This window comes from Grammomys surdaster, unplaced genomic scaffold (assembly GCF_004785775.1).
Source record: "Grammomys surdaster isolate TR1022 unplaced genomic scaffold, NIH_TR_1.0 266, whole genome shotgun sequence".
In the NCBI taxonomy this organism is placed as follows: Eukaryota; Metazoa; Chordata; class Mammalia; order Rodentia; family Muridae; genus Grammomys; species Grammomys surdaster.
The window spans coordinates 113487-185575 of NW_021604707.1; the positions used below are offsets into that span (position 1 = coordinate 113487).

At 42.8% G+C, this 72089-nt stretch overlaps 1 protein-coding gene across 1 annotated transcript; it reads left to right on the forward strand.

Annotated features, from left to right (window-relative positions):
- The first annotated feature begins 5027 nt into the window (after window positions 1-5027).
- Window positions 5028-45950, forward strand: Snx19 (sorting nexin 19). Its single transcript, XM_028776192.1, has 11 exons — window positions 5028-7219; window positions 10238-10376; window positions 11548-11648; window positions 11741-11860; window positions 13856-13986; window positions 14871-14967; window positions 15445-15625; window positions 18204-18333; window positions 41197-41381; window positions 42180-42267; window positions 43265-45950. Exons 1-11 carry the CDS (start codon window positions 5531-5533, stop codon window positions 43395-43397), a joined length of 2994 nt encoding a protein of 997 aa, XP_028632025.1. The 5' UTR covers window positions 5028-5530; the 3' UTR covers window positions 43398-45950.
- The last annotated feature ends 26139 nt before the right edge of the window (window positions 45951-72089 follow it).

Here is a 72089-nt window from a genome sequence, read left to right on the forward strand (position 1 = left end):
TCCATTTTGGTAGCCTGAGAATTGAAACATGATCTTTCATATAGCCTACAGGTAGGAAGGAAGAAACTGTAGTGGACCAAATCACATCTTTTCAAAACTCACATGGTAAAGCCCCAGTGCTCAGTTTACCTCAGAATGAGTCTGTGTTTGGAGATTGGTAATTATAGTTGAACAAAGTCATGGTAGTGAGACTCAACCTGCTACTGTCTTTCTAGGAAAAGGTAGAGAAGGCAGGAATTCCCAAGCACAAGAAAGACCCAGCGAAGACACAATGACAACTACCTTCAAAGAGAGAACCCCTAGAAGAGCCAACCATGTCAGCCCCTTGAATTGGAACTTCCAATGTCTTGAATCATAAGAACCAAATTCTGTTGTCTGTAATGTTCCCTTGTGAACCCTAGAAAACTAATGCAGATTGCAAAGAATTAAGTGGTCTTCTCATTCTTTTTGTTTGTTTGTTTGTTTGTTTTTGTTTTGTTTTGTTTTGTTTTTGTTTTTTGAGACAGGGTTTCTCTGTGTAGTCCTGGCTGTCCTGGAACTCACTCTGTAGACCAGGCTGGCCTCAAACTCAGAAATCCACCTGCCTCTGCCTCCCAAGTGCTGGGATTAAAGGCATGCGCCACCACCGCCCAGTGGTCTTCTCATTCTTATAATGATTTATTCCTCTTGTCTTCCTGGGAAACTTTATTCATCTCTCAAGGCCAGCTCACAAGTCATACCTTTTAGGTAAATTCCCCTAATCTACTCCCTTCCCATATTTTGACATATTTCCATTATAGGGTTTTCCACTGTATCAGTCTCTGTCTCTTACGCTAAATGTTAAGTCCTGCAGAGAAGTTACCTAGAGTCCATTTTTGAATTCCTACTCCCTGTGCCCAGCCTTGTAGGATCTGTGGATTACTCAGGATATCAAGCTCCTTGCTGCCCTCTGGTGGCTATCTACTCCCAACACATCCTCGAAGGCAGAACAGAGAGAACACCCATGGGCTCTTTTAGGCAGTTGGCTTTGAAGTTTACAAGATGCTGCTTTCTGATGTGAGTACACTCTTCTCCACTTTCTACACCATCTGCAACTTTCTGGTCATTAGCGTTTATTAATAACTTTTCTATCAAACATTCACAATCCACTTTATTAAAAAATCGATGACTTCTAAGCCTAGCTAGATCATACTCCTTATAAACTTAGATTCACCCAGGCACTGTGGTGCTCACCTATAATCCCTGTATTGGAGAGGTAGAGGCACCAGAATCATAAATGTGTGGGCTATCAAGTAGATTTGAGACCTTTTAAAAGATATTTAAAATCCCTAATAATTTATTCATATCTTACTTCAGAAATTCATCATATGACTGCACTCAAACTTAACCATCAAAACCTCTTCCATCTATACTCACTTTAGCTCTGTTGTAGCTCACACAATGTCTTCCCTGCTGACTCACATGTTCTGAGATCGTGTTGCTTTACTTGAGAACTTGTAGATGCGGTTAAGGATCTTGAGAGGGGAAGATAGTTCTGAATTACAGGAGAGGGTTTGATGTAATCACAACAGTCCTCATAAGGAGGCAGGAGAGTCAGGGGTGGGAAGGAGACATGACTGAAGAAGCAGAGGAGTAGAGGTGGGAGGAATATCAGGGCAGGAGCCAGAGAGCACAGGTGTCCCCTAGATGCTGGAAAGGACTGAAAAGCACACTCTCTTTTCTGGACTCCTGGATGAGCACAGTTCTGCCAGTCCATTTGAGGCTGCTAACTTCCCAAACTGTAAGAGGATATTGTGTGGCAGTTTGACAGATCAGCAATAGGAACTCCCGTGGACTGATTTCTAGTCTTTCACGAGCCTTTTTCTGGTTCGCACATACGCTTCTCCTACTATACTCAGGTATGTTCTCTCAATGTCCCTTTCATTTCCCATGTACTTAGACAGTATGGTTTTAAATTTTAGCACCTCACTTCTCAGGGTGTTAAGGGCCTGACCATTTGCCATTTCTTTTTTATCTATGCTAAAAATTTCAACATGGCAACAAGCTCAAATCCTGTTTGTTTCTCTCCTACACAGTGGGAACAAAGTGAGGAGAGAACAACATATGCTAATGCAATGTCAGACTCACGCCTGGTGACCTTGGCTAGCTCCTCTAAGCCTCTATCTTTTGTGTAAATTCCATTATTTCCTGTTGTCCAGCAACAACTCTACCCCATCCCCCCTCTTAGCTCACCTTCACCATCATCAGAATTCTTTCTCCTGCCTGCTGGTTTTATTTTTTGTTCCTGTTTTTGTTTTTGGCACCAGTGATTGAATTCAAGGCCTTGAAGAAGCTCAACAGCGTTCAACCACTGAGCGACAGTCCTGGACTTGTGTCATTTATTTCTTTATTTTTGAACAAATAAAGTTTGAATAAGTTGTTCAGCTGCCCTTGAGCTCACGCTGTAGTCCAGACAGATCTTTTAACCCACCTGCCCAGGGTTCCCAAGTTTCTTGTAATACAGCCCACAACACCAAGCCTGCCTTATCTTCTGTTTTGTGAGAGAATCGGAGGACTGGTATGGACTGGTTCCAACCTGGCCTTTGTCACAGTGCCTTTTGTACTTGTAATGCCCGAAAGACCATCCCTCCCCATTCTCCTATTTTTCCCAGTCTATATGTCCCTAAAACACACTCAATTCTTTTCTGTTTGCAAATTTAGGAGTGAGTATCTATGAACCACGCTAGTCCCTAGGTCACCACTATCCATCCTTTGTGTTTGTGTTTCATTGGTCTGTCTTCTATTACAAGCATCATGTCACCTCACCTTAAACATGACATCATGCTTAAACACATTGCTCTTTTCATGAGTCTCTCCTTTGATGAGACTGAAAATACCTTTAGGTGAACTGGTGGCTTTGGTCTTCTTAACCCTAACACTCTAGCGCTATTCCTTTAACATTCCGAGAAATAGCAGATCAGAAGGCAAGAAGGGTCTCTTGAGAGGTGAGTGACTAGTCAGCCTCCCCCACTACAGGTACACACTATTCTATATTAGGCATGACTCTCGCCTTTAATCCCAGCACTTGGGAGGCAGAGGCAGGTGGATTTCTGAGTTCGAGAGTTCGAGAGTTCGAGGCTAGCCTGGTCTACAGAGTGAGTTCCAGGACAGCCAGGGCTACACAGAGAAACCCTGTCTCGAAAAACAAAAACAAAACAAAACAAAACAAAACAAAAAAACCAAAAAAAAAGGGATGACTCTCACCTACTCCCAATGATTATTCTCTTTGGAGACTAAGATTTGTCCTAAGTCCCCATGCAGAAGCTCATAGCCGTTCAAATAACAAGTGCATTGGCATGTCTGTCAACTGTGCTTCAGAATCAGGAAGACACTCTTGGCTACCTTGGAGCTCCAGACCATCTGGTTAGGTGGTACAACGCCTACTTACAAGGTCAGTTCGTTGCTACCCTGCACTTTCCATCTCGTGATGCCCGGGAACTTTTTCTCTGAGCTGCTTAAGTGCACCATTACTTCCTCTGTTGTTTCATTCTCTGCTGTAATTCTTGCGTGGGTGGCAGGGATATTTACTTCTCCAGAGCATTACTGTCAGGTAACTGTTCCCAGGAACAACACAATAGTTTGGGAGGACATAACAGGCAGTATGCAGGTCTCAGGTCCTTTCAATTGGGAGGAGGGTTGCAGTGAAGTGATGTTCACCATGGAAACATGGACTAGTGATTTTTAACTTCAGAGATCACCTTGCCTGCTTAGTAGACACTTTGATCCTAAATTATATTGTTAGCCTTAGAGGCCATTAGTTGTCAACCACATCCATTTGTAAATGATGGTTTCTTTTGTATCCAAATGAAGTTATTACCTCAACACCAACACTGGAGATGAAAAAGGCATCTATATTACCCCTCTTGGTGGCATAGGGCTGTTTTGTTTTGCTTGTTTTGGGGTGTTGTTTTGTTTTTGCTTTTTGTTGTTGGATTTGTTTTGTTTTTTGAATTTGCCTAAATCCTTCAAGGCTACCAGCAGAGGACAGACTGATAAAGAACGATGCAAACTGCATTCAGCTGTGCCCAGATAGAAAGGAGAGCCACACTGCAGACAGAAATCCTAAGGATCAAGGTGGCGACTTATATAGGCTAAACACAGAGAAGGCATAAATGCTTCTGCACATAGTCGGTGTCACCTTCAGATACTGATTCTTTGTAGACTTTTTTTTGTACTCTTTTGAGTAGACAACTGGCAGTTGTATTAAAAGCCCAACACAGGCAGAGGCATATTCCGAACCAAAGGTGTTAGCAGGTAACCTAAAAGCTACGTCTCTACCTCTGCCTTATGTACTTGGGAAGAAAAGGAAGGCCAACAGACAGAAAACTCTTCAAAATTCAGCACAAAAGCTACCTTCTTAACACGATCCCTTTAACTATTGCGATTTACTAAAAGTCATTCCCGAACATACTTAAGATTTTGCAATTCACTATATCTTATACGGACTCGCTTTACTGAAAGCTGATTTACGTCAAATAAACTCATTTCCCCAATTCAAGGGCTTCGAGGACCCACTCTTCAATCCAGTGACTAAACATAGGAAACAGTCTCTAGAAACCTGGCCCACATCTTAATACTTATCTTTTACTACTCTGGAGGACAAATGAAGTGGACTGTGAATTGAGGAGAGTTGGTGGGGTTGGGGTGGGGGTGGGAGTAGGGGGTGGAGGTGGGGTGTTCTGGAAAAAGCAGGGAGAACGTTAAAAATTCATCATCCATCAAGCTCCTAAAAGTATGACTCCCAGGGAATTAAAACAAAGCTCATTACTGAAAGTTTCCCTAAATGGTTAGTGATATTCACAACCAAGACTTTATAGAGCCTGAGCGAATACCGAAGACTTCGTATCCATTTTGGCCCCGGTGAGTACCGGCTCTGGTCTCTCAGGTTAGCAGAGGTGTGTGCGTCAGCCGTCACCACTGCTCCTCACCACCAGGGGGCGCCCGTGGCACTGATCCACCGGGCCGCTCTCCCAGCGTACCCCGCTCCCGTAGGCCGCGACCCGGAAGCGGTCGCCGGCTGCCAGCCGGCCGGCGGCTCGGTCCCCTTTGGAGTTGGGCAGTGTAGTAGCCTGGGCTGTCGGAGCTTGGGCTGCCGGAGCTTGCTGTGACTGCTGGCCGCGGCAGTCGGAAAGAACTCCTAATGAGTTCGTTCCCAGGGGCTCAGTCTGGGCACGCGTCCCCCGGCGACGTGTGACCCGATCAGCTGGCTGCTGCTTCGGAGTTCGTAAGTGTCCGTGGGCCATGCGGGGCTGCGAAGGGACTCTCCGCCTGGGCCATGATGAAGGCCCTCAAAGTTTCCCTCATCTCGGTTGGAAGAGGCTAGTTTGATGGACTCTGTTGACAGAAGCGAGCAGAAGAAGCAGGGCTTTCTCTGTCGCTTTGCAGTGCCAGTAGTATCGTGGGTTCAGAGTTCACTCAGTAGCATCCGGACTTGTTCTTTTCTGCTTTCACTCCTAACACCAAAATAAAATAGAAGGCTGTCATCTGTGGAAACCCACCTGTACTTTTAGCCATGAAGGCACAAACTGTGTCCCCTACCCAGGGGACTATCTCCGAGTCCAGTTATGTCTACAACAGTCTATGGAGTAGCCGGAAGCTAATGGTCCTGGGGGTCTTTCTGGGCTGGCTACTGGTCATCCACCTTCTGGTCAACATGTGGCTTCTGTTCCTTCTGTGTGCATCATTGGTCGTGCTGGGAGGATGGCTGGGCTCCACTGCCATCGTAGGGGCTTCAGGCCAATTGCACCTGGAACGATTCATTACAATCACCACCTGTCCTCCATGTCCCGAGGCAGAAAGGCAGCTGGAACAAGAGATTAACCGAACCATCCAGATGATTATCCGAGACTTCGTGTTATCCTGGTATCGTTCAGTGAGCCATGAGCCAGCATTCGAGGCAGAGATGGAGGCAGCCATGAAAGGGTTGGTTCAGGAACTTCGAAGGCGGATGAGCATAGTAGACAGCCATGCTCTTACCCAGAGGGTTCTGACTCTCTGTGGTTGTCACCTGCAGAGCTATATTCAGGCAAAGGAGGCATCTGCAAAGGAGCAGAGCTGTCAAGTTCAGCCTTCCCAGCTATGGGATGCTTACTGCCAGGTTACTACTCCCCATCCTGCCATGAGCTGTCCTACCACGGAGGTTGCTTATGCACGTGGCATTGTGAATTTGATACTAAAAGAGTTAGTTCCCAAGCCCCACCTGGAGACTAGGACTGGGCGACATGTTGTAGTCGAACTCATTACGTGCAATGTAATCTTACCACTGATCAACAAGCTATCAGATCCTGACTGGATCCACCTTATACTTGTGAATATCTTTTCAAAGTACAGACATGATACAGCACAAGGAACTAAACCCCCCTGCTCACCCAGTGTCCCAGAGCAGCCCTCAGTGCCCACATCCCTGCCATTGATTGTTGAAGTAGAGAGTCTGCCAGTAAGAAAAGCATCTTCTCCAGCAGCAGCCCCAGTACACTTAACCTCTAGTGAGCCAGCCCCCTCCCCAGAGATTGAAGAAGGCCATGAAGCTGTAGAGGGAGATTTGCCTGGGATGCTTGAAGAAAGAAAAGTAGGAAATAACTCATCCCATTTTCTACAGCCAGATATCCGAGGCCCCTTGTTCTTATGTGAAGACTCAGAACTAGAGTCGCCACTGTCTGAACTGGGCAAAGAAACCATCATGCTAATGACCCCAGGCAACTTCCTTTCAGACAGGATTCAAGATGCTCTGTGTGCCCTCGATGATTCTCAGGCTCTGGAGCCTAAGGATGGCGAAGGATCTGAATGCATAGAAGGAGCAGAAGCTGAGGAGGCTCCAGGAACAGAAACAGAGACAGGCATGCTGGACTCCATGCTTAATTGTCCAGAGATCCAGATTGACACAGCAGACAAAGAGGCAGAGCAAGGAGATGACACCTCTCTTACAGCTTTGCTAGAGGAACCAGAAAAAACCTGTCCCCTACGACCTTCATGCTTAGACAAAGATCTTACCAGTGGCATGTGCTCCCTGGAGCCTGCTGTGCCTCCAGTGCCACTTTCCTCCTCTCCACCTGGTCCTCTCAGCTCAGCCACCTTCAGCTTTGAGTCCCTGAGCAGTCCAGATGGCCCAGTTGTCATCCAGAACCTTCGAATCACTGGTACCATCACTGCCCGAGAGCACAGTGGGACTGGATTCCACCCATACACTCTGTACACTGTGAAGGTAACAGGATAACGGCTGTAGTCGCTCACTCTGGGGATGGAGTTTAGAAATCGGAGTCAGTAAACAGAATGTTGCAAGGGATAAGAGTATCCAGCGTGAACTAAATAAATGTGTGAGTGGTGTGCAGCTTGTTTGGGAAGCCAGGATTGGCTCATATGATAAAACCACACAAATAGCCCCAGAAGTTCAGTGTTAGAATACTGTGGATCAAAGTGTTCATTGGTTCTCAAACCTCCTTCCACCTCAGAATCACTAGGGCTGCCTTTTAAATATACTGATTCTGACAGACAGATTCTAGATAAGAATTTCTAAGAATGCATCCCAAGATTCTACATTTTTAAAAAATGACTTAATTATTTTTATTTTATGTGTATATTTTGCCTACATGTATGTAAGTGTATTGTGTGCCTGATGATTGTAGAGGCCAGAAGAGGATTCTAGATCCTCTGAATCTGAAGTTACAGTTTTAAGCTGCCATGTGGGTGCTGGAAACCAAACCCTGGTTCTCTGCAAGAGCATCAAACTGCTAAGGTATTTTTCCACACCCCCCACCACCATTTGTTTTGTTTTGTTTTGTTTTGTTTTTTCAAGACAGGGTTTCTCTGTGTAGCCCTGGCTGTCCTGGAACTCACTCTGTAGACCAGGCTGGCCTCGAACTCAGAAATCTGCCTGTCTCTGCCTTCCAAGTGCTGTGATTAAAGGCGTGCACCACTACTGCCTGGCTCATTTGTTTTTTAAATGAAACTTTTCATTTTTTCAGTTAACTCATCAGTTCATAGCTTGGCCTGAGGGGAGATCTGCTATTCTAACCAATTTTCTCCATATCTTCTCTGCATAGTCCTTCCCAAGTCTGTGCATAAATGCCTCAAGGAATAAGGAATTATCACCTTCTGACATAAGTATAAGTATTTTACCTTCCTAAAATAAGAAAAATATAAAATATATTATCATTTTTAAAGAAAGAAATTAGGAAGAAGTTTAGAAAGAGAGTTCCTTGGCAGGATTCTCTGTTGAACTTTACCTGCCATCTGGAATTTCTGTGATTTTTCAGTCCAAGAACCATCACTAGTACAAGGCTGGGCATACTACTCCTCCTGGTAAAATCCAAGCCGACCAAGGGGAGGTGGCCTGATACAACTTCAAGGTGACCTGGCATTTCAGAAGTCACATGACATTTGAAGTTAAGACAGTTTTAGAGTTTGAAATCTCTCCTGAATTCTACTTGTTTCTTTTCTGCTCGGTACTTGTCCGAGAGATTTCTTTGCTCACCTCAGCTCATAGTGACTGTGTCTTCCTCTCCAGCTCTAGAAATGTTCAAACACCAGCCTCTTTAGAAGTAATTAGAATTATTAACATGATTAGAAGCACCTGTGCACATGCCTACAATCAGTCACATGGTCTTCGTGGCATTTTTCAGAAGCACAGATGTAGAGTCATGAGTAACAGGTGACTGTCAAAGAGCATGAACTTGAACAATTTGCCTGCTTGTTGTTTGGATTCTAGGTGTCCCTCTGGTGTGCGCTGTACTCACATACAAGTGCCAGGTTCTGGATATTTCATTTTCAACTTGTGACATATTTGTGGATTGATAACAGTTTTTCTTTCTTATAACCAGAAAAATCAAGTTGTCGCTCAAGGGGTAGGGCAGAATATTCCACAGAAGGCATCCCAGCTCTCAAGTGCTCTAAGCTCAAAAGCTGTCTCCTGAATTCTGCCTGTCTCTTTCTTTCTTGGTACTTATCAGAGAGACATCTTTCCTCACCTCAGCACTTAGTGAATAGTTTTTCAACTCTAGTTCTAGAAATGTTCAATCACTAGCTCAAGTTCTTTCAACATGGAGAATTTTTTTTTTTAAAGATTTATTTATTTTACTTATGAGTACACTATAGCTGTCTTCAGACACACCAGAAGAAGGCATCAAATCTCATTATGGGTGGTTGTGAGCCAGCATGTGGTTGCTGGGATTTGAACTCAGGACCTCTGGAAGAGCAGTCAGTGCTCTTAACCACTGAGCCATCTCTCCAGCCCCAACATGGAGAATTTTTAAAAAATCACATATTGTTTTATAATATTTCAGCCAAAGAATAACCAATTTCTGATAAGAGCAAGCACATGCCAAGTTGGTGGCAGCATCTATGTATCTTACACTTCTTTGTCAGAAGGTCTTTGCCTGTGCAGTCATAGCTTCCATTCTGTTCAAGGTGCTTACTTTTCTAGGAGTACAGTGTGGGTCATCTCTCCCACATACTGGCCCTTTAGGAATATGAAGGCAGCAAACTAACCTCATAGAACATTTCCAATCATCATGAGACATCTAGTGATACAGCTAATATATACTTTCTATTTTGGTTTGGTTTTTCGAGACAGGGTTTCTCTGTGTAGCCCTGGCTGTCCTGGAACTCACTCTGTAGACCAGGCTAGCCTCGAACTCTCGAACTCAGAAATCTGCCTGCCTCTGCCTCCCAAGTGCTGGGATTAAAGGTGTGCGCCACCACCGCCCGGCTAATATATACTTAATACAAAGAATTTTCGTTCAATTTCCAGAGTAACAATTAAAAAGATTAATCTTCCCAAAACAATGAGAGAGAGAGAGAGAGAGAGAGAGAGAGAGAGAGAGAGAGAGAGAGAGAGAGAGTCATGATTTATGCCTATCTGCTGTTTGGGATTTTTCTTCCCCAAATTAGTATAGATTGTTAGTGACTAGATGTTGTGGCAAAGTAGTTTTCTCCTGATGAGGTCTCTTTTATTTAGGATTTGAAAATGTTAATGTACCTACTTTGGGGGTGGGAACTTCTGATAGAAGCAATCATAAGAAACAGTGGAAAGTCTTTCTGACTGAGCAAGCGGTAGCAGGAAGTTCAGCTCATTCAGCCTTGGAGTTTGGATTGTCAGTTACAACTAAGGATGATGTATAAATGAAGCTTTTCCTCTTTTCCATACTTTACTGTGACCATTGAACCTCAGAATAGATTCCCTTAACCTCACTGGTTCCATCGATAACTCTGTTCCTTTCCACAGTACGAGACAGCCCTTAATGGCGAGAACAGCAGCGGCCTACAACAGCTGGCCTATCACACTGTGAACCGCCGCTACCGGGAATTCTTGAATCTGCAGACCCGCCTGGAGGAGAAACCGGATCTACGAAAGTTTATCAAAAGTCAGACGTTCCCCAAGCTCCAAATGCCAGCTTGCATGCCTGTCACCTCTAGTCGCTCTAATCTACACTTGGTGGCTTGTGGGCTTGTGGGGAGAAGACGGCACTGAGAGTGTCCTATTCCCAAGTTTTCTTGAGAAGCCTGGGGTCTAGAGTTTAACAGCTATGATGGAATCACTTCTGAGGTTGTCCTTGGTGACAGGTGTTGCTCCAGTGTCCCCAAATAGTTCACACTTAAAAAAGAATAGACACATTTCTACCTGTGCCCATAGAATAACTCAAGGAGCTAAATTAATGTTTCCAGGTCGGTGGATTATCTGTCTTAAATAACTCAAAAATCCTTGTTTTCAACAACCAAGCATTTTTTGTGCTGTTTGACACATCCAACACACAATGAAGAGTTTAAAATATAGTAAAATTTAAGTACAAGTAAGCTGGGAACTGGCTAAAACATTGTTGTTTAAAAACTAAATGTTGCCAGGCAGTGGTGGCGCAGGCCTTTAATCCCAACACTTGGGAGGCAGAGGGAGGTGGATTTCTGAGTTCGAGGCCAGCCTGGTCTACAGAGTGAGTTCCAGGACAGCCAGAGCTACACAGAGAAACCCTGTCTCGAAAAACCCCCCAAAAAACAAAAACAAAAACAAAAACCTAGATGTTGTTTTGGTTGTTGTTTTTAGATGCTAATGATAATATAAATAAATGGTAAGTTGACTGTAAATTATGTATTTTCTTCTTAATTTCATAGCTAATATTGGGACAAGCTTCAAAACTATGCCTGGTTCTCTTCTCCACACTTTACATGCATTAGCTCATGTAGTCCTCTAATAGCCTGAGAGGTAGATAGTATCATTCCTTATAGAAAAGCAACAGTTACAGATCATGTAGCTTGCCTAAGGTCATTCTTACAGCAGGAATTGGAGCCCAGACTTAACCTTGGGCTGTTAGGCTTAAGAGGCCTGACGTAAGTAACTGCTGCACTGTGTCTTTTATTCACAGTGAGGAGAGTAGATCATTGCATCACAACTCCCAGGACAGTTGGAAGTCCTGAAGTTAACAAAACCCAAAGCCAATGCCTAGTGAAATACATCCAGTGATTGTTTGTTTTCCATGAAGTGTCTTTGTGTGGACACTAAGTGGATGCATTTGCTCTGTTTTGTTTTGCTTTGCTTTGTAGATGTGAAGGGTCCAAAAAAGCTCTTTCCAGATCTTCCATTTGGAAACATGGATAGTGACAGAGTAGAAGCCAGGAAGAGCCTCTTGGAGTCCTTCCTGAAGGTCAGCATCTTCTCTTCTGGCTTTGCTCACGTCCAACCCAAGGCTCTGAGATCTGAGGCCTAGGATTTCTCTAAAATGTTTTTCTTTTGCAGCAACTCTGTGCCATTCCTGAGATTGCCAACAGCGAGGAGGTGCAGGAGTTCCTTGCTCTGAACACAGATGCTCGGATTGCCTTTGTCAAGAAACCGTTCATGGTCTCTAGGATAGACAAGGTAACAGCAGAGCCACTGTGCTCAGCTTTGTTCCTGTCTGCAAGTGTGAGGTGTGCATTAGAGTGGAGACCATGCCGGGAGCCCAGAGAAGGAGTCAATAGAACATGGACTAAAATTTTCAAAACCTGTTGCTAAATATTGGCTGGATCATCAACTTGCTGAATCTGAGAGTGAGCAGCTGTTAGAAGACAATGGCCACATGATTGATATATATATATATGTGTGTGTGTGTGTGTGTGTGTGTGTGTGTGTGTGTATACAATATATATATATATGTGTGTGTGTGTGTGTGTATACAATAATATGATGTTGTTTTAATGGAAGCATGTAAGGCTAGAAGTGGCCTCCTCATCTTGGCTGGGAGAAAAAAAAATAAGATAGAATTCCATAAAATAGGTATTAAGGGACATCTTTTTTATGGGGAAGAACCTAGACTAGAAAGAGATCAACTAGGTAAAATCCCCGGAATTCTGAGAAGATGTAGCCATTGATTCTTTCCTCATTTCCTTATGGGAACTTCCTTTGTTATTGCCTGGTTCTTTGCTTTTGGCTTTTTGAGACAGATCTACTCTGGCCTGGAACTACCAATATTTCCAGCTGGTTTCAAACTCATCATCATCCTTAGCCTCTCAAATGCTGGATTATAGGCAGATGCCATCACATTCAATGAGGCTATTTTGAGCAAAGCACTGTACTAATTTCCAGAAAGGCCAACATGGAAGGCACCAATGAAGGCCCTCCCATCAATTATAATCTTTGAGGCTGAAAAGAAAGTTGTCTTACATATATGTGCCTATGCAACTAGTGCATTCACCTGTGCATGTGTGTGGAGAACATAGGATGTCTTCCTCCATTGCTCCTAGTTTTTGAGACAAGATTTCTCATTGAACCTGAAGATCTCTGGTATTGGCTAGACTGGCTGGTCAGCAAGCCCCTGAGATTTGCCCAGACCCCAGGAGCATGGGAGTTACAGGTATATATCACAAAGTTACAGATGGATATCACAGAGTTGCAGATGTGTATCACCACAGTTTTTAGGCAGGTGCTAGGAATCACAAGGAAGGATTTTGCCCATTGAACCTTCCCCCTAGCCTGGAAATTGTATTTTCTAAGCTGCACTATGTTTGTGCCATCCTCTCCTGTGTTCCCCTCTGGTTTGTTTTCTTAGTATTCCCTGTGGTCCTGCTGGTTGTCCCATGTGTCTTGGCTGTACTAGCTGTGCTCCTGTGAGGGATTACCACAATAATGAGCTACAGCAGGCCTGGTGCTACTCTGAACCAGCAGCCTTCATTAATGTATATATACCTCTGTTGTCTTGAGTTTTTTGGTTTTTGTACGTTTTCCTTTATAGCAAATAAATGAATGCCACTTTTACATGCTGAAAAAATATAGATGATTCTTGTTTTTTACACGTTTTTTTCTTTATAGCAATTCCAGATAGCTTAACCACAGGCCCGAGGGACTTTTATTCTTTCTATATCTAAAGAAGAGAATTGCCTGATTTGACTAGAAACCCAGCTTGTTACTTGGAATCCTTGCAACATGTTTATATTACTTAAGCTGCTAAACTATTTTCTCTTTTTTCCTTTTATCATTGTCATTTTTCTTTCCTTACATACCTTCTTTATTTCTACCAGTTCACACTTTGCTGTCAGTATCATCAATTTGGAAACTAGGAACCTCATTTTTATGTAAAAAGGAAAAAAAACTAATTAAAACTAGCCTGAAGAACTCTCTTGAGTTTTTCTTTCTCCTTTTCCCTTTGGCTTCTTGTCCCTTGGTATTGTTTGTCTTACTCTGTAGAGAAGATTGTTCTAGGAAGAGAGAAAAAGTATTAATGTCATTGGCTGGTATCTGATTTTCTCAAAGGCTAAGGCTCTGGATGGCAAGTTCTTTTTATCCTGTGGTAAAGCACAGAGATGACTGTTCTGCTCTCTATCACTACACATCAAGGATGTACATAACCATGATGATCCTGTACCTCCAACCCTGCAGATGGTGGTGAGTGCTATTGTGGACACCTTGAAGACAGCGTTTCCTCGCTCTGAACCCCAGAGTCCCACAGAGGAGCTGAGTGAAGCAGAGAATGAAAACAAGCCCCAGACAGAAGGCAAGAAGGCTAGCAAGTGAGATGCCCTTCAGTGGCCTAGGGCTTCTGTCCTCACTTGATCCCCAGTCCTCAGCCAAAGCCCCCTTCCATTCTCAAGCCCTAGAAGAGAGGAAATGCATGCCAGCCACCGGCTTCTTAGCAAAGCTAGAGGCTGGGTTCTACAGTGCGTTCCCTAAGGAGACTGAGATGCTGGAAAGGCAGTACTGCTGAGCATTTGCTCCCACCCACAAACCCCTGGGCCCAGATCACTGGAGATTTTTAACTAGAAGGGAAAATTGTAGAGGCTGGATACTATTCTTTTTGTAGAAATTGAGATGTTTCTTTCCTATTAAGAATCAAGGCTTGTAATTTATTTGTTTGCCATCATTTCTGGAAATTTTGGCTCAGAGAGTACTTACCCAAGCACTAAACAGGAAAGGGCTAGAACGGAAACCTACAGGGTGTGTTTTAATAACTGTTTGATTGCTTCACGTCCCAGCTGGCTCCTGGAAGCACTCCATACCAGCATGCGGAAGGCAAGGACGGCACACGCACCCTTCCTGAAAATTTTGTGTGAATGTGGCCTATTGAGGAGAGGGAGGGGAGGAGGGAGGAAGAGAGAGAGAGAGAGAGAGAGAGAGAGAGAGAGAGAGAGAGAGAGAGCGCAGACTAACCACTATTACTTGACAAAAGTCCTTTTGTAAGTACCTATAGACACAGTAAAATATGGCACTGCCTTAGAAGAATTGCCAAGTATATGTTGTTTGGGAGATTTCATCTTCTAGGCACACTAAGCCCCATCCCTATTCCAGAGTAAGCACGGATACTTCTGGTTTAATATGTTGTCATTACTTGCCAGCCTCTCTTTTTAGGGAGCAAGATCATGAATTGCATTCTTTTCTGCCTTTGTTTCTGTGTCAGGTCCAGACTAAGGTTTTCATCCGGTAAAATTGCCCCTGCACTGAGTATAACTGAGGCACAGGACAAGATTCTATACTGCCTCCAGGAAGGCAATGCGGTAAGAGCCCAAACCCAGAGAACGGCTAGAATCTCAGTCTAAGGTTTTGACTCTGAGATATAGTATGTAGAAGGCTTCTCTAAAGTCAGAGAAGAGTTGGGTACCCTGATCAAGGACTTAGCTGATATCTGGGTCTTAAGATTTTATGCTAAAAGTGTTTCCTCTGAGTGCTTTGGAATTCTATCAGGTCTGGATTGGCAAGTTGGCTTCTTAAGGTTATGGGTTTGAGATAATAACAGGATGATAAGGGAAAGCAGTTTCTAGATGAGAACAGATGATTCATCATTGTACAAAAGTGATTATCCCAGAGCAGGCTAGTTTTACTTGCAGCTTGGGTAAGGAGTGGAAGCTTTGCTGAGGTGGCCATGGGTTAGTGGATGTACGCATGGGACTTTTTCAGGTAACAGGAAACCCAGATGCTACCTTTATTCCATCTTCTACATCCTTGGTGAACTTTGCTACTTATTGTTTCTTCAGGAGTCAGAGATCCTGTCTATGTCTGGGATGGAATCTTTCATTGAAAAACAGACAAAGTTACTGAAAATTCAGCCAGTGGAAGTCCCAGATAAAGATCCCCAACAAGTCCCCAAAGAATATGTGGATAGTGGTTTGCTGGATAAAGCTGTGGTAGCCCAAGAGCTTAACAAGAGTGACCCAGGTGAGTGACAAGACCTTTGCTTCCACAGCAGAGAGCCAGGGAGATGTCCACTGGGACTCAGGGTAGGTGGACTGTGTTGTGCTGACTTCTCGTATGCTCAGCAGAGTGATCCATGTGTTGAAGTACTCCAGACTAGGAGGTGCTGTAGTCCAGAGATAGAGATGGCTTTTTGATCCAGTCAAGCAGCAGGGGAAAATCTATATGTATAATATCAGTGTATTATTTTTGGTATGAGGCTACTCTCTAGACAACTCTGTCAGTGTTTGTAGTACCCTCTCCTGATGTTTCTCTCTCCCTCCCTCTCCTTCCCTTCATCCTCTCTCTTTGGTTCTGTCTTTCTCAGTCCTTTTTTGAGTTCCTTAACATCATTCTTGAAATGTAGTTTGGATTGTGTTCTTACTCTGTACCCTCTGAGTAATCACTTCTGGACTATCAGCTTCTGCCTTTGCTTGTGTACCAGTGATGCCTAACTACCAAATAGGATGTGTACACCTCTACCTGGTTAGATCACAGAACAGCTGAAACACAACATCATCACATGGATTCCTCTTCTCCCAGATCTGGCCCTGCTTTACTTCCTGCCATTGCAAATGAAGCTTTCCAGTTCCCCAGGGCAAACAGGCAGAAGAGGTGAAGGGTCTAAGTCCCACTTCTAAGCGTTTTCTTCCCAGGAGAAGGTCAAATGTTTCCTACAGAGGAAATATTCTAATATGTTTAGTGACAGAACTTTTTTTTTCTTTTTGGATTTTTTCGAGACAGGGTTTTTCTATATAGCACTGGCTGTCCTGGAATTCACTCTGTAGACCAGGCTGGCCTTGAACTCAGAAATCTGCATGCCTCTGCCTCCCAAGTGCTGGTATTAAAGGTGTGCCCCACCACTGCCCGGTGTGATAGAACTTTAAAAGAAGAAGTTTTATTGATTAAGTAAAACAAAGACCTGCTAAGACTATATGATGACAACATCTTGAGGGAAGATTTTGTGGGATGAAGAAGAAAAACTAATTTCATATTTACTCCCAAATGCTCAAAAACAAATCACCTGGCCTCTGCTATATGAACCTCAATTTAAGTATGCGATACAATGGGGCTTCTAGTTAGCTGTAATTGTCAACATGACACAGCTTTGAGTCATCTGAGAGGAAAACCTCAGTTAGTTGAGGAATTGCCTAAGTCAGATGGCCTCTGGGCATGTTTATGAGATTTGGTCTTGATTATTAATGTCTTGGTGTGTTGTGTAGTTTATCATTTTCTTCAAAAGGACCATGTGATTCAGTTTGCTTTACTTTTACTGCAATGATTACATGTTACCACAGGGTGGCAGTTACAGACAGATGCTAATCCTGAGGAACTGGTGGCACTGAGGAGGGTGTTTCCTGAGGGAGGAATAGTCCATCTTTGAGCAAAAAACTAGACAGCAACTCATATTTTCCACACATGACATTCACCAATTTCTTTCCCATTTGGAAGACTTGAGGGGCCACAGATGAGCTCATGTTTATGCTGGGCTTGAACATCTATTCACTGGAAAAAAGCATCTATTCATATACATACATACATACATACATACATACGTACGTACGTACGTACACACACACACACACACATATATATATACATGTACATACAGCACAGAAAAAGAAAATATGTACTAGGCAGAATCTAAAATGAAGTGAGATTCAGTGTTAGCAGATCTGCCCAGACCCCAAAGTGATTTGTGTTCTAAAACACCCTTGGAAGAGGAAAGCTGGTGCAGGCTGGTCCAGAGAGTCCCCATTGAGCCTAGACTAGCAGATATTGATGATGATAATGGTAACATTAGTCACGGCAGAAATGCCAGATTCTTCTAATCATTGTGTAACACCAACATACCCCTGGACACTGACATGAGATAGGAATCCCAGCACAGATTTAGAGAATAGACACTTCTTTTCAATGTATAGATGTTTAAGATACTTCAGCCCAACATAGACATGAGCTCATCTGTGGCACTTCCAGTCTTCCAAATGGGAAAGAAAACAGTAAATGTCATGGCATTTTACCAGAGGTGTGGTACTCTTCTAGAATCACATATTATCTCAAAGTCAGACTCCAGCATCCTGCACCCCACCCCACAGCTCTGTGTAATGGAGGTGATTCTGTAGGAGAATGAATCTTAGTTCTTTCCCCTGATCAGCCCATTCCTTTCCATTATCCACTGTGGGGGCGAGTGGAAGGCACAAGGGCTTGCCAGTTCCAGTTAGTCAGCAGTTGTGAGCCCCTACTTGGAGTAGAACGGAGTCAGCATCCTGGAGAAATACAGGGGAAACCCATGTCAGATAGGTAAAATAATTATGTACAAGACCTGCTAATATGATTTTAAAAACCTGTCGTGATAGAACATCAGATACAAAAAAGTTGTAAACACATAGAGTGCATCACTGAGTGATAGATACAAGCATTTCTTGATTTATATTGTGCAAAGGGATGGGATCTCAAAACTCTAGGATAATGACAAGAAGCTAGAGAAGACCTGGCTGCCACCAAAGCTCTTAAAGAGGAGAGGTCTCTTCCTGAGTTATCTGTGATGCTTTGTCCCCAGGAACAGAGACAGAGTTAGCAGACACGGCCTTTGATCTGATCCTCCTGCTGTTGATGGAGCAGTGGAAGTGGCTGTGTACTGAAAGTATGCAGAAGTTCCTCCACCTTATTTTTGGAACTCTAGTTCAGAGGTAAGATTGCTGAGCTCTCCATCACTTTAGAGCCTCGATTTCCTAAGAAATTGGACATGAAACTTGTTTCTGTACTGTTTAATATAACATTTGAATTGCCTGAAGCCTCAGCATTGTAGGAATGTGGGTAAGAAGACTGTATCAGAAGCCCTTTTTAAAGTTTGAGTGTATATAATTCTCTAAGGTTTCTGACATAGATAGCACACTGAACTACAGACACTGCCTCTGTTCCTACAGTACTTTAGCTCAGTCTCCTACTCTATTACATCAATTTAACACACTAGAGATAACTTACATGAGGCACCAAAATGTGTCAACTTAAAACACTGATGATCACCACTATGCATTAGTGTGACATTAAGAAAAGCAATATGTTGAAGTAACGGCTGCTAGTCAAGCCCACTATCTAAGCTGCGGCGGCTCTGCCTAGCTCAGCTGCCATGTTCGCAGCCAGAGGCCACATGCACCACAGCTAGAAACGGCCAGCTAGAAACACTAGCCTTGCCACCCACGAGACACCAGCGTGGGAGATGGCTCTGCCAATCTTCCATGCTGTCCTCACAAGACTGGGCATTGCCCAGACCATCCCGCCATCCACATGGGCCCGGTAGGAAAATGAGACTCTAATGCTTAAATATTAATCAAAGGCTTTATATGTTTGGTAATGCTCAATAACAATATGCCCATACAATTAGAGGTTTTTCCCAATTAGCTAACCTAAATATAAGTTGTTACCTGCGACTACTCTCCATACCTGCCTGGCTCTTCATCCTCCTACATCTCTGCCCTCTCTAGTTCTTCCTTTTCTTCTTCTTTTCCTTACTCCTCCCACCTTAGCTCCTCCTACAGCAATCAAAGCACTTCCCCTTGTGGTCATTTGATCAAAAGTGAGCCCAATTCTGTCTCATGTTTTCTATCTTTCTATAGCTATGGTTTCTGGCCTATCTGAATCTGTCTATTATATGAGTTTGAATCTGGATCCCTATGCTTGTCTGAATACTGTGTCTTGTGTGTGTGTGTCTATAGCAAAAGACTTTATTAGGCAGCACAGAAAGCATCACATGGGGAAGCATCATTATGGTGGATATTTGTTTTATAAGGTTGCTTTCAACCTACTTTCTGTTTTCACCATTTGTTACCATAATGCACATACACACTTGAGTTACTTGTGGGTCAGGGCATGAAAGAATACATAAGCTTAAAACTATGCATTATCTCAGGTTGTAAACCTTGATTACATGGGAAGTTCAAGGCAAGTAAGGTTGGTTGTTACGTTGTTCACTTAAATCAAAGTTAAACAAACAGGTGGAGAACATATTAAAAGGTCACGCGCAGCTTGGGACAGACCACAGCAGACTAGACGGTTCCACGAGGGGAGGTTTATTAAGAGAGTGGGAGAGCAGGAGGAGAGAGAGAAGAGTAGAGAAGTGGAGGAGTGGAGGCCGGCCATGACCACGTGGAGAGAGGGGCAAGGGAAGTGAGGAGGGGAGAGGTCAACCTGCAGGTGCTGGGTTGAGGAGCCAAGAGAGAGAGGAGGGGCCACAGAGCCCCTTTTATAGTGTGCAGGCCTACCTGGCTGTTGCCAGGTAACTGTGGGGAGGAGCATACCTGGCTGTTGCCAGGTGACTGTGGAGGTGGAGTTTAACAGATTACTAACACATATAGTTTTAAGTTTTATGCGACCTTAAAGTATATTATTATTAACTCAGCTGCAAGGACCAGCAAAAGTTCCAGTGTCTTAGAATGTAAGAGATAGTCTTATAATAATGTGGTACCATGCTCTGGGATCAGTTTCCCATTTTTACATCCCCAAGCCCCGTGTCTTTCTTTGATTTCTGTGCAGCGGGCATTTCTATTGATCATACATAGTGCCTACAGGATGGTAAAGCAGAGAGAGAGAAACATGGGCTTGCAGCTTAGCTTTATCTGGGCCTTACAGATAGCTTGAAAGATCTATGAATAGATGGAATTTTCTACAACTGATTTCTTATCCATCCTTATGACCTTCCCATTCTTCATGCTTGACAAAATAGACATTTTTTTGGATACTGAGGACCAGATTTCATTCACTTTTTTCATGCCATCTTTTCTCACTTTCCCCTGAATTAAGGAGCCCCCTTCTCCACTCACTCTTGTTAACAGTGATACTTATTATATTATATTGTTTAGTTTCCCTAATGTCATGATTCGCAATAGGTTCTCTTGTTCCCAGGAGACATTAAGCAACACAGGAGGAGGTTTGGGTTGTCACAACAGGGAAGGAGGGTGGAAATGCCCCTTGGAAGGTATCTGGTGAGTAGAGATCATGGATGCTGCTTGCCTTCTTTGTTTCACAGAACATCCCCTGCTGTACCCACCCTCCTCCACACCCCTCTGCACACACAGTGATGACATATTCTTCCCATAATGCCTCTAGGGCTAAGATTGAGAAATTGTCCCTTCACTGTTAGCTTAAGAGCCACGAGGACCTACAGAGGTGCTGGGCCTGGTATAGCCTCTTGAAATATTTGGCTGAATAAACATTTTGATATTTTTTGCAGTTATAACTCTAGTTCTGTTGTGTTTTACTCTGTTACCTGTGAGTGTTGCTAATAGGGCTTTTATTTTTCTTCATCTTTTATTGATCTCTGCTTTATTGATCCTAATGCTTTCAAGAGTGAAAAGATCCTCAGTAATGTAATCTGAAGTCTGGTAGTGTATGGCTAAATGACATCTGGTAGTATGTGAGCACTGGGGACCCCACTCCTCTGACCATATACATCGTAAGTTGGCTTATGAACTCAAGAAGCTTTTCAATAGGAGCAAAACAGCATAGGAACATTAGGAGAAATTGGAAAAAAAGATTGGGATCCCTAATTTAGAAGTTGAAAGAAGTTAAGTTGAATAGCCCAGAATATTAAAGGACTTGGGCCAATCCAGGCACAGAACAGAGACCTTTATCTAATCCAGGAAGACCACTGAAGAACTGGTATCTCACAAGGAAGTTTGATCCACAAGAGGGATACCCACAGGGATATATACACAGAAAAGGCCAGCCTCATTTCAGGATTCAGGCCAAGTGCAGTACCTCAACTGCGGTAAATGGGATAAGAAAAGCAATGATTGTGCTGGTCTGAGCTGTCTTTTGGCTCACTGGTAGAAATTTGTCTAAGCAGTCTTATAACATTCATTCAACTCTACTTTAAATTGCTGTATTACTATCCAACTGGGGATTCATTTCAGTATTCTATCTTCAGTCATTTTTAAGTATTACTAAAGGCTTGTCAATAATGTACAAAATAGGCACAGGCCCATGCTGTTTTAAAGTTTAGAATGTAATGAAGGTGAGCACAGAAACTCAGGCGCCGCCTTGGGTTGAAAGTAAGTGGGCAGTGAGGCCAGCATTCAACTCACCTGTTCCAAAGCCTGGTCTGCACTATCACAGGCTACTCCCTGTGTTTTATACTCTGAGCTTGGTTTACTCATCTGGAAAATGGGATTAATAATGCTATTTTTTAATTTATGTATACTACAAAGTATCCCCAAAAATGATATTTGTTCTTTAGGCAAGGAAATGATTAAAAAATGTCTTATGTTTCTAATGGCTCCAAATTAGTTCCACTCTGTGTATTTAAGATCTCCACCTCATGTAAGTTTACTAATGCCACCTATAGTCATCCCTTTAGTGCCTGACTGACCAACACAGATTAGAGTTTCAAAACAATGGGAGACTCCATGAGGCCTTTGAAGCTGATTTATACCAGTAGGTTCTTTCATTAAAACAGCAACCAGGAAAGTTCCAGACTTAACTCAGAAGCAGAGTACTTGCGCCCTGGTCCAAGACACACAAACACATACAGTACGCAGTTTCAGTCATGCTTTCTAGATTTACAGGGAGGGCTTCTGGAACATGTTCCTGACCAGAGTATGAAAGTCAAGCTATGTACCTTCTCTTTCCATTCCTCTACTTGGCTACCTGGACACTTCCATTAGCCCAGTTAGCCAGGCAGACAGCTGTCTGATGAATGCAGAGTAGTGAAGCCCAGAAGTGACTCTAGCTGTAATGGAACCAGAGAGGACGCACCTCCGAGTGCCCCTGACTCTGCAGCTCTTTACCTTTCATTCTTCAGGATTTTGTTGTTTGCTTCTGTTTTGTTTTATGAGGTGGAGACACTATTTGGAAAAGCAGGAACTTTTCTATGTGTTTGATGACTATAAATGGCCTGAACAAAAAAATCTTGTGGCTACCTTGGAAAAATCTGTAACTCTGGTCAGTACTTGTTGTTCATGCAGGTGTTTCAGACTTTGTTGTCATTGTTCGTCAGTTAGCTTCTACCAAAAAGGTCTCCTTTACTTCTACACAGTTTCTTCTTGGCCATTTTACTGTCTGTTAGTACAAGATTTAGAATTGTGGTGGTTGGCACCTCACCCCACCCTTCTGTAGGTTGAACTTAAATGAGGACCACCTCCTTCTCTGCTCAAGACCTCTCTTTCCTTACACATGATTTCCCCCAACTTTTATAGTGTTTTATCTTTGGCTCTCAGAATGAATTCTAGCTTTATAATGGTCTAGGTGCTTTTTTAATAGGAGGAAAAAGAGGGGGGAATGTCATGGTCTTTGAAGAATGGACCATTTCCTTCCTTCCAAAGGTTTCAAGGATTTGACTCCTATGGCCCACAGTCTTCCATTAACAAGTCCCCACATGTGTAGTCAAATGAAGAAAACAGGGCTCACTTCAGAAGTTAGTATTTCAATGGATAATCTTATCGGCTTATATGTATTTACTGTGTAGCAAATGTCTATTGAGAGATTAATTCACACAGGCATTGAATGTGACACTTTGAACATATTTCATAGTTTAATCCATTTAAAGAGCTCTGTGAAAGAGGTATTATGATCCCCACTTCTAAGCTGGGGAATCTATGGTTTATAAGGAATTTGGGTTATTAAGTCAAAACTATAAAGTTCATAAATAACACATGCAGAAGCTAACTCATGCTTTTCCACTTTTCATCTGTAGTGATTCTCTTAACTTTCAGGATCAGACCTTTGCCCCATGGCTTCAAGGATAAGAGCCAACCTGAAAATCACTGCGCCTAGTGGCAAACATTCCCTAAGAAGAGATTATCAGGTTGTTTATAGACTCCAAACTGCATGACCGTATCTATGAGGAGCAAGGAGAGCACCTCTGACCTCTGATGGTAGCCTCCATGACTGTCCTTTGGGCAAACTGTAGTCTTTATTTTTAAAAAAGATGTTTGTGTGGTAAACAAAGAAGCTGGGAATTTAATCTCCCCTGGAGCTGTAGGACACTCACATCCAATACACCCACCCAGACCCCACTATAAGAGATGGCATATAAGGTCCTAGTGTCCCTGTGACTGTCACCCACATTTCTGTCTGAAACCTTAAATATCGGAGAGTATCCTTTGCAGGGCACTTGGGCTCCTGCACTTTATGTGCTTTAAGAAACATGGTGGCCATCATTGGCCACAGATGGCTGCTGTTGCTGCTTTACTTTTCCTGAGCACTGTGCAGTCTTGGTGTCCAAGAGGGGATAGCCACCTAGATGTAGGTGCTGTGCCCCTTTAAAATGCCCTCACTTCCCACTGTCTGGCATCATTATCTCCATGCAAACATGCTTACTTCTACTGCTTCCAGCTTCCTTTGCTCCCTGCTCCCTTAAAATACCTATATACAGAGCTGCCTTGGACTCCAGGGATTCCTGCCAGATTGTAAGCACACTCTCTAGCTGCAAAGGCGGGGCAGGGGGAGACAGAGTAAATTCAACCTCATGACCCCTCCTTCTGAGCCAACGTTGGAAGAGTTCTGCTCTGTGCCAGGCTTATAAATCTCCCTTGATTGTTGATGGTGTGGAGAGAGTGGGGGAGGGAAGCTCAAGAGAAGCTACATGCCCAAAAAAGGCATGGTTAAGTCAAAGGCAAGTGTTGCACGCATGCGTGGCTGACCTCATGTTAGCTTCTGTGCTGGGAACATCCAATTATGTAACAAGGAGAACTCCTTATTTGGGAGGAAAGGAGAGTGAGGATAGCAGTCTAAGCCAGGGAACGAATGAATCCAGCTCGTGTAAATGTCTTGTGTCCGAAAACAGAAGAAATTTTACAGTTCCCTGTATGCATCAGAATTGGATTTAGGAAACTGGAAAAGTACTCAGAGCTAGTCTGGGTTGGAGGGAAGGAAAGATGTACTGTGCCCCATTGATGGTAGAAGGCTTGGGGCAGGAAGACCCAGCCAAGGTAAGGGGTAAAATTATTTTGGAGCCCTGATGTAGAGAGTAAAGGAATGAGAAGAAGCTGGACCAGCTCCCTGCCTAGATGCCCAGAGCCATGCCACGATAAAAATAGGAGCCAGGCCAGCATCAGAGTATGTGAATGCCATGTCCATGGCTCTGCCCTCCCCATGGCCCCAAAGATGGCATCAGACCCTATGTCAAAAGGGCAGCAGACACATTCCTGGCATCTTTGTCTACATTTCTTAAAGTGTGTGTGAGAGAGAAAATGAGTATGTGTTTGTGTGTTGGGACATATGGAGATAAAATTACCTGACATAGTAGAGAGCAAAGTTTCAGTGACCCAGGAGTAGAGAAGAGTAAAAAGTACATAAAGTCACTAAGTATAGTGAGAAGAAGAAAAGAATGTGGAGGTTGAAGAAATCCAACAAGCTGTAAACATAGGAGAAAATTAAATATTAAATGGTAATTTCTAGAGCTCATGCTAGGTCATGGAGTCCTCTTAGGAAAGGTATTGTTCAACAAGCCATCTCTCAAGAAAGTCCAGGAGGTGATGGCAGAGGTAGGACCATTGGAGAGTGAGCCGCCCAGTGGGATACCCAAGTGTGTCTCCCAAGGACAATCACCAATGGCTGATGTGAACACTATTACTACTCTTCTTTTATATCACTCTTGAGTCATGGGTGTTATCTGGGTAGAACCCCACTCAAGCTGTCTTTCTTGGTGTGTGTGTGTGTGTGTGTGTGTGTGTTTATAGCAGCCTGAGGGGCCTTTGTGACATTCGTTACTTCTTAAGGGAAACTCAAGTCCTGCCACCAAAAGGACACAACCAGTTACAATAGGAAAGGACCTGACATTTATTACATTTTTACTAGCAGGTAAGCCTACTGCTTACTGTATGTGCAGATGTGCAGTTCTACCAGACAGGCATCCCGTTTCACTGCCTGAACAGTTCCTTCCTCTCATACTGCCTGCCTCCTTTTTGTACAAGCTTCTTCACAAAACACTACTTACTAAAATCTGCCTCACTAAGCTCCAGGGTCTTAGTCCTGTCTAGCCCTTAGTTTTCTCCAGACTGGGTCAGATGCATCTGATGGTACTACATACATCTGTTTCCATCAGCAGGCTCTGATTTTCTACTTAGGCACTCCTGGGCCAGAGGTTAGTTTTTCCCAGTGTTTCTTTTTTTACAGCCTGGCCACAACTAGAGAAAGAATATCAAAACAATTCCGAGTCACCATGAGACAAGTGCTGTGTCTCTTTACTTTAAGACCTCACTGCATCCAGTATAGCTCCAGCACTATGCTTTGTCTCACATCTGACTTCTTCTAGTGACAGCTTCTTTAGAAAAAGCATGTGCTTTTGCTGGAGCACCAGATCCTTTGATTCAATAAGCCTTCAGTTTCTTGTATTAGGTTATTTCTGGCCTAAAATGTCATTGACAAAGCTGTATCTGAAAGTGCTGAAATTAGGGGTTTCGTTCAGTGATGGCTTCCCTCGTATTGTGTCTCCTTGGTTGGAAGTAATGTGTCATGCCATGCCAGGAAGGATCCAGCATTTTGTCTACCACATACATTGTCTGCCTTTCATTTGAGGGGTGTCATTTGCTCAAAATGCATACTATGTTAAAGATACCATGCTCTATCCTATTACATGAGAATCTCCACTTAATGTAATAAATATTATTATAGTATATTACAATGTGATATAATATTGTAATAGATGTATAGTAACTGAGTATCTGCTGTCCACGATTGTGTGTTTGGTCTTCTGTGTATTTTATAATATTCTTAAATTCTCATATATTCCAATGGAAGTACAGCACTAGTCATTAAAAAATGAAGGGGAAAACCAGAATATTGAGGCATTTAAATGTCATTTCCTAAGCCACATTATTAGTACCTGTTGCCTACCTGCAACTACAAATAGGAACCTGTGAGTGTGAGATTTTAACAACAGCATTAGACTACATAAGACTCTTGAGGGCAAAGATTCAGCTTATTCACAGTTGTATCTCTAACACCTCCTCTGACACATAGAAGATACTGACTGAAATTACGTTAAATGAGCAGATGTGCAAGATCGCATGCAATTCCATTTGTTTCGGTACATCTTTCATCACCAGTGAGAATTCCAAGCATCATCAGCAGTGCTAGGGAATAAGAGGCACCCAAAGAAACAAAATCCCCCCAAACTTTTCCCATAGAATGTCCCCAGCTGATAAACTGGGCATCTCCAATACCCAGAGCCGTGGTTGTACCTACTCACAGGCTTTGCTTTTAGGCTATCTACCGCAACAGTACCATTTTACTTTCTGAAATAGCACAGTGCCCTTGAGCATCTTGCCCTACCATGAGGACCCACTGATGTTATCCTCTCTGGAAGCAGACCCTCCTGTTACGCTGTCTATGTCTACCCCCTACCCCATTTCCACATGGAAAGAATGTGGGCATTGAAATCAGACAGACCTGCCTCACTCTGTGACTTACGGGGCAAGTCTTACTGAATGGAAGTTGTTTAGGAGAAAGCTAACGTGGAATAAATTTTAGGAAGAGGAAGGATTTGTTTGGAGCTGGACCTTGTAAGACAGGTATAGTTTAAGCTAAGTAGTATTTCAAATAGTGTAGCATGTATAAATGGAGTACATTGCTTATACTTTTAAATAGAAAGCAAGTCATAATAATTTTGAGTGCTTTTAATCTGGTTCTCTGAATGGTGCATATCTATGGCTCAGAAAATGAGTACCAAAGTTCTCCCTGTAAGCACCAGGTGGCGCTGCAGGTTAAACAATACCATTCACCTCTGTAAGGAAGACTTATTTTTGCAAGAGTAGCTCTGCCCTGTGATGACAATGCCTAAGAGTTGCTCCATAATTCAGAAGCCACTTCATGGTGCTGGTGACATAAACAGGCTGAGTATCTTTCATCCTTTATCTTTCCTCTCCTCCCTGATCTGATGGGTCCTCAGCACACTGTTCTCTGGTCAGTCTTCTCAGAGATGGCCTTTTGAGTGGGTTCCATCCCTTTAGAGTTCAATGCTGGGACTGATGCATTGAGAACAGAATGAACTAGAGGTCTGTTGTAATAATGAGCTCGTCAGATTTCTGAATTGGGAAAGTTTTGTCAGTCCTATTTGAGATAGCCCATATTTAGGCCCTTTGGGTCCCAAAGCCTTAGGTATGCATGATGATACATTTACATAAAGTAGATGCCACGGCAAGTGCTCTGTACTCCATTCTGATCCTCACTGTCCTTAGAGTTGCCATCAAGTGCCCATCAAGGAAGAAAGTTTGACAGTAGAGCAGTGAAGGAGCAGATGGGCAGTGCCAGGAATATGCTTTAGTCTCACTCCAAGGGAACGTCAGCAGTAATGGTTGAGTTCTGAATCCATTGAAGAGTTAGAGCTTCCTGTGCCAGAGACTCACTGTGTAGTGCAGTATCAAGATTAACTCCAACAGCCCTTCCTCTCCTCCTTGTGCTTTTCCTTTCTAGTTTTATACATTATTTCCCTATGCTTTCTAACTATAGCCAATTCACACAGAGTTGCCACCATGTAAAAACCCTGGAACTACCACAATGCTGTCCTTGTGTCCTTAGTATCTCTCTCCTTGGTGTCAGGATAGCCTTCAACTTGAGAAGCTTTTGAAAGTCATCCTAAAGACAGGAAAGCAGAAGCCAGTGCCAGTAGCTAACTCCCACACCAGGTGACTCCCCATCCTGCTCGCTTTTCTTTTTCTTCTACTCCTCTGCTAGGATTTCCCGTTTCTTCCTCTTGGACATCTGTTTCTCCTGTTAATCCTTTGTCTGCAACATTGATCTTTTCCATTCCAGCCTTCTGTAGCCATTTTCACAGCCTGTCTTGAAGTCCTGCTATGTAGGCTTCTTTAAACAGCATCCCAGGTAATTCTCTTCTGAATCTTGGTGGAGCACACTCTAACTCTGGTACTTCTAATACTGGTGACATTTGGAAGCAGAGCCCCTCCTGATAAAGAGCTCATAATTACCTAGCTCTTTTTCCTCTGCCTCCTTTCTTCTTTTCCTGTGATGACTACACCCTCAGCCAAGAGGGAAGCACCCCTGTGAGTTAAAGTCACCAGGAACAGTAGGGGCCCTGGTTATCAGGACAACCACTAACTTTCTGCCTCTTCCTTCCTTTGTGTCTGGCCTTTCTTCCTGGTGCTCCAGTGCTAAGGACTTCCCACCCCTCACTGCCCTTTCCCCTTGGCTGACTCAATCTTCCTAATGGGTTGTCTTTTTTAATTACCAGCCCACCTCAGCCACCCCCTGCCTTTGCCCTCCACTGAGAAAGGCAGGCTCAGGATTACTATCTGGAGACTATGAATGAGCCAGACCTGCAGTTCACATGGGGCCAGCGAGAGGAGATGAGACACTGCAAGCCCTCTAGTATCTATAATGAAAGTGTCCTTGTTTAGTATACAGAGGTTAAGCTTTGGGGAGATTCTGACATAGTTTTCATGTTACCCCTAACTTAACAGGTGTCTCTCCAGTCTGGTTAGTTACTCCATACCAGCAGCTTACTGTTTCTGTCTTTCTTTTTTTTTCTCTGAGTCTGCTGGGAAGGAGGGAAACTGAGACATGAAGCACAAAGCTTACTGTCTTCTGCTTCCTATTCTCTGGATCTGACAGGGTTGTTACAAGGGACGGGTGGGGTCACTTTCTCTGTCACATATAGAAACACAGAAACTTCAAAAACATTTTCTGTTTTCATTTTTCTCATTTCATCTTGGTAACTTTTTTAAAAAAATTCATTTATTTTATTTATATGAGTACACTGTAGTTGTCTTTAGACACACCAGAAGAGGGCATTAGATCCCATTACAGATGGTTGTGAGCCACCATGTGGTTGCTGAGAATTGAACTCAGGACCTCTGGAAGAGCAGTCAGTACTCTTAACCACTGAGCCATCTCTCCAGACTTCATCTTGGTAACTTTATGAAGAAGTTAGCATAGGAATTTTCCTGTTTTAAAAGCCAGTGTGAGGTGTTTGAGGTTATGCTATGGTTACTAACAATCGGCAGCAGGAAAGGCTTGACCTTCTTCAGAGGCAGATTTATGTAATATGTCTTCAAATTAAAATCTTAAAGTGTCACAGTGTCCAGCTCTGGAATAAGTATCTTCAGACCACCTTTTGCACTCAGTCTTATTTCTGCCAGAATCTACAAGTATCTCCTTTCTGTGCCATATTTGTTAGAAAGGGAGCCAGCTTTTGATGTTTGTCTGTGTCCCCACCCCACCCCTATCCAGCTACATTCTTTTCTTCTTTCTAATTTCAAAAACTGGGTTGGAAGCAGCTTGGTGTTGTTTCATCCATCAGAAACACTTCCTAAAACACATGGGTGACTTAGTCATCGTAGACATCTCTCATGTTTGACTTTCAGTCCTTTCTGTCCTCAGGGCTTATTTGCCAAGAAAATCAACAGAAAGAAGCATAGGCAGCTGTCAGCTGTCTCCCTTCTCCAGGATTTATAGTGTGTAGAAAGGAGCCATGGCTGGGCCATGAACCCTTGCCTTTTACCCCTTGTCCCTTCCAGCAGGATGCATAAGTATGTGTGACTTGCCCATTGCATTGATTTTTCATAATAAATTTTTCATTCTAGATCAGCTAACTTATTACCAATATATTCCTGACAACATCCACCCTGTGGCTGGTGTATTGGTACACATTTTAATTTGATGGTTAGCTTTTAAAAAGTTCATTCTAGAAAAGTAAATCTAAGGTATATGGCCAAACATTTATGCAAATACATATGGAATACAAATACAAAGCATTTTTATATTATATATAGTCTACTGGAGTTTTTGTTTTGTTTGGGTTGGTTGGTTGGTGGTCTGTGGTTTGGGGGTTTTGCTTGCTTGGTTTTTTGTTCTGGTTTTCATACCAAAGGCTTACCATGTAGCCCAGGCTAGCTTCAAACTCTTGATCCTTCTATCTCATCTTCCCAAATTCTGGGATTGCAAGTGAATGTCACTGTGCCCAATGCTTGCTTCTTTGCTTGTTTTGAGACTGTTTCATTTTGTAGCCTATGTTAGCGCCTCACTGGGGATCCTCTTGCCTCACCCTCAAAGTGCTGGGATTGCAGGTTTATACTGCCATATTCCATCTTGTCCACAGTGTTTTAAATCTCACCCTCCTCCACCATAAGGATGAATAGTTAAAAGCTTACAACTTGTTCTCTTCTTTAAATATTGACATATATTCTTTATCCAGAGTTTATTTCGAATTGTGGCCATACTCTAAAACCAGAAATTTCTCCACTGCAACACATGAACTGATATGCTCAGCTACTCTTTTTCAAGTGTAGTGATTAAACATATATTAAAAAGATCCCCACGTCCCCACAATAGGACATTGAATATCCAATAGGAGATTCAAACTTACAAACAAGGAGTTCTGGTATAAAACTAAGGCTTTTTACAAAGGAATTCTGTGTGACTTAGAGAAAGACTAAGCAGTCACTTAGGAGAAGACCAGGAAAGGCATCCAGACCAGGTGATGGCAGAAAAGAACTTGGAGAGTGAGGGCAGGTGATGAGGGCAGGTGACAGCAGCTGTGAAGATGCCAAGCACTGATGCAGAGTAGGACAAGTGTAGCTTGTCTTTGGTTCTCACTAAATGGTTCAGCTAAATGGTTCAGATTGTGCCACATACAAAACAGATGAGAGCTTGCTCCCATAGAGCCCTGAAGACTCTCACTGAGCCTCATAAAGAACATAGCACCTGTCCACCATGGATGGGATGCAACCTACAAGCTTAGCTCATGATGGTATGATCATGTTGGCCACTTGGAAACATCACTTTAACAGTGCTGTAGACAATTAATGGGAAGAGGCAAAGCTGCATTGAGGGAGATAAATTAGGAAAGAGTTAAACTGAAGGAGATGAAAGTTGAGAAGCTCAGCTTGGGCCACTGCCAGCAGGATGCTACAAGTGATAGGTTCATGAGATGTAGTAGGGTGAAATGTTGGATTGGGGTTAAGGACAAGAAGAAATTGAGAATGATTTTTACAGAGATTCTGCCTTGTGGGTTGAGAACTGTAACTGACAGAGTGACAGATCTTTCTGAACAGTGTATCTGGATTATTATTGAGAGGCTGCCGCTGCCTAAACCAGTAACTTTGCCTGGAATGCAAAGGATATACTTAAAGAAGCATAGACTCTGTCTCTAGTAGTTACTGGACTCTATATAAAGAATGTAAAGCCTGGAGAATATATTTGCTCATACATCTGTCTTTAGTTTTGGGTTGTTTTGTGTGTGTGTGTGTGTGTGTGTGTGTGTGTGTGTGTGTGTATGTGTGTGTGTGTGTGTGTGGTTTGTTTGAGAGAGGGCTTCATGTATTCCAAGCTGCCCTCAGATTCAGTATGTAGCTAAGGATACCCTTGAAGGTCTGATCCTGTTGCTTCCGCCTCTTGAGTGCTGCGATGACAAATGTAGGTTACCACACCAGGTTTATGTTCCGTGTCATAGTCTGCAGTAACTCATGATGGATTCTGACCACAGACACCAGAAAGTCTAGAAAAAAGTTCTGCTGGAGTCCATCATTCAAGGACAAGAGAGAAGTTGAAGACAATAGATAAAGTAAAAACTGGAAAAGTTTTGCTTCACATGGAAAATCAGAGTGGATGAGAAATACTAGGAATCACAGGAAAACAAAACAGAGTGAGACTCTAAACCATACTGCTTTATGAGCCATATAACCAATGGAATTGAAATATCGGCACCAGAAGTGTTCAGGAAAGTTCTAGGGCAGAATTGAGCTAGATATTGGACAGATTACTGTGTTTGTCACTGCTGTGCTAAATGAGTGAGTAAGCCAGACTCCTGCCCTCCAAGCTATAGGTCATATTCTTTTGGCATTTGCAAAAAGCTGTACCAGTACAGCCGTTCAGTGAATGTGTGAACAAATTGCACATACAAGTCTAATGAGGGAAAACAGAAGAATCAGCATCCAGTGAGATGAAGATTGATATTGAGATCAGATTCTAGATGAACATTGACAGAGTGGGAATATAGAGTGAGTAATGCAGATCAAGTAGTAATGGAGCTGACAGAAACAGTGGCCAGCATACTAACACACAGGAGCTAAGGTTATGGTTCAAAATTAGGAAAGAACAGCTTTTTAAAAGAGCCAGTAATTAATTTCAAAGTCAAGCTGATTGGGATAGGTGCTGGGCTGTTAGTTACTTACACTGGGAAAGCATTTATTTACTCAGAACAAACAAATGGTGTATACTCTAGGTTGTATCATTTTGGTTTTGGTTTCTTTGAAAGGAAAATGGTCTAATAAGAATGAACAAGCATGAAGGTAGAATTGAAGTTTACAATGAAAATGGAAATAATAATACTAGAGAATTTAAAGTATTTTATGTGTTTTGTTTTTGTACTAAGAATTGAACCCAGGCCACACATATGATATACAAGCATCTTCCCCTGAGCTGTGTTTGCAGGCTGGAGATACAGCTCAGCTAACCTGGAAATCATGATCCCCTAACCCTCCCCATCCTCAATGATCCTTTTCGCCAGTCGCTTCCTCCATGTACCACCAAGCTGGCTATATGAGTTTCAAATCCATGTACCTAACATAGATAAATCCAGTCTATGAAACTAGATGAATTTATCTTTGCCACTAGAGATCCAAGGTCTATAAAACAGATTATTTGTGGTGATTTGGAGATGGATTGCAGATGGATAAATGCCTTGCCTTAAAACAAACAAACAAAAATGGATAAAGGTTATGGGTCCTAACATCTAACTCTGGAAGTTTCTGAAGCACATTATGAAATAGATGTTATCTGAACACTCAGGAAGGAAAACAGTGAGTCCAACACAGTAGAATAGACTCTGTAGGGAACATGTCCTTCCTGGTTATGGTAGCTTCTTTGACAAGATTATGAAAGGAAATAGTGATGATTACATGTGTCTGAATTCCAACAGCTGGTTGTTTGTTATATGTCTATAGAAAATGGATGTACTAGATACACACACACACACACACACACACAGAGAGAGAGAGAGAGAGAGAGAGAGAGAGAGAGAGAGAGAGAGACAGAGAGAGAGACAGAGAGAGACAGAGACAGAGAGACAGAGAGACAGAGACAGAGAGGAAACAGAGAGACAGAGTCAGACAGAGAGGGAGAGGGTGAAGGGGGAGAGAGAAAGAGAGAGAGAGAGAGAGAGAGAGAGAGAGAGAGAGAGAGAGAGAGATGCTGATGGAGCATTGTTCCTCCTGCTCCCCTTTTCAGTGTTTTTTTCATAAGTAACTTTGGAAGTAACTCAACCCTAGAGGAATGACAAGGTGAATATTGCTGGCTTAACTAAAGGCTATGCATGTTTTAAATGTACATATGTGGACTGCAGATTCAGTATCAGTTAGTGCCTTTTTGTGTCTGCCCAAAAGTCATGGACTTTTGACAGAAAGCATCTAGATCAAAGAAGGCTCTGTTCCCTACACACTGTTAGGTCATTTCTCAGGCATGTTTGGTTCTGGGCCCTCTAGTTAAGAAAGGAATCATAAAGCAACAGAAATCCAGAGGATGGAGTCCTCCTTTTCTCCATCATTCAAGACATCGCTAGGTGGCTGAAGGGTGTCCAACTTTGAAGTCAAATATATATAGCTTATAGAAGAAATGTAAGAGAGGACTAAAACTGTAATGTACCATCTTTAAAGCTAGATTTACCCTGATACTTGTTAACACAGAGGCTAGAACTAAAACAAATGACTAGAATTCACAAGTAGATGATGTTTTAAAAGCACTTCTAATATCCTAGAATTATACTTTTAATTAAGCTTTCTTAAGGTCACATTGCTAATAGATGGCAGAGGTAAAATAAAAGCCTATTTTTAGATTCAAAAGACAAACCTTAATGTGCCTTGAACTTACAGAGAGGGCTCTGCTTCAAAGGAGGTTGAATAGGAGTAAGTTCCCTTCCAGTTCTTAAGTTGTTCCTCTAAGCCACCTACTGTAAAGGCTTTTCACTGTTCTCATAATGTGCATGTGTAGAATTGCTGAGATTCGAAAGTCACCTCTATGGTTCCTGGGAGACCTTGCTTAAGATCCTCAAATTCTTAATGCATAATAATTTAGCATCTCTAACTTACAGATTTTTAATTAAAAAAAAAACCCAATGACTGTTAGGGGATAGAGAGATAGCGCCAAGATTAAGAATACTTGCTGCTCTTCGAGAAGTACTGGGTTCGATTATCAGCACCCACATAATGACATCCTCTTCTGGCCTGTACAGGTACTAGCCACGTCTGTGGTACACAGACATACATGGAGGCAACATACCTATGCACATAAAGTAAAATTTAAAATATATATTGCTTGCAATTCTCCAAGAATTATTAAAAATATTTTTTTAAAATAAAACCATTGCCAGTTTTCCCTAGATATAAAAATAAGAGACCAGATTCTTAAGTTGTAGTGTTAAGGTCTTATTTTGATGAACATGTCTTATAGATGTGGATGCATGAAGCATGGATCCAAACACAAAAGCAAAAGCACAAAAAGCTTGTAATACTCAATAAGGCATTTTAGATTTCACAATAGGCACATGGAGGAAGATGCTAGGGTTCCTCACCCTCAGAGTTCATTTCCTCCTCATTCTTCTCCAATAGAGAACAGGAAAGGACAGTGACCTAAATACACAGTCAGAGGGCAGCAATGTTGAACTTTCTCAGACACAGCTGGGGAACTTGGGTCTGGCTGGGTTATCAGACTGAGAAGAGTAAAGCTTTGGACTGATTCGAGGCTTGTGAATAAACACAAGAAGGGGCCATGGCAGGAAAACAGGCTGAGAAAGGAAGCAGAGGGAAAGAAGCTGCTTTATCAAGTGTGAAATCAGCAAAAGCAACTTACTTAATGGAAGAGGCTCCGAGTCTACGCTGTGCCTCCCAGGGCCTGCTTCCTCCCCCTCTCTATAGATTGGTGCTACTGAGCAGTGAGCTAGTGCTCAGTGTGCTAAGTATATAATTTACAGGTACCCTGAGGTGCCTGATGTTTCTAGGGAATAAAAAAAGGCTTGAGATGTCTCAGAATTCCTAGCCCATTATACTGTATTATTGTATTAAAACTTTTCTGAAAACTTCTGTCCACAGTAAGAAACAAATTCTATATTGAAACTGTATGCACATGCATACAGACATGCATACAAGTACACATTCATATTTAATCTATACATACTTAAGCACATACATGCATGGGAAACAAAACTATCCTCATATATATAATGCACTTCTATATTTTGTATTCAATTTCTACTTAGATTTCTTAAAATGTCGATACAAGCAGTAACGCATGTTCTCTAATGCTGTCCAACCACAATTTGAGGGATATTGTGCTAGGCTGCCAAGCTTTTAAAAACCACATTGAAAGTAGTCTGATATATTGGATATAAAAGACCCTAAATCTAAGGTAGTGATTTTCAGCCGGAACCATTTTATTCTCAGGAGACATGTGGCAATGTCTAGAGATACTTCTGGTTGTCATAGCTACCATCTAGTTAAGGTAGAAGATCAGAGATATTAGGTCAATACTTCCTAATATGCAGAATAGCCCCTCACAGTGGAGAATTAGCAGTCAAACCAGCAGGAAGTATTATGATTGAAAACCTTGCTTCAAGGGTCATAAGGTGAGTCTCCAGTTTTAATCTTCTGTAGGTCTATTTCAAATGGTAGAAAATGTCCATAAATAGAAGAACAAGTAATTAAAGGTCAGCTTTAACCTGGACATCTTTTCTTTTTTCTTTGAACCAGTAGATAGTTAAGAGATCTGTTATTTTCTTTAATTTACAATGCACTGGGAAGTTTTGTTAGAACATTACTATTACACATATTTTCTATTTCATGACTTCACAGTCATTCCTCATGTGTCTACCACATCAATCCAGAACCTTTCTCACTAAGCCTACAGCTCTCTTAGACAAGAAAAGAGAAGCAGCTCAACTACCTCCATTAGACACGGGCTCTAATATCTTCTCCCCTCTCTCTCAAGACTTGATTCTGGTATTTGGATGCTAAGTGACCTTCTACTCACCTTGAAGTGCCATTCTAAGCCCTGGTATTAAACTGTCTCTGTTTTATGCCCTGCTCTATTTCTCTATTTGTAGCTATTTTAGACCAGGTTCTCCTGAACATGGAGTAACATGCATTTCTCTATAACTTCAAGCCCTAATTTTCAGATTCTCCTTTTAATATCTGGCCTAGTAGAAGGTCCTCCAGTGTCCCAGATGTCCCAGTGCAATCTATTTGCCCTTTTTTGTTATTGTTGCTTTGTTTTGAATTTGGGTCATGATACTTACAATTTTGGAGTCTCCTAATAAGGCTTCCATTCAGAGCTGGCTTGACAGACTAAGCTTGTGAGTGACAGTTGGGGTTGAAGCGATAAAGGTGGAGTGACAGAAAAAGACCTCTCTAAATCAAATATCAGACCTGGAATAGTGATGGTAAATAAAACCAGTGCTGCTGGAGGCTATTCTCTACCATTTATTTCAGTGTGTTTACTTCATGCGTCTTGTGTTACATAAACAATGGTGTTTGTGTTATTAAATGATGCAGCAGAAGCGACTTCTGATAACCCGTGAAGAGATGAGTGTGTTTATAGCCACCTTGAAACTTTAGATTTAGGTTGGGCAAAGGGTAAGTGAGCTGGCTATGGTGGAACACTACCATAATCCCAGCATCATAGAGTAAAGGTGGAAAGATGACAGATTCAAGGTCAGTCTGGGTTACATGAGGCTAGAAACCCTACTGCTGTACAACAGTCCCATCCCTGTAGCAATACAGATATCTTTTTAACCTGTCCATTCTTGTGTTAAGAATAGAATAAGACAGGGCTAGAAAGATGGTTCAACAGTCAAGAGAATGTAATGCTATTACAGAGGACCAGGGTAGGTGGATCATAGCTTCCTGTAACTCTAGCTCCAGTGGAGGTAAAGTCTTCTTATCTCCCTGTAAGCCAACATGCATTTACACATACACAGATGCACATGCACACATAATAAATAATAAAATATGCTTGAAAGAAAGACACTTTAAAAGACTTAGATAGCATATGGAGTAGACAGATGAACAAATAAGGAATGGTCACAAGGTCATACTCTCTTGAATACTCCTTCATGTTTGTCTTCCCTGTGGTAAGTAGCTCAATTTCTGACTGAGCTCAGTAGGATTCAGAAGTTAAAGTTCGATAAAGAAGTGGAAGGGTGGAGCTGGAGAGATGGTTTGGGAATTAAGTGCATTGGCAGCTCTTACAGAGGATCTGGGTTAAATTCCCAGCACCACATGGTGGCTGCCAGTGGTCTATAACTACAGCCCTAGGGACTCTGACCCCCTGATCTGGCCTCCACAGGCCCTGTACATAGACATACATGCATGTAAAATACACATACACATACAATAAAAAAAAATCTCAACATGAATGGATGTGTGAAACCTTAGAGAAAAATTACAGAATAAAAGAAAGGGACCTTGAGATAGACTCTTATCCCTCTTTGTTTTCAAGAATCTCCTGGTGTTTGCCTCTAGACACCAAGAAAGGCAAATTATACCAAACATCTGAATCTACAGAATTTGAAGGCATTCTATGTAATACTGAATGAAACATGCCTTAGAGATTGGATTAAATGACAATCTAGACACTGAAGCAGCAATAGTACAGATGACATTTAGGCAGGAGTAGTTTTGGTGGCAATCTTCTTAGTTTGCACTTTGCTGTTCTTCTCTGCTGGACTGAAATATGCATTATTCATGATGAGGTTCAGAACATCGAAGATTTGTTTATAAGACTAGGAAGCCAGACAGGGCTTGGCAAAACAGGACTGCAAAAAAATCTGGAAAAAGAACAATTCTGGGAAGAACAGGTGTTTAAGTCATGTGTGATCCATGTGACCTGTGAGATCCACTCTAGAACCTCCTCCTTTTGTAGACCTGAATTCTTCTGTTTCTGCCAGTTTGTGACAGGCTTGCTTCAGACATTCTTACAGTTGACTTCGGGGCATTCATCTGATCAGCTGTGTGCACTATCTTTGCCCTGCCTTCTAGTGACTGCTTGGAGGTTCCAGTCCTCACTGACAGTTCCGCTGCTTTGCCTCCCCATATTTAACTTACCAACTCAGCCACATCACCATGAGCTGAATTTTACCTTTTTGGACTTTTTTTTTTTTTTTTGGTTTTTCGAGACAGGGTTTCTCTGTGTAGTCCTGGATGTCCTGGAATTCACTCTGTAGACCAGGCTTGCCCCGAACTTAGAAATCCGCCTGCCTCTGCCTCCCAAGTGCTGGGATTAAAGGCATGCACCACCACAGCCCAGCTCTTTTTGGACTTTGATTCTTCTTCCCTACATTCCTAGGATTTGAAGAATTGTAGTCAGGCTTACATACATTTGTGCTTTGTGACATACTAAAAGTTGTTTGCACCCAACATCTGTCCATGAAGATGCTAAATTTCTGTGGAAGAAAGCAAAGAGGACATCCTTGCCATAATGAAATTTGAGGTCCTATCTTTATTGGATAAATTAATACATACTCAAATGTATCCAATTCCTGTCCTCTGAGACATGCCCAGAAAATACCTGAGGTACCCAGGTGCTCTCTTGTGTGAGGAAAAGTTTCATGGATTCAGGGGCTGCTTGGGACTGTTTGAATTCTTGTATTACTAGCCCTAGAAAGCATAAATAGAAGCAAACTGCCTTATTTCATGCTTATGTGACCACAAAGCTCAGCTAAACTTCATCCTGGCTAATGTATCTTGTGCTAAGATTCTCCAGTCTCCTCAAAGTTAACAAGACTTTGCCCATTCCCTCCAGTCTTAGAGGAGAGCTAGCACACATGGTTTACCTTAGGAAAAAGTACGAAAATGTGTGTGGCTTTCAGTGAAGAGGGAGTCCTGAACCACCTTATCCCCTGCAGAGAACCTGATCAGGTCACTGCAGCCACCTCCCTCGGGTACTGTTCTTCTATAAACAGGAACAGGAATTCTTGCCACTAGATCCCTCTTGTCAGGCAGGCGGCTTAGGAGCACTGAATGAAAAGCCCTGTGGAAAGGAGCTGTGGCCCTAATAATAACAGACACGGTACTGTTGGCTATTCTGGGGAGGAGCGGCTTTGCGCCGCTCTTGATCTCTATCGAGGCTTGCCATTCTTGCCCTGCTGCTACCTTTAGACTTCCTATTCTTAGAATAGATTGTGAGCCCTGAGCTTGGGGGATTGCAGCCCCCAGGACTGGAATGCCCAGCTTGAGTGGAATGCAGACAGTCTGACAGAATGGAGGTTAAATAAAGTTTGCCCTGTCAGCCCCTCTTCTCTTGGATGGATAACAATTAATTTGGATATAAGAGCAGTGGTATGAGCTGCCATGGAGTATAGTCCCAAACAACCCTCTAGACATAAGTAGAAGAAGTTGGTGGTCTGTCCATGAGCAGCATAGCCATGCTAGTCTCCAAGGAGATATGTACTAAAGAGGCCTCAACAGTGACTATGTGTCACTATGAAAAAATACAGAAACAAAAAGAATAATGTTGACATACCTTCTAAATTTTTAGCTGAGCTCCAGAATTGGCTTATCTGCTCCTTAGAAATCAAAACAAAGGGGAAATCTTCATAACCATGAAAATAGATATCAATCAACAAACCTATCTTGAGCCACAAGGTACTCTAGGGGATTTTTCAAGTAGTCTAAGACATAGAACTCTGGTAGTACTAGTAGTCTAGTTAAAAAGCAAAGCTATAAACACATGGTAAAGGAATTCATATTTCAGAGTGAAATATTAGCTACACACCTTTGCCACAGCATCTAGTGCCAAAAGAGGCATCAGGAGGAGAAGTCTTCTGGCTGGGCCTCTTGTGGAGGATTTCATGCACCAGTATGCAGATGCAGAGAAGAGAGGCCAGAAGCAGTATGTGGGTGTAGAACATCCTGAAGACAAGACAGAGGCCTTGCAGGTCCCCTTGCATACCAGAATGGCAAGGAGAAAAAGTAAGAGAATGTGTGAAAATTACCAAAGCCTCAACTCTTGGGCAGTGTCTACAGGTTACTGAGGCCACAATGGTTTTCACTAGAGCAGAGATTAAAGTTGGGTGCAGCCCTGCTCCAACATGAGGACACTTTAGCATCTTCTCAGCAGTGCCTACTGTAGTATTATCACAGTTGCTTATCTTGAAATGATATGATCCCAGTGTTGAGCTGGCTTGGTTTCCATTATGAAGATTGATGTTGGCACTCTCAGTCTATCAGGATGAATATAAGAAAATGCAGTGAAAACTAGTAAAGCTTATAAACACCAGAAATCCATGGCTCACCCTTCTTGAGGCTAGGTGAGGGTCCAGACACTGACAGACTCAGTTATATTTTGATTCACAGACTCTATCTTCTGCCTATGTCCTTACATGGTAAAAGGTGAAGTGTCTAGAGGTTTGTATCTTTTTAGAAAGGGCACCATATTCACATTCACAAATGCTGTGGCCCACATTCTCTCTAATTACCTCAAGGCCATGCTCACAAATACTGTCCTCTCACTGTTGATATTTTAAAATATAAGTCTGAGAAAAAAGTTAGACATGCAGCCCATTGCCTTGAAAATGCTGGGTTTCCTGAGCTTTCTCCTCTCTTCTGCCACAGGTGGCTAGAAGTGCAGGTGGCTAATCTAACATGTCCCCAGCGTTGGGCACAATACCTCCGCCTTCTTCGGGAATCTATCTGGCCTGGTGGAGTGCTACCCAAGTTTCCACGGCCTGGAAGGACTCAGGCACAAAAAGCAGCTACCGAGAAGCAGGCTTTGCAGAGCTTGATGGGTCTCCTTCCAGGTAATGGGATCAATGAGATGGTGACCATGGTAATGTATAGTCTTCCTCCCAGCCTGCTTTGCCACCACTGCCTGACATCCTTCCCCATCTCCAGAAGGACACTCAAAGTCCAATTGAGCCATTTCTCCAACTGATGGAAAGGTGGTCTCGGCTGTAATTCTTCTATACCTCACTCAAGTAATAGCAAGGAGTGGAAGAGTCACTTTGGCCACAGATACTAAGGGAAAGTCCTGTAGACACGTGGGTTTAAAACTCTGGGGCAGTTCCAGAAATCCGTTACTGCAGCGGCAGATATCAGCACCATTCCTACCACATGAAGATGTTAGGTTCTCTGCCAACATGGAGTTTGGGGACCAGAGAAGAACATGATGTCTCTTGCAGAGCTCACACTCGATGAACTGTGTCCTTAGCAATAGTAAAATCACAGCCTGAGAAGGGTGTTTTTCTTTTCTTGTGTTGTTTTTCAAGGGCAGGAAAAACAGTCTGTTGTCTGTGGCTGTTGTAATGGGAAGAGTAGTGAACTCAACCTCAACAATCAGCTTGAGTTTTTCCAACCTAAACAGTGACATCAAAAATAGTCCTGCACCTTTGTGGCAAATTTTAAAGTCCTTTTGAGGTTCATTCTTAGTTAAACACTCAAGATTGTCATGACTTTCCTCTGTTCTATGGGGTTTCATTTGGCTGTGTAGCTTAAGGCTAAGCCAAGCTGTGAGACAGCAAAAGTTCTGGAAGATGCTCTTCTTTGAGTCTAAGGCTGAAGTGATAACACAACTGTCTCATTTGTTTGTTTAACTTCAGATTTTTTAGTAGAAATCCTGGGGGTGAACAAATGTCAGCTGAGCTGGAGTCTAGTCTTGGAATCATTCCACCAGCCCCTCATCAACAGGTAGGCTGGAACATGCAAGCCTAACCAGCATAGGTAAAGCTGTCTACTGTTGTGGGTGGCAAGGTTGGTAAGCACAGAGCCCATTCTCAGAGCAAGACTGCACTTGACATGCTGACCAAAGGGTCCAATATCTGATTCTACACACACTCAGTGGAAGCCATGCTACTGACTTTGGAGTAGATCGTGGTCAGAAGCAGCTGTAGGACCATCCACTGTTTGTATTTGGAAGAACTTAGTGCAGACCCAGCATGAACTACTAAAAATGCCCTGTTAACCTCCAGGCAAGAATATTCCTCATATCTAAATGTCATAAAATGTTATACTTTTTATACAATTCCATTAGCACTTAAACACTATGCTGAAGAAGTATGATCAGTGGTTCTTCCTAACATCTGCAAGTCCGTATAGCAGAACCTACCCTGGCCTTTTCAGTTCAGGTTCCCAGCCTCACAGCAAAGCTGTGGTTAGTATTGAGATCAGAAATTGTCACTGTTTAATGGGATCATAAGGGAAGAATCATATAAAGGGACTAGAACCTAGAAATTTTCAGAAACGATAGCTTCCATCTCTAAGGCTGGAAGGCTTTGAGGAAGTATCAAGTGCCCTTGCACCTGCCCTCCCAAGCCCACGCTGTAATCTCTCAGCTCTCAGTCCTCTGGGATTCAGTTCATGGAGGGTAAATCCACAGGTATGCACCATCACACGCAGGAGTCAGCTGTAATCTGACATCACAACAGCTCTCAAGTTCTACAGAGTAGTACTAGTATGCTGGCGTAACCGTAGATAATGTCATTTCATACAGTCTGGTCTCGGGTACTATCCTTGAGCTGTAGCTTTCAGTTGTGCAATAAACACTGATTCATGGCAACTGCCTCACAGATTCTGCAGCTTCTGGTAATGTTGAGGCCTCTTAGAGTTCTCTATAAGATGGGAGCTGTACAATATCACTATAAGGCAGGCCATCTTCTCAGTTGTTTGTTCTATGCATTTGTTTCAGACATTTGATTTACTGCCTTGGAGACATTATCCTGGAGTTCCTGGACCTCAGTGCCTCTGTTGAAGAGTGTGCCCCAACCACCTCTGCCTCAGATTCCCCAGGCAGCCTCAAAAAGATGGCTGTTTCCACTTAGCTAGGACACCATCTCCAAATGCTTGAAAAAGAAAGCTGTTCAACTTCCAGAGACAGCTAGGATGCCTGTGCCCTCTGGAGCTAGACTAGTTTAGCTGGCCTCCATCTCAGAGGCTGTTTCCCTACCAGGTCTCCCTTAGAAGCACGTGACAGAGCTACATAGCCTATTTGCATGTGTACCTGTTTCCATACTATTTGGTATGTGGATTGCTGCAGGGAAGAGGTCTTGTTTCCTTGGGAACAGAAGCTTTGAAACAGAGGCTTTTCCTTTGTCTTCTTCTCACCATCATGGTTTGCCAACAGTTTGGCCCTGCGCATGTGTGCACCTAACCCACAAATGTACAAGTGGTATGTAATACAAGAGAAAACTATAACCAGATTTCCTGGGAGGAGAAATAGTCTTCTGAGCTCTCTTTTCCTACCTGGAAACTAAATATTCATTCAGGATCACTCCCTCACCCTGACTGTTTTCCCAACAATTCCAGAAGAAGAGGGAAGGAAAGTATATCTCCAGGGACTTGCTCTTTGGCTATTTTCTGACCCTGTGGACTTCTAAAGGATGTCAAGAACCCTGCTTCCTTGGGTGGCTATACTTTTCCTGTCCAGAAGGCTTCAAAGTACGTTGTCAACCTTCTGGTAAATCTACCCCACCCTTCACACCCTTTCCTGTGAGGGATTACAGAGCAGATTTTCTTAGCTTTCCTCCCAGCCCCTACCCAAGAGCAAATGCGTTTTGGATTTGTAACTTTCCCTCTATCAACAGAATTGCATGGCAAGTTACATATTTGGCTTCAGTATTTCCAAAGAGAAGGGAAAGTACTTGTTCCATGGCTGAGGGTGTACAAAGAATAGAAGTCAGGGGATAAGTGGAAATCCCTCCACAAGACTCTGGCAAGAATAATACAGCAAACTTTCAGGATACAGATTTTACTTTCTGTTCTTTAAAGAATGAATTAGTCCTTAGGAGTCCAGCAATAAAAGCAGAACACTCTGTGTCCACTAGAAAGATGGAGAAACTGAGAGCAGCTGTTAGAAGAAAAGGGAGTTGGAGGGAAAGTCACAGAGGAAGTGCTGCTGCCCAGTAAATGCATATGTAACTGGCATCCCCAGGATACCATGTGGGAGAACATAGCCAACCTTCAGCTCAGTGGGGTCTGTATAGCTCTAGCCTTGCTACACTAAACTATGAGATCTACATGGATGGGGGTCATGGAGAAAGCCTGATGAGAGTGAGAGTCGGGAAGGCATCAAGTGCCCACATCAAGGCTTTCACAGACTCTGAAGTAAGTGATGAGCGCACAATTAAAGTCATTCATAGAAAAAAGGTTGTGAAATTGTGTTACTCTCCTGTCCTGAGAGGCTTGTAACTGTACATTGCACTCTAATGTGACTGGGAGTCTTGGCCATGCTGTTCTTGCTTAAAAAGAAAAAATGGTGAATGAGATAGTTTCATGGCCTCTTCTGGCCTTGAAACTTGATGGCTCCAAAGTTCTTGAAATATCCCCTTCCCTAGGCCCTCAGAGGCAACGGTAATTCAACATGTTGTCCTCTGAGTGCCTGATAGGGCTATGGTTTCAGGGGACACCTTAGAGCTGATCCTGTGGCTCTTGGGGTAAAGGCTACTTTATTTTGTATTGGTCGAATGAGCAACCCTGATTTCTGAAATACTTCTCTCCTAACACCCCACCCCTTCATATGGCCATAGCCTCCTGTGTCCATTTGAATCTGCTACCAGTGCTGGTCCACATGTGTACAAACACTGCTAATAACCCAACACACCATGAGTTCCTATGGCAATGAAGTCTAAGGGAACTTTTCATGCCTGCATTCCAGAGAACTTCCCTATATTTCATTTTATATAAGAGGACCCACTTTTGCTCCACCTGTCCTTAAAAGATAAGTGATCCTCAAAAGGGAAATAATAAATATAACAAAGGATATATCAAAACCCATCTGGCTTTGATAAAGATGGGCTGAGTTTGGTAGCAGGTTCAGACAAGATCATCAGCATATGGGAGAAAACCACAGGTGTTGGGATGACACTCCAGGCTGGAAGTGGGAAAGTGGGGAGAGCTGAGCCCACACTGGTCCACTTCATTTCTTTCCTGTTTGGCCTTTTAAAGACTCAGTTTACTCATTTAATTTCATAATATTAATACATAAAATAAGACCAACACCAATTCTGTCTTGATTGCACATTTGTAAAAAGATGAGGGATGGGTGGATCTGAGCTCTTTCTGGCAATTTCTAAGTGCCATCCTTTTTGTTATTTATTGAAGTTCAAGAATGATGTATATAATTATATAGCTTTATATAAATATATAAAGTTTATATAATATATAGTAGTCCATGATTTTTATTTCCAAGCTTCTGGATTAGGTTTTGTAGAACCTAAAAGGAAAACACTCTCCTAAATCCAAGCATAAGAAATGTGAGTATTTAATATTAATGGATTTTGTCTTGACTGCCATTTTGAAGTTTCTAGCATACAACATGATCTTTTGTTGTAAGGGTACCATGGAGTTTTTTTCTATAAACACTGTTGTACACCACATCTCTAGATCTCCATTGTGTATAACTTTATACTCAGTGAATAGCAAGCTCTCCTGTCCCCTGGAGGGTGGTGGCAGTGGCAGATTTGACGGTCGCCATTCCACATTCTGTGTATGTGCATCAATACACTACAAGTGAGTGGAATTGTATAGTGTGTGCCCTGTAACAGGCTTATTTCACTTGACATCATGGCTTCTGGTTCATCTATGCTTTAGCATGTGAAAAGTTTTTTCTTAGACTCAACCATGTTCTATCTTATGGATACACTCCATTTTCTTCATCTATTTGTCCAGTGGTAGACATTTAGGCTGCTTTTATTTCAAAGGGGGCTGCAAGTATTTCTGTAGATCCCCACATTCAAGACTTTTTTGGATGAAAGTACCCCAAAGTAAGATTGCTGGATGTGTTTAAATATTTGAAACCCCTTCACACTGTTCCATGTAGCAACTCCATTTCTACCAAGAGTGCCTAGAGGTATGTGTGCACTCACACATTTAATAATGCCTCCCTCACACATGTGGGGTGCTGCTCCACTGTGGTCTTCATTAATATAATCCAGATCTTCTTGAGTCCTCCATTGCTTTACTCAGTCCATTCCTTTCCAAAGACCAATTTTCCTTTGCTCTTAGCACCTAACAGCTGTTAGGTCCTAGATGGAGTGACAATGTAAACACAGTCCCTGACTGTGTGAGTTGGGCTGTTCTTGACAGGAATGAAGGAACATTGTGTTTTCTTCCAGAAAGTCAGTGCACATAAGTTAATGAGTCCCAGGGCTCACTGCTTCAACAACTCTGGGACCTCACAAGAGCTGTTTTCGTTGTTTGTTTTTCTGCTTTCCCATCTTAAACAGTTGTGGTCTGTCCTGAGACTCCCTGATCCATGCTTACTATGCTTCCTGACACTGCATCCAGACCTACCGCCTGAAAGGATAGGGCATCTCTTTCAAAGAATGAGAGATCCATTCAGGAACCCCTCCAGGAATCTTACTTATTACCCTGACACTCAATGCCAGTATGTGCACATTAAGAATGGTTGGCTTGTAGTAGTACTTTACTCCCAAGGACACAGCATAGATTAAATGAAGGTCAGACAGATAGAGTTTATCAAGAAAGAAGCAACTGATAGACATTGCTGCCCTCAGGAGTCATTCTAACCTTAAGTCTCCATGGAAGTCTAAGAGCTGCCATTTGTTGAGGTCATTGCTTGAAGCACTGCATATATTATTGTTTACCCAGAAGTCAACACTGTGGAGTTAAGCTCTGCCATGTTCTATTTTATAAATGTGGAGCATGACACCTATGTTGACACATGATATAACAGTTACTTGCAAGGAAGTGACAGAGCCTAGATACAAATCTTAGCAGTCCTCTCCAGACACACTTACAGAACCACTGTACTAAGCTGCCTTTTTGTCTTACAAAGCAAGACCCAACCAGGTCCTCATTTTTTGAGGCCTCTTTTGAGTCGAATACAGTAGCCAGAAAGCTTCTGTAGAGGATCAGAAAGCAAATGTTTCAGGCATTGGGACTGTATCCTAAGCTGTAACCACTCAGTTCTTCCATGGTAGCATGAAAACAGCCACCAACAATTCATAACTAAGTGAACTGTGTTCCAGCAAAGTGTGAATTAGCACGGGTAGCTGGTCAGACATAATCCATGAGTGGTAGTTTGCAGATCCCGTCCAGTGTGTTGGAAGAGTGCTTTTCAAACTGTTGTGCTTACAATTCACCTGGAATCTTTTTTAAAAAATGCTAATTGACTTGGTAGTCTAGGATGAGACCCAGGAAAAATACAAATGTGCTATGAGATGGGTTTTTTTTTTTTTTTTTTTTGGTTTTTCGAGACAGGGTTTCTCTGTGTAGCCCTGGCTGTCCTGGAACTCACTCTGTAGACCAGGCTGGCCTCGAACTCAGAAATCCGCCTGCCTCTGCCTCCCAAGTGCTGGGATTAAAGGCATGCGCCACTGCCGCCCGGCTGTGCTATGAGATGTTGATGACATACTTCCCACTCCTTGACTGAGGAGGCAGGTGAGAGGCTCCCTTCAGAGACCCCAGTAGCACCCGTCATGTGTTCTTCCTACCACAGTAATATGACTTTCCCCAGCTGAAGGCTAGTTTGTCCTAGATAGGAAAGGACGGGTACCAGGGAAGGACCAGACATTGGCAAAGTGGGAAGCTATGATGCTTTTGTAGTTGAAGGCCCAGCTGGACGAACTCTGCCATAATTAGGCCTTCTCTATTTCCTTTCCCACTGGAAATGCCAGAAATCACAGGACAGTTGTTCTCACTGCCTTTGTGGAAAAAAGAATGGAACCATTGAAGGGTGAAGTTCAGCTAGCAAGCCTGTATCACTGCAGGAAAAAAAAAAAAACAAACAGGGATTTCTCAGGAGAGCATCAGGAGGGAGGCATTGTCACAGGCATCTTCCCACATCCTGAACTTTACCTGATCATCCCCATTGCACTGACAGCACTGACAGTCTTTTTAAATCGACCCAGGTTGCTGGAGAGATGACTCAATCATTGAGTACTATCCTGCAAAGAACCAGAGATCAGTTCCCAACACCCATGTCAGGCAGCTCACAAACAACCTGTAACTCTAGCACCATGAGACTGCTGGCACCTGCACTCACACATGCACATTCTCCTGTACAGATATCTACATAAACACATACTTTAAAAATCCAAACCCAAAAGTAAGTTCAAACACCATGAAAGAAACAAATGAAACTGGTTAGGACCCATTCCTGCAGCAAGGTGGCAACAATGAATGAGCAGATTCTGCTTAGAGGTGACAGAGACTCTGTGGACACCAAGTCACCTGACAGATCTACCGAGCTGCTCTCGCTCTAACTGAGGCTTCTGGCTGCCTCCCCAGCACAACTCACCTGACCAAAGGCCCATGGAAACTCTGCTTCTCTGGAAACAACAAGATTGGAGGAGAAGAAAGAGGAGAAAGAGGAGGGAGAGGAGGGAGAGGAGGAGGAAGAAGATGAGAAGGAGGAGGAAGAGGAGGAGGAAGAGGAGGAGGAGGAGGAAGAAAAAGAGAACACTGTCAGATATCTCCTCACTAATGTGGCATTGGATTTCTCCAAATACTTCCTGCATTCTGCCCTTACTTGCAGGCATGTCTATAGAAGTAAGTGTTATAGGTTTTGAAATGTGAGCAGTTGGTGGCTGGGAGGTATAATAAATGGAAAAGGAGGAGGAACTGAATCAAGATCCAAATGTAGAGGACATGGCTCTTTTCTTGAGACAGGTCTTTATGAAGCCCAGGCTAATCTTGAACTTATGATCCTTCCTCCTTTTTTATCTCCAAAGTGCTGTGATTATAAGTACCATGACCAGCCAAAACCCATCTCCTTAAGTAAGATTATCTACTTAACCCAAGGTAGTCCCTGTGGTCAACACTGTTTGTTTAGGAAATAGAAGGTAATTTAGTATTAAAGTGTTACAGCAGTAGCCAATAAGTCTACATGTGGATAACCCACCCTGGGGCCGTCGCTGCTGGCTCCATTACTCCATGTCTCCGCAGCACTTGGTTGTTACATGCAAGGGACAATTGGCTATAATTACCCCCAGAAACTTTAATTCATGAGGAGGAAACCAAGCTCAGAAGTCTCTGAGAACAAATAAAGGGACTAATGTGGAACTAGAGAAATGACTCAGGGGTTAAGAGTGCTTGTTGCTCTTCCAGAGGACTGAGTTCAGTTCCCAGTGCTCTGGTTGGGCAGCTGACAACCACCTAGAACTATAGATAGACCCAAGGAATCCAATGACCTCTTCTAGACTCTGAGATAACTACACTCTCTCACACACACAAACACACACACACGCACACACACGCACACGAGGGAGGTGGGGGGGGGGAGAGAGAGAGAGAGAGAGAGAGAGAGAGAGAGAGAGAGCATACAGAGAGAAAAAGACATACATATACATAATTAAAATAAAATGTTAAAAAGAGAGAGACTCTTTAACAGAATCTTGACTTACCTATGATGATTAACTGAGTTTGGAGACCTGTACCAGTCCACTGACTCCCTTCCCTGTACCCCTTGCTGTGGAGTCGTTCTGTCCTCATGGATACTAGAAAGATTAGCCTTGAAGCTGTGTATAAAGTGCCTGCATGTCGTGCCACCAGGAGAAATAGAGCTTGCTTAGGGAGGGAAATCTCTTCTATAATTCACATGCTTTATTAGTGCCACTCCTGTGAACTCCAATTGCAGCAACATGAGAGCAGGCTAGCTCCTTTTCATCTTCAAATGCTTGTGCTGAAACAACCCTCTATTATCTCTGAAAACAATTATTTCAAGTGGAGAGAAAATACCTTTTATTAAGGCTTCCTGGGCCACTGGGAGAGTCACATGTTTGTTTGACTTTTTCTTGAGAACAGACTCTATTATGGAGATGGTTGAGGCAGGGAGTTGGATAAGAAAGCTTTACAGAAATCTTGAGGTTAGCATTATGCCTTAGACAACCATGCACTTCTCTGATTCTTTCTAGCTTCTGTCCTCTGACCTTGCTCTTGTTTCCACTGGAGAGATTACCTGACTCCTGTCCATGCTCCATGTGGGCCTAAAGACCAAGTCAAGCCTCCTCTTCTTCAACTAGCATCGTGTGGTCTTACAGCCAAAGCTGTCCCTCTCCTTTTGGGTTATGTACATTATCTCTGCAGTCAAGCCCCCCCCCACACACACATACTGCCTTCCATAAAGTTATCTGAGGGCGGTGAGCACAAGTATTTCTTTAGTTCCCCATTGTATCCCTGCATCTGTCTGTCTGTCTGTCTGTCTGTCTGTCTGTCTGTCTATATGTATATAGATATATAGCTACTGCATAGTTGATACAACATAAATACTATTTACTTGAAGATTACATTTATTAACCCTAATGTATAAAATATGTGAATAATTCCAAAGAAGTAATTTTCAAGAGAAGAGATAGACACCGAAACAAAAGGGGGTGGCAAATTTTCATTGTGAAGACCTTATTATGTCCTCAGTCACAGCAAATATCAAATAACAGAAGTCAACTCTTGTGTTTCCTAAGCAGGAACCTGTACAAGTTTAGGATGTACTGTGTGCAATATGAGGATATAGGCCACATAAGGTTTAAAAACTGTAGTCTAGGCTGACCTCCATGTTATCAACCCTCTCGCTTCTGTTCCCAGAGCTGAGGTTACGTTTATATGCTACCGTCTTGCTCTGCTCCCACCAAAAACAAAAACAAAAAACCCCCAAAAAACCAAAACAACCAAATAAAACAAAAAACCCCAAGTTCTTCAAGTGAATGGGTCCTGCCATAAAAATGTTTTTAAAGTCAATAAATCATAAAATAGCCAGCGTCCCCACTGACTCCCTTTCTTCGCTGAGATCAGACAGTCTATGTATACGTAAAGAAAACATGCGTGTGCCTTCCCACACCCAACTATCTGGAAAAGTTGCTACCAAGATGAAAAAATAAAGACAACCTCCACTTCCACTCACTGTCTGAGTTCCTTAACGTGGTCCTTGAGTTCCTTTGGTGCCATGTTTAAAGTCCTGTCTCACACACTGTCTCAAATGGTATCCAAGCAATATCTGTGACAGCACACAGAAAACCCTTCAAAGTTGAAGTATTTTTTTTTTTTTAAGGAAGGAGACCACAAGTTCATTACACACAGGGATGCTTGCTATCTTCCATGCTGTGTTTACTGCTGTAGCTATGTATCCAAACCCAGATCTAAATGAGACCACTACCATACACTGGAAACCAAGGGACCCAAGCCATCTGGCCACCTATATAAGCTCTGTAGGAACAAGGTCACCTGTTTCGGAGTCTGCAGAATCAGGTGGTCTGTAGACCCCAGGCCATGGTGAGAAAGAGGAAAGAGCAGGTGGACGGATGGAGAAGAAAGTTTAGTCAGTCAGAGAATCAAGACAATATTGGTTTTCATAAAAGGAATCTAGACACCTCAGTGCTTGGGTTTTATGTTGCAGTACACTTGTATAAGGCGTTGGTCAGCTGTGGAATAGTGCCTGTTCCTTGTTCCAAGGCACATTTGCACAGCACATGATGGGAAATCGTATGGAGCCAAGGCTGACTCTGCATCCACCCTTGGGGCAGGTTGGTAATTCTCCAGTGTAAACCTCCTTGGGATTAACCACTTATTCCAATGGAGATCACTGGATAATTAATACCAGACCTGCCCCAGCCCACACTGAATGTCTTGCATATGGGTGAGGACCCATAAAGTTTCCTCAACCTATTTGAATGAGGTAGAATAATCTGCTATTGTAATGTGTGAGAGGAGAGTGCGTCACTTGCAGAGATGCACCCATGTGCGGTGCCTATGCATTTATAGGGCAGATCAGAGGGCAATGATGCACATGTGCCAACCCAGCAGTGATGCCAGCAAGCTTTCTGCTTTTTAGCAACAGAATTGGATCTTTCTTTTTAGCATTCTGGAGACATTGAGGCAAGGACTTGTGTTTCTACAACTCTATACCCTATAGCTTGAGGAATGGAAGAATGAGCTGAGTTCCCTGTGAGGTTGGGGTTTCTGTGGGGTTTTTCCCAAATGATAGGAATTTTCCTGATTTAGTTCCTTTCGTAGTAGCCAGCCTTGAGCTGATGGTTCACTCTGTCCACTTCCTCTCTACGTTCATTTCTGGAGTAGTGTTCTTACAAACCAGGCACACAGCAACAGGGGAGGGGAATATACAAGTTCTGTCTGTCTCTGTCATCTCTCCTTACCTTGTACAGCCTCAAATTGAATTTTCCTTGGCATATATTCTCTTCATGGTTGACTTGGACACCCCAATATCTTTTTGATATTTAACATGGCCATCAGCTTAAGGATGTGTCCCCACACTTCCTCAGTTGGGAGAAGGTGGGCCCAGTGAAATCAGAGGCTCTGTCTGGTTAAGGGGAAGTGTTTTGATGACCTCTCTCCATCATGCACACTATTCACAAGGCTGGAGTTAGCTTTTCTTGATGTTTACTTCAGATTCCAAAGCTCAGGAGCTTTAGTGACTTGTTGAGCATTCTGCTGTAAGAACTGTTTTGATGTTGGGCCGGCCTTTAGAAACACTGATAAAGCTGCTTTCCATCCATGCATCCTACTCCAGTTACTAATTAATACAGGTTGAGCCTCTTAGAGAAACTTGCCAAAGATATGAACCAATGCTGGGCAGTTAGGACTTGGGTAGAACACAGTAACGTGTGAGAGCAAAACTGCTTGTATTTGGCCACTGCTCTGCTCTGCATCCCTCCTGTGTGTACCTGTTGATGGGCTATATCAATAAAGAGATCCCTTTGAGAGTTTCTCTTCAGGTACCTGTTTGAGACACACATGGCTGTCTTCACTGAGAGGTACCCAGCCGGCAGAGTTCCTTTCAAGTCTACCTTCAGACTGTCTACAACATCTGTCTATCCTTCTGGGCTGTAAACTCCTCACCAGCAGACTGATGTACAGTCTCTCCAGCACTGAACAATATGTCTGGCTCCCAGGTTTCACCTTGTATATTCTGTCATGTAGCAAATTCTCAGTCTCGGTCCTCTTCCTTCACTCGGGCTAGTGATGTTGGTGACACACTTCGTGAAGCATTGTTTGATGCATATGTGTTCCTATGACAACAGACACCCTTTCTTTCCTTCTGGTGAATTTAGAAGGCTCCGTGCCATCTGGAAGTTTTCTTTCAAGCTTTTTACAGACATAAGAGCCCCTGTGCATCTTTAGCTCCTTCAACTAACTAGAGACAGCAAGGACATCCTGTTCTGAGCAAGAAAAGGGGGAAGCATCAGGCTTTGCTTCCCCTAGAACTCCCTTCTGCTATGAAATGATATCAGGGGAGGGGAAGTCATGTCACCTTTCTCTCAGAAGCAAGGCTCTCAAGAGACTTTCACAGCTTCACTTGCTTCTCTCTGAAACTTTCTGAGCTCCGGAGCTGTTGCCACAGTAACTGGCTAGCCTCTGTCTCCAATGTTTTTGAGCCAACCTGTCTGATCTGAGGCGGAAATGGATCTCAGCCTGACAGCTCTTCCCTTTGCATATCTCATAAGTACGGATTCAGCTGCAAAATCTCTCAGCTGCTGAGGTGAAAGGACCTTGATACCATTGGGGGCTCAGATGGGCTCAAAGAAGGTGCACATTGTTTTTCAGCACCAGACAGCACCTCAATCCCTTGACCAAAAGGCTTTCTAAAAATTATTTTATTTTGTAATGAGGCTTTCTGGTGTATTTGTGCCATCTAATAGCTACAAGTGATTCTTCCTGCTCACAAGAGTACCCAGCACAGTAAGCAGGTACTGTTTTTCAAACCTGAAGGGAAACAAATCCTTGCCAAAGGAAAACAGATGATTAATAGTACTCATGAGACTCCTGTAGATTATCCACACTCAGCTCTCAGACAACACAAAGGAGAAGATGGGCCATTTGAGAGATGCACTGAAAAACAAAGCCTCATATCATGCTTTGTGGCTGACATAGAGCACATCATGGATCTTTGATAAGTTCCTACTCACCCCAGCCCTTCCAGAAAGAGAAGCAATGGCATAGGAGAGAATTGTTTCAGCACCATGCTCCCAGAACTAAGACTCAGATTCAAAATATATTTATAAATACCTTAGTTATATAGCTAGGGTCTTCTCCGACTAGATATAACTTAAAATATCCCATTTATTCGAGCCCCACTCTGCCACGTGGCTGGATACCTGCATTCAGGTACCATGCATCCAACCCGTCAAATCTTTTTGGGGAATCTCTCACTTCCTTCTCTTCTAGAATTCTTTCTCTTCCTGATGTCCCACTTTCTATTCCCTGCCTAAGCCATAGGTCATAGGCTTCTTAATTGACAGGTGATATATCCATACAATACACAAGATGTTCTTTCTATAGAGAATTTTTTTTCCTGTTATCAGAATGACTGACTTCACCGGTGCTAGAGACTGTGGACTAGTAGTCTCGCCAACCCAGTCATTGATTTCTTACATACAAAGAGGTTGGTGGGAACCTTTTCCCACCTGACAACTTCATTAGAGTTGGATGCAGCCCAGTCTGAGGAAAGATGATGGTAGTCTCTGAAGTATGTCATAGGATGGATGGATGATGACTGTGTTCAGCATGGCTTTTACTAGAGGTTTTCTTAAAGTTCATGTGGGTCTCAACCTAGGGAAGGAAGAACAGAAGCATAGCAAAAGATGAAGGAGAGAAAGAACATCTTTAAGAGGAGTGTGCTTGGCTTGGCTCTTTTTGCCTCCTCAAAGGAAAGATTCTTTCTTGCACTTTTCTTCTCTGAACCTGGTATAGTCCTAGTGATTTGGGATGCCATAGAGGTCTGAAGAAGCCACACCTTCAAATGTTCATGAAATGCAAGGACCTTACCTCCAATTGACCTTTCCCAGGAGAGGGGCGGTGTGGATCCATGGGGCTTACACCAGTATTTTGTACAACTACCCATATAATTTTAATCTTTTGATCATTATTCTGAGGTATTTCAAATGTGTATAGGGTTTCCTGAGTCACAAAGTATTTCCTATCTACCATCCAATTTAGATCTTACAGTTTTCAAGCAATTTAAGAGTCATCCATGCCTTCGTTTGAGTAAAGAAAAATCTGAAAGGAAGTTTACCATTGGCACAGGCTTGCTACCCCATTGGACAGGGATTGGAGACTTGAAAGAGCTATGTCAACAGACAGCCAAGAGTATGCCAACTCTGCCAGTGGCTAGTCCAGGATCCATGGGTAAATGATGTAGACACTGTAGTTTAGATTCCGTATCTGTGAAATGGGAACAAGCATGGTGCTCTCTTACAGAGACAAGCTGGCAGGAGATCTAAGTGAACCAGTACATGAAAGGACAACATCTGGCAATGGTGTGTAGTACACATCCATTATTATCATTGGTAAAACTAAGCCTGGATCCTGATCCTTCCATGCCCTAGTGCAATGATGGATGTTCCTGCTGCCCTACACCAGTGTTAGTTGTGACAAGTAGATGCTAACCTCAGCCTCCACCTTCCAGGGAAGAGCAACTCCACAGGCTTCCTGCTCCATAGGTCCAGTAGAGAGGGCCATTTTGCTGCTCATGTCCCTGCACAGGTGTCAATTTTCTTCTGTTTTTTAGATTACAAGCTAGGCACTCTCTTCCCGTATGACTGTCAACTGAGTACAGACTGCCACAATTCTCCAGGGAAAGGATCTTCTACCCTTACAGGCTTGTAACTCATTGTACAGTTGTATGCTAGCTGTTGACCACTGTTCTTGGTCTTTTCTTGGGTTATACTTCCATTGCAGTGACTCAGAGCAGCAGACCACTCGAATTTTGGAAGATCTGTGGTTTCCGGAGTAGGTCTCTTGTTTCCATGTGCTCTCCCTGATTATGTAGACTTCATGGAGTATGGAAGACCTACCTTCCACAAGAAAATGCTTGGTGAATAACAGGCACACAAGTAGTTCCTATTTTATGAGTTGGCTGATAGGATTAACAGAGACCTCTCAAAGATAATAATGAGGTTCCTTTCTCTATGGTACAAGTTCAGAGTGATCAAAAGCCATGCCTAGGTGCATTCAATCCCACAGTGCCTAGGCTCAAGGAGGGGTTTCAGGACCTAGACATGGAGAAGAGGTTCATTCTTCCTGCATCACAACATTGGTGCAAAATCCTAGACTGTGACCCAAGCCCTTCGTCAGCTGCACACTAAGAACAAAAAACCAGGCCAGACCCAGGGCTTCTGCTCCCTACAGTGTCTGTATACCTTGTGGTGTGCTGCCAGAAAACATAAACTTGCTCTCCAATTTAAAACAAGTGAAAGTCATCTTCCAGGGTCACCTGGTACCAAAGCCCTATGATGGAAGGGGCTCTGCTCTGGTTAAAGGGCAGCTCAAATCCATGCGTTAAAATAGCCCAAATGGTGATGTTTTCTGATCAGATTCCTTTCCTTGTCAGGTTTGTGATTCTTGAACCTGAGAATGTCCTTCTCGGCTCAGATTTCTCTGCTGTTGCGCTAGTCTCAAGCCTGGAAGTGAGCACTGGCCATTGAAATCTGATGTGGCTATGTCATCATCCCAAAATAGAGAGACATTATCTCATAGATGATGGCAGCAGGCAGACACCAGAGTGCTGCTGGCAGCCATGGACTAGCACCCAACCACAGGCACCTTCCATATTCACGGTTCTCAGGGACCATGACCATACTCCAGTTTGTGCTGTGGTGAATTGGAGACTTGCACACTGTCATCCCTGGGAGTGGAGGATACAGGGCTAGAATGGGGCATCCTCGTTTTTGGTAACCATATTCGTTGTCAGATGATTCCTGGTCGTAAGACCCAGAATCACCTGAAGCCTTGGACAGAATGCAAAGACAGCCATTCACATGGTAGAAGACATGCACTCAGGGAAGTGCTAAGCCTCCATCCTTTCCCAGCCAGCCCCAGGGACAGGACTGCTTGATTCAAGGGCAAGTGGGTCCGCTGACCTATGAGGTAACCATCTCTTTCGGCACTTGGAGAGAATGAAGCCTCTGGGGAGCCCATTAACCTCTCTTCAAATAATAGCATCAGAGTCCTGGTCACTTTGACCCTGGATGAGACTTTGGATTAAGGAGCAAAGCTTATCTAGCATTGGAAAGAGGAGACCTCCCTGCTTCCTTCTTCCTTAGTTTGCTCTCTGACTTTGGATCCCAGTGCTCTGTTATTAGACAGTTTGTCTCGTTTACTGACTAGGCCATATCTATTCTTCTCTTCTCCTCCACTGCCCCATTCTTTCTTAACTGGATGGATTTCCTTCTCAAGATCCAATTTAAACTGTCCCTGCTCATCCAGATGTGTTTGAATACCCCTGTTTTCTCATCTCTAGAACTCCTTCAGACTAGCACTTTCACGTGCCACACACTTCCTACTTGCAGCAGGATTTCACAGGTGCTAGACAAATGCTCCCTCTGAGTTGTATGCCCCCAGGCCCTGAATATGCCCATACTCTGATCACCATACCTTTCTGCCTCTTATATAGATTAGTACATGTCTTTAGAGCATCCTCCAGTATTACAGAGTATACTATATCATGCTACATTTTACAAAATTTTAAAATTGAATATTAAAAATGGTGTTCTGATGGACAAAGCATTACATTAGGATATGTATGAATTAGGAACTGGATAAATTACAGTATTTAAAATATATACATTATCCTCAGCACTACCTTTGTAATGATAACAGTTAAAATGAATACTCTGTGTAATTTTCAAATATATAGCATGCTTTTATTTCCTAGGTCACCATGCTATGTGGTTGATCCTGTAAAGTTATGTGAAATTCTGTGTCATGAGGCCAACATCTCTTGAATCCTCCAGCTCCTCAGCCTCAAGAAAGCATCATCCACTCTGTTTCTGTGGTTTGATTTTTAAAATGCTTCCTTTCAAAAAGCTAAAATAACAAAGGTCCTTAAAAATAGACTACCTGACGCCTCAGAAAGGGAGAAAAAAATGAAAAGAACCATACTCCATATCTAACAGTAATCCCTCCCTATTGGATGGTCTGAAGTAGCACTTTGTCTGGCCATATTTTGAATTATTGATGTGTTTGCTGTAGAATAATTTTTACTATAATCAAGATCAAATTAAATAAGAAAACAATGGCAACAGAATAAAACATTGCCCTCTTTGCCTTCCCAGATGTTTTGAGAAGCATTCTGTAGAGGAAACCACTATATTTATTTGCACCAGTGTTCCTGCAATAGTCTAGTGCTGAACTGCAGGGATACTGTCTCCCCATTCTTCCTTACCTCTCTTTTAGGCTGGACCCTGCAGGACTGTGTGCATTTGGAATAAAGAGTAAAGCCAAGCATATGATCAAAATGCAGCTGTACTTATGGCCGTAGGTCTCTATTTGGTCTCTCCAGGGACCTGTGAGATACTGATGGGGGCCTTGTAGGTATCAGGACTCTACTGTGGGAACCCCAAGGATGACTGGCTCAGCTGCACTATCTACAGCCATCCTAAAGTGTTTCTGTTGTTTTTAATTGCCCCTGTTAGGAGCCGCGTCCGCCATAGCAAGATGGCACCGGTTTCCTGCTTCCTGGTTCTTCTTGCGAGCCTTGCTTGAATGTGCGCCTGCGCAAGGCGCGAAAGCCAGTATGCTAATTTGGCGTTATCATAAGAGCCAATGAGTGTGTGGCACGTCTCCTAAAGCTCTATATAAGCCACTGGATTTTGGGGCTTGGGGTCCCTTGCCTCACTACCATCTAAGAGAGCTGTAACACTACCATCTAAGAGAGCTGTAACACTAAAAGAGCTGTAACAATAAAACTGCTGTCAGAAGAATCCTGAGCGTGGCGTTCTCCTTATCGGCGAGGCGGCGCCCCGCATGCCCCAAAGGGATCTATGGAAATCCTACAAAGGCAAAAGCCTTCTCTTCCAGCAGGCCTTCAAGGGCAACTGCCTAGTACTTTCCTGGGAAGATTGTGTTTGACAGCAATGAAAACCAACAGTTTAACAGCAGTAATTTCTTGGCAGGACAGATTGGTATGAGACTTGTCCCCAAACAAAATAAGCCTTTCAGGGAAGTATATTTCAAGCCTAGCTCACGTTCCCAAGACACTGAGATTCTTATATGGCTGACACAGGAGCCGAGGCTGAGCCCTAGCCAGGGACAGCTAATTATTGCCAATAACACAGAGGGCCCATCAGTTCAAACAGGGAACTGAACATGCCATGAAACACCTCCTGGGGAAAGGCCAGCTCCTCTGCACTGGTCTTGTTTGTCGCTCCAGGATGGGACAGAACAACACCCCCTTTTCTTTCCCTCTACCTTGCATCTATCTCAGCTCCTTTCCACCGTGTTCCATAAATCCTTCCTCTCCATCAACACCATTTCCACTGTTATATTTGTCATCTAGAGGAACTTTCTGGGCACTTTGTCACCAGAGAATATAAGATTTCATATGGGTCTGGAAACTCATCATAGTTATGCCTCTGACTCTCTGCACCTAAGTTGTTGCAAAGCCTTAGTTTCTATGCTTTCTTCTACACTAGCCAACAAAATCAGATACCATGTAGGAGGTTCTCCAGCCACCAAGTCACTCTGTGCCTCATCTTTCATAAGTCCACAAGAGGGCGCGCAAGAGCACTCAAGATCACTACAGCGCTGGCACTATGACCAGGAGGTGGCGCTGTTGCCTCAGCCATGGAGCAAGGCCCAGTTGTGACACCTAGCCCGAGGGCAGAGCTTTTGTGTGTGGAGAGTCATGGAAAAGTGAAGCTAGGAGATGCTGCACCTGTCCCAGACTAAGGTCACCAACTACCCTGGGGAAACAACAACAAATCCCAAACACTGGGTGTGAAAAAGAAGAGATCCAAACAGCGTCTGAGGAGGCTCAGCTCTCTTGGGCTCATATTCTGGCTGTGAGAGGAGACTGAAATTGGGAGCCCTTCTACTCTGCTTCCACACAGTGTCCTCCACCCACTCTGCATCCAGCATAAATCATCCAGTATAAGAGACCTGGAGAGGACACTGCAGCTGTGTCTACCTTGAGCTGTGGTTAACCTTGACCTGATGTCAACAATAGGAACTCTTCTCTCTCCTCCCCTCACTTCCCCCTTCCCTTTTCTTTCTCATCTCTTCTCTTCCTTCCCCTACAAAGAAATACAATGAACATTATGTGATATCAATTTGTTACTATCCAGAATTAAAACTCTGTCATTTGTTGACCCAGTCAGATCAATATGTACATCTCTTATTACAAGATAAATAGTCACCATAAGTAAGTCAAAAAAGAAGGTCCATTTTGTCAGTCATTCCTCAAATCTTAGGCTTCAATTTTATGGAGGAGAAGCTGAGATCTGCTGAGTTTAGATGGCTTCCTAAAGTTATTGGTGAGAGTCGGTGTGATGGTTTGTATATGCTTGGGACAAGAAGTGGCACTATTATAAGGTGTGGCCCTGCTGGAGTAAGTGTGTCACTCTGGGTGTGGGCTTAAGACCCTCACCTTACCCGCCTTTAAGCCAGTCTTTCACTAGCAACTTTCAGAAGATATAGAACTTTCAGCTCCTTCTGTACCATGCATATTTGGATGCTGCCATGCTCTTGTCTTGACGATAATGGTCTGAACCTGTGTAAATGTTGTCCTTATAAGAGTTGCCTTGGTCATGGTGTCTGTTCACAGCAGTAAAACCCTAAGACAGTCAGTGTTGGCTCTCATCCAAGTGATCTCACCCGATATCATGCTGATCCGCCACACATGATGTGCCCCTCTCTGGTTCACTTAGGAGCTTACCACTTTGATAGGAAAGGGAAGCTGACTATCACTAGCAATTAGCATATTCTGTGCAAATACCATGCTGTATGGTCCACAGGTGTAGAGACAAGAACCCACATCCATATGCTGCCATAGAGTCACTAAGTGGCTGGTGTCACTTTCCTTTCTACACCCCACTGCCATACCGGGGCAAACACTGAGTGGTTATCCTCACAGATGTGGCAGACACTGTGCTATCAGGACTAATGTGACAGAATAACAAAAGGTCATCCTCAGCATTCCAGAAACTGCTAGTCAAGATCAAGGTGCTGGGGATTCAGATCCAGGTGAGGACCCATTTCCCTATGAATAGTGATCTCGCTATATCCTCATGTGGCAAAAGGGACAAACAAAAATCTCTCTGGCCTCTTCTATGAGGGCACTAATTCCAATCTTGAGGACCCCACCTTCATGATCTAATTTTCTCCCAAAGGGCCCCACCTACCAATACCATCACTCTGAGGGGCTTAAATGTCAACATGTAAATTTGAAGAAGATACAGGCGTTCAGTTCACAGTGTGGGAAGGTTCACAGAAGTACTGCTTTACAAGGTCATTTACTGAGGCACTATGGTGTCTATGACAGTGTGGCAGGGAGGGTCATCTGGGAGCATCTAGGAGTTTGTACACCCAGAGTTAAAGTGACTTCTTTCCCAAATGCTTACTCTACATACAAAGAGGCCTGTAATTTCATTCTTGGGAGTTTCTGTGGCAAAGATCCCTTGCCAGTGTGTTGAAGTTTATGGAGAGAATGTTTTTAATCAGTGAAGTGTATCGAAGTGGTTCACAAAGTTCCAGGAAAGAACAAAACCCACCAGTGAGGCAAAGAGAAGTCTGAAGGAGACAAATAAAGGATCTCATGCTAAGCTTCACTGGGAAAAGGGAGAAACCCAGTAAGAAAACTGTGCTGGGGCAGATCATGAGGAATACCATGGAAACAATAGCCAGTAGTCCACAGGGTCACATGTGCACTAGCTTTGGATTTCCTCAATGAATTTTGTAGGGAGAAAAGCACAGGAACCTTCTTTCCATCAATAATGGTGCTGAATTAGAGAGAGGGAATGCCCTCTCTGACAGAAGTGGTGAACATCCAAAAGGACTTACAGTATGCCAAGCTCTGGCTTCAGTGCTCTTGATAACAAATTGCTTTAACTGTGAATTGTTCATCCACACTTATAATCTTGTAGATGGGGACATAGACGATTAAAACTAAAGTAACTTGCACATCTCAGTAAGGAAGGAGCAAGAAAAGGGACTCAAACCCAGACCAACTAGTTCTCCAGCACATCCACATAAACATTTTGCTATATTGCCAGGTCCAAAGACAATAGCGAATCTACAAGAGAATGGGAGCCAATGCCCAATATCTCATCTCCCAGTCTTTCCACAATTCTACTCTTACTAAAATTCAAACTCCACAAAGGCCAACATCTTCATCTTCTTCAACAGTGATATCTGAAAACCTAGCACATACAGACATTCAGTAAATAGCTAAAAGATAAGTCAACAAATCAACAAACAAATGGACAAGTACTGAAAGCATCCACACACGGAAGAACTATAAAGAACACTGTGCTGGGTGTTAAAATCTTCCCTGGATGCTTCTTACTAAATCACTTGGATGTTCCAACTACTTCAGGTGGTTCCTCCATGAAACCCCCTTAGTCTTTCCAGGCCCTAGACAAGACAGTTCTTGACTTTAACATCATGTATTATGAATCTTCTGTTAAAGGTTAGGAACTTCTGAAAGACAGGCATAATACATCAATAACTAACTAGCTAGCAACACTTTTAAATATATTAAAATAGTACCTATACAGTGCTTTATGGATAACAGACCGGAACTAAAATGTAGTGTGTACAAGGAGTGTCACCAGCCATGGTGCTAAGTACTTTACATGCCGGGTAAAATTCCAAACATCTCCAACTCTGCTTTCCTGGCACCAGTGAGAAGTGTACCATCCAGATCTTTGTAGTTGGATGATGGCACATGATTACTTCTAGCCAACCAGCCATAGGAGGATTTGCTACCCACCTAGAGTGCTAAAGAGATAACCCTTCAGAGCTCTTTTCCTTCTGGCTCAGCCTTGAAACCTTGCAGACAGTGTCTGTCCCATCAGCTTGAGTCCATGGTGATAGTGATGAGCGTGTCCCCAGTCTCATTCATGTCCCCAGTTGAACTGCACAGCACTTTTCTCCACAAAGCAACAAGCTCTAAGATGTGAAACAAGCTAGCCAGGATGCACATCTCTACGTGACAAGAGCGGAAAGTAGATCCCAGGTCTTAGATGCTAGAACACAGAACTCGTTTCTTCTTGTTCTCTCACCCAAATCTTCTTAAGTAGAAATAATATATGAGCCGGGCAGTGATGGTGCACGCCTTTAATCCCAGCGCTTGGGAGGCAGAGACAGGCAGATTTCTGAGTTTGAGGCCAGCCTGATCTACAGAGTGAGTTCCAGGACACCCAGGCTACACAGAGAAACTCTGTCTCGAAAAACAAAATAAATAAATAAATAAATAAATAAATAAATAAATGAAAATAAAAGAAAGAAATAATATATGAACATATAAAGATAAGAAATTATTTGTAGAAAAATAGAAGGATTTTTCAGGGTACTGTGGGAAATCATGAGAGTCAAGAGGGGACAGGAGGATACTAGAATACTTGGAAAGGGTTATGCCCACCGTGGGTTGTGCCAAGTGAGCCACTGGCAGCACTGGTAAGCCCACAGCTACTCGGTGCTTTGCTTATTGAAGAGGAACATCCTCAATCTTCAACTTGATTGTCTTACAGTATAATAGTCAGCAGAAAACTCACACCTCATGATGCAGGGATACTTTCCAGGGTAGAGTACTGCATTGAGGGCCTCTCAATGATGCCAGCACCCAAAATCTCTGCTCTTAGAGGCTCACAGGTTATCAGTAGGCCATTCTCCTTGTCCTTTCCCACAGACTATATGAATCACCTTTGAGATAACAGGTAGCTGTGTGCTCTGTAGGTTGCTGGTCAGTGGTTTCCAGCCAGAGGATCTAATACCAAATAAATCCCAGCTCTGCCACATGCACATGAAACCATTTAGCACTTTTACACATCCTCATGGCTGTGATTCTCTTTAACCTGTTCTCACAGTTGTTGGGTAGAAGTAGAGTCTGGGAAATGCTCCTGAAAATACAATGTAAAGGTGTACTTTATTTTTTTTAATTTGCACACACATATACGTGTGACATGGTGGTGGTGGTGGTGGTGTGTGTGTGTGTGTGTTGGTTCATATGTGTGCAGTTCTCATAGAGGCCAGACGGTACCAGATCCCCTGTACTTGTTACAGATGGTTGTGAGCCACACAACAGAAGCAAACCCTGGTGCTTTGAAAGAGCAGCAAGTGTTTTTAAATGCTGTACCACATCTCTAGCCTCCACGATGTGAAATGTATTACTGGAATTAAAAGCTTTAACCTCCTAGCATCTGGGGATATGGAGACAAAAAAGAGCCACCACCTGCAACCAAGTGGGACTTCCAGTGGAAGGAGGGGGGATACCAACCCTCCCACAAAACTTTTGACCCAAAATTTGTCCTACCTACAAGATATACAGGGATAAAGATGGAGCAGAGACTGAGGGAATGTCCAACCAATGACTGGCCCAACTTGAGACCTATCCCATGGGAGAAAGCCAACCTCTGACACTATTAATGAAACTCTACTATATGCTTACAGACAGAAACTAGCATAACTGTCCTCTGAGAGACTTCATCCAGCAGCTGATGGAAACAGATGCAGCTAAACATTAGGTGGAACTCATGGAGTCTTATGGAAGATTGGGGAAGGATTGAGGGATCAGGATGGGTTAAGGACACGACAAGAAGACCTATAGATTCAACTAACCACGGGGGCTCAGATAGACTGAACCACTAGCCAAATAGCATTCAGAGGCTGGACCTAGGTCCCCTACACATTTGTAGCAGATGTGCAGCTTGGTCTTCATGTGGCTTCCCTAACAATTGTATGGCAGCTGTCTCTGACTCAGTTGCCTGCGTTTGGATTCTCTTCCCCTTGCTGAGCTGCCTTGTCTGGCCTCAGTGGGAGAGGATGTGCTTAGTCCTGCTAGGGCTTGATGTGTCAGAGTAGGTTGGTACCCATAGGGAGCTTCCCCTTCTCAGTGAAAAAGGAGGGGCGTGTGAGGGTAGGGCTGGGAGGAGTGAAAGAGGGGCTGTGATTGGGATAGAAAGTGATTTAATTAATTAATTAATCAAAAAGAGATTCTACTTCTATTCTTACATTTGAATTTTAAAGTAAGAAGGGACTGGAGGGATTGCTCAGGCATTAAGGGCATTGGCTGCCCTTTTAGTGGACCTGGGTTAGATTCCCAGCATCTACATGATGTCTCAGAACCATGTGGAACTCCAGTTCTGTGTAGTCCGACACCCTCTTCTGGCCTCTGCAGGCACAGGCTTGCGTGTGGTACACAGGCATGCAGACAAGCAAAACATTCATACATATACAGTAAAAATATGTTTTAAGAAAAGAGAAAATACATATTTCATAGACATTAGATTCATTCAAACAAGAGGTAGGGCATCAGAAATAGAAAAGGAGTCATCATGAATACCATAGCATGACTGAATTGCTTCGGCCTGATAAAGCTTGAAAATTAGCTTCAGGCAGGGTGAGCTTGCATCTGGTTTCTATAGCAGATTAGCTAATGTGGGTGAAGCTCTTGGACACTTGTGAAGAAAGCAAAATAGTGCTGTGATTGTTGTTATTACACTGTTAGATGTTTCCCCTGAGATGCTCAGTGACCTTTAATGGCTGCTTGGCCAATTGCTGCGTCTCTGCTTCCAGAACCCACAAAGCAGCTGGTCTGTTGCTTCCTGAGAAGAACAGGATTAGCAGGTATTTGGTTCTGAAGAAAGACAGAGACTGGGAAGAAGGAAAAAGCCAGAAGAGGGATGCTAGAGGAGAGAAGGAAGAGATAAGAGGGAGAGTTAATAACTTTCTCAGTTCTTCACTTGACTTGAAGACTGATCCAAGCTGGTATTTGTTTTGAAGAGCAAATGAGGTCTAATTTACTCCAGAGAGAAGATCTTCAGATTTTCACTCTAAACACCTCATAGTTAAACAAACCTATTGGCCAATGAGAAAGCAATGTTAACTTAAAAAGAAAAGAACATTTTCTATGTGAAGTAGGTGTCCAGAACCTATAGCCCATAGGACACATGTAGCCCAGGATATGTGAATGGAGTCCAATGAAAAATTGGACTTACCTAAAACATTAAGAGGCCTTTTTGTCATTTTTTTCCATAACTAAATTGTGTAATTCCCAAGCATGAGCTCTATAGATGACATCATATTGCAGTGCCACGCAAAATAAACATGAGGATACTCTTGCTTTTGGTACTCATGTGTGGCTCCAATGTTACTGCAGCCTATAACACTGGCTTTCCATTTGCTTTCAAGTGCAGGAACTGAATTGTCACCGTCATGGTACTTATCAACAATGTGTTGTTAGCTTACCATTAAAGCTATTTAGAAAATGGGTTCCTATTTGGTTGTGTGTGTTTGTGGTATATGTGTAGATGTTCACATGTGTGCACGTGTATGTGTAGGTTCACTTGTGGTTGTGCAGGTAGAGCCCAGAAGGTGATAGCCAGTGTCTTCCTCACCTGCTCTCTGCCTTGTATTCATGAGATGGAATTAAGCTTCCATTGGACCTGGATCTCTCAAATCAGCTTGACTGGTTGGCTATCCAATATAGCCAACTTTTTACATAGGTATCAGGGATTCAACTTGAGGTCTGCATATTTATCCTGCAAGCACTTTACCTACTGACTCATCTTACCAGCCCAGTCTAATTTGATTTAGGAAGGGGGCTTCCACACCTCAGCATGCCTTAGCCATCAACTGCTGTGATATGGTTGGCTCTCTGCTTCACACTACATCAGCAGCTGGACTATGGAAGACCTAAACTTTCCTTTCCATTTTTCTGTCAATTAATTTTTTACAATAAAAGGAATGATAGCCTCTTTTCCTTTATGCTTTTCCAAGTCCTAAGATGGCTTACAACATTTTAAAGGACAAACAGAATCCCTGAAAGACATACAGATGAAAGGTTAGCCAATAAAGAATGGAGAAATGACTACATTTCATGGAGACAAGAAGTAAAGCACTCTGCCTAATTTGTAGGGAATTCGTGCAAGTTTTTAAAGAGTCGAAAGCTTTTTCATTTGAAGAGGCTTTATATTCAAAGTCTTGCCACCAAATCCAGTGTGTATCAAGGGTTGTCGTAAGAACATAACAGTGTTGCTGGGAGTCTATCTTCTCAAAAGGTATTGCTTTGTTTTTGTTTGTTTTAAGTTAGAGATCAGGTGGATTCTACTGAAAAAGCTAGTTGCAAGGCAAGGTATTTAACATTTAACAGGGAAAAAAAAGGAAAAAAAGAAAGAAGCAAAACCATTGTCAATGGTTGTTTTTTAAGTGGAGTGTGGAGGGTGTGGCAGATACATATGGTGCATCCTAAAACGGGGTCAGTTTCAGCAGCCAATGGGAAGGGAAGCTGAAGCGATTACAGAGTCTATCAACAGAAGCTGTCTGTTTTAAACTGTCTTCACTGGGGGATGAATTAGAACACTAATCTTAAAATATGGCCCAGCCTGACATGTTTATTAGACATATTGATAATAAACATCATTTCATTGAAGAAACAGCTTCACTGAGGCATGAATAGATAAGGCTAAATCAAAAGATAGATGTGAAATCTTAAAGGACATGTTAAAGTGATTTTCTTTGTCTGTTTGTCAGCATACCTGCTATTTAGCATTACTGATGGCATCCTAATGATTAGTGTCTTAGTTACTTTGGGTTGATATGGAAGAAAAAAAAACACTGACCAAAACCAACTTGAAAGGGGAAAGGGTTTATTTGGCTTACACTTCCATGTCACAGTCTATCCTTGAGGGAAGTCAGGGCACAATTTGTGGGGAAAAAAAAAGGCCACAGCGGTGGTGGAGTCCCAGGGGCTTTTCACACAGCTGGTCCCACATCCAGGAGAGGGTCTAAGTTTCCAGCGGCTGGGGGCTTTGGCGCAGCAGACTCCAATGACACGAGGAAGTCCTTGGTTTCAAAAGGGTTTATTGTCACAGCAGATGGTGAATGGATCTGGAAGTACGCCCCCTAAAACTCAAGGCAGTCCTGAGTTAAATAGGGAGGGAGGAAGGGGGAGGTTCTGGGGTGCTTAATTTGCTCTGCCCTCTGGCCTTCATTAGTATGTAAATCCCTAGGGCCTGAGGCCTCTGATCACACCCTCTACCTGTGCACTTTCGGAGGGGCTGTAATGGCCTATGTGACTGAACAATGTAGGTCTATGGAGACGAGACTGCGCGTCAGGACTCTGGGTTCTGGGGGCACGGCCGAACTCCTGCCGGTTCTCACACGTAGAGTCTGAGGGTTCCAGGCCCATGCCCAGCCATGAACCAGAATACCCTTATGCAGTCCCATAACAATTCATGCAGGAACTCGAAGGCAGGAACTGTAACAGAAACCATGGAGACATTCTGCTCACTGACTTGCTTTTGGTTTTGCTCAACCTGCTTTCTTATACAACAAAGGACCATATGCTCACACTGGACCAGGACCCACTACATCAATTATTAATCAAGAAAATGCCCCACATATATGTCCATAGGCCATTCTGATGGAGGCAATGCCTCAATTGCAGCTCCCTCTTTCCAGGTCTGTCAAGTTGATAGGAAAGAATCAGTGTTGCATAGGTAAAGGTAGGGGACTTGTGAGATTAATAAATGATGCAATTGGTGGGCCTGACTCACATTTAATCAAGTACCACTGTGCAGTATTTCAAGAAAATTTATTTGCAAAAACATTAAATATGGTAACATCATGCAAATCATCATTAAGGCTGTGAACATCATAGGGACGAGGAGATTAAATCATCACCCATTCCAGGAAGTCTTGAGAAGTGTGCATGCTAACTATGGCGACATCATTTATTTTTTCAGAGGCAAGACAGCCAAACTGAGACCAAATTCGGAAATGAAATTATGTGAAAGTATTTTATGATTACAAAATGATAATTTGACTTGCTACCAAGTTCTTTATGGTCTCACAAAGAAAATGCATGTCGGAACTTGATGACAAAAACTGACTTATAGATTAACATTGCCAGTCAATTTAACTCCTCGTTTAGGTGAGTTAAATATGCACTTTCAGGAGGAAAACCAACTTACCAATACAATGTTTCAAATCATGACAGCCCACCAAATGAAGCTGAAATATGGCAAGCTCAAATTACTGGACAACTATGCATTTCAACACATAGTCTTATAGAAAGTGAATAATAACCCCACATTTTCATTTGCTATAGTATGAAAACAGATCTCATTCTTTTTGCTGCGAGACTGCTACCAGCATGAGTCTCATGGCTGCTTCCAGGAAGGGACTGTTCCAGTCAGTTCTGCTCTACTGATGCAACAAAAGCCCCACCTGGATAAAGTTGACATCTGAAAGAAACTGATTTACAAACTGGCCAAGAAAGGGACTCCTTCCCAAATAGGTGTGATCCTGAGGGATTCACATGGTGTGCCAGAGATTGTTTAGTGACTGGCAATAAATTTTTGAGATTCTTTAAGTTCTTAAGGCTTTGCCCCCAACTCCCTGAGGATTTCTACCATTTAATTTAAAAAGCAGTAGCTGTCTGCAAGCACCTTGAGAGGAACAGAAAGGAGAAGGGTGCTAAATTCCATTCGATTCTTATAGAGAACAGAATTTACTGAACTAGTTCCTCATTATAAAACTAAGCAGACACTCCTGCCCAGATGGAAATGTGAGATGTCCATAGCCTCTGCTCCAGTTGCATAAACTCTCTTGTATATGCAAGCAATAGAATCATTTTAAATTATATATAGATTCAAAGACCCTCAGTCTTTGATACTGTTAAGTCTCTTAAGTCCTGTACTAGTTTTCATTTAAAAAATTTAAAAATGTACTTTATTTATTTTAATTTTATGTATATGGATGTTTATGTATACATATGTCTGTGTAGCACATGCGGGCCTTTTCCTTCAGGGGCTGGAAGGGGGTATAAGGTTTCCTGTTACTGGAGTTACAGATCATTGTCATCTTCCATGCTGGGATGCTGGGAATCAAATCAATATATTTAAATATATAAACATGTTATATATATGCAAGGATCTCAAGATTTCCAGGGAAATAGTATTTTGATGTGGTTTTGATTCTATTTGTTCAAAATTTATCTTATTTGTATTTTTGTGTCTCTGCATGTATGTAAACATGCATGAGGGAATGAAGGAAGCCAGAAGAGAGTATCAGATCCCCTAGATCTGGAGTTACAGGCAGTTTTGAGGTTCCAAAGATGGGAGCTAGGAACCAAACTCCAGTCCTTTGTAAGAGCAGTACTCTTAAGTACTGAGCCATCCCTCAGCCCCTGGACTCCATTTTTCAGTTGACATAAATGTTACCTGCAAGTTTTCAAGTGGAAAGCAAAGAGCCACAGTCTGGCTTTAATTGCACAAAAAATTTGGTTATGACTCTTTACTATTTTAAGTCCTATCTTCCCAGATACCAATATCCCTTGCTTCACAAGCATGCCTTATCCAGGCCATTATCTTTTGGCATCACCTACATTTGTGAGTACCCAATTTCAAGAAAAAAGTACACTATAAACAAGAACCAAAGTATCAGATGCAATTATATACAATCTATATCATTTTTAATCATAATCATTATACCCCTGGTATAAAGCATGTCATTATTATAAAAATGGCAAGGGCCAATCAATTCCCAAGGTCACCATACATTTATTCTTCTCTAGGACAATGGTCTATCTTTGTTTGCTTGGGACAGTGAAACTCTTGGATTCTCTGTGATCATTTAGGCCTAATAAAACTAACATGGTATGTTACCTGCCTATGCCCAAAAACCTGTATGTCATGCTTCACCTCATCTGTTGACAAAGTTGTCGTGTTGCTGATTGAAACAATCTCCTCTACAAGTTGTCTGTGAATCTGTAAGCAGAACATGCTCTTGTGCCTATGCTCTTGTGTCACTTTTCACATAAATAACAGTAGTATAAGTGGTGGTACTGCTCAAATACATGGCTGCCCTGTACACTCTACGTGTCTGGAAGACTGTGTTCAGCACTTATGTACATTTGAATTTGCAGTCCCCAAGTAAACAAATATTTACTGGTTATATGTTGAATAAACAAAGGAACAAAGAAAGTTGGATAGATGAATACTTTCTTTACTTCTAAATGTAAAAAGCAAAATCACTTCAATCTGCTTGGACATGATAGAAATTTCAGGAGGATTGTATCACCCCAAAACCAAGAATGTTTGGCTAGTGGGGGCTTTCCACAAAAAATATTTTGTCTACTGTTAATAAGCTATCTAAAATCTCTACCATGGAAAAATCTGTTCTTTAAGTTAAAATAAATGCCTTTGACTGCCCAAGACTGATGCAGAATCTTGTATAAAATTGTATTGTGCTGTTTGTAAGTGACTGACCTAAGAAATCATTGCAATTGCCAGTATAGAGATATCGCTCAAATGGCCCAAAATGACTGGCAGGCTGTATCTTTAGATGACAAATACTCTATTGTTAGGATCAGAATAACCCTTGGGACATCATTCTCTTTAGAAGTGGGTTGTTCCCAAATGAACTCAAGCAGAAATTCTATTATTCTTGGGCTTTTTGGAGGACAGTGTCCAGCTTCTCACCCACCAATCCAAACTGCTGAGAATGTGTTACTGTTTTTCACAGGACTCAGATGACCTTCAACTGATTCCACACAGACTTGGGGGATGAAATGATTTCCCTAAACTGGGACTTAAATAGTTCTG

Bases quoted from the DNA above. Each gene is read 5' to 3' on its own strand.
- Snx19 (XM_028776192.1), top strand. From the start codon at position 5,531: ATGAAGGCACAAACTGTGTCCCCTACCCAGGGGACTATCTCCGAGTCC. The intron at 11,861-13,855 runs GTAACAGCAGAG...CCAACCCTGCAG, and splicing joins TGGTCTCTAGGATAGACAAG to ATGGTGGTGAGTGCTATTGT. The intron at 42,268-43,264 runs GTAGGCTGGAAC...CATTTGTTTCAG, and splicing joins CACCAGCCCCTCATCAACAG to ACATTTGATTTACTGCCTTG.